Below are 72089 nucleotides of genomic sequence, written 5' to 3' on the forward strand. Positions count from 1 at the left end.
GCAAAAGGAGAGTAGCACAGAGAAAGAGGGAGAAGCAAAGACTGGACGAAGCAAAGAGGATGTTATAGGAGATGGAGAAGAATCGAAAAGCAGAACAAGAGTTGAGGAGGAGAGAAAGGGAAGAAAGGAAGAAACAGGAACAAGAAGAAGGATAAGGCACACTAACAAAGAAAATTGCACAGATATAGGTTGAGACAACAGAGTAGCCAAGAGATGATGAACAGGGTGAGAAGGTGCAGGTTTAGGAAATTACTCATCTGGTTGAGTAGTTGGTCGAGGCAATAGACATGGACATGGAACAGGAGCTAGAGGACCAAGACATCAATATGAAGTCGAGGGCATCTGAGATCGCACCACAGTCTCTGCCACCTATAGAACCACAACCAGTCCCGAGTGAGCAAGGAGAAGTTGTTCTCCTTAATGATGATCTGGAGAAAGATTTGTACAATCTGGCATTTGATGGGACACAACAAAGGATTTTACAGGCTTGAAGAAAGCAGCTCATGGATGATCATACATCAACTACTGTTACACAGTAATTTGTCACCATTGGTCACCGTCCCTATCGCCCTATTTCCATGCATTGGAGGACGCATTCCGGAACCTGTGAACAGTGACATAACCCAAAAACACTTGCATTATGTTCCCCTGAGTATGTACTTCATGTTCCCTGAAGACACCTTCTGCAAATTCTCCCTGAAAAATACTCTTTTTCCATTGGCGCAGGTCCACAAGTATCTTACCCGCGCCAATAACTGAGATCCTCAAAAGAGGGTGCGATCATTGGTGCTCTGTCACAGAACAACACCCGTGCCAGCCCAGTTTGGTAATGATTTTTGCTAAACGCACGCCCATCTGTTTTTTCCTTTCAGATCACGAAGTCTTTTGAGGGAAAAATCCATCTGATAGAGGTCGAGAGTCATCATCTACCCTTGATATCTATCCACAGTGGCTTTTCAGAGATAATGCCAATCCACAGTGGGTGTCCTGGTTCATCGAATCTTTCTCCCTTCTCCATCTATAAATATATGTCCTCATGCATTAGACAAGCAAGTTTTTAATTCTTGGAGGAATGCTAGTTGTAATTATGCTTGTCGTGAGTGATAGTGAAGTATAGAGAGGTTATGCTGCCGGAGAAGAGGTACATTGCAAGACACATATAGTTGCTCGCCCAGCCAGAGGAGAGGTTCAATGTCATAACCTTGGTTGTAACTTTTCCTGTCTATTATTCATTAATGAACGACTGCTATTATAGTTCCAATCTCATTGTCTATTATAGTGATGTTTGATTTATTTCCTTTCTGACTGAAATATAGTTGTGCCTTGGTGGATTTTATGATTGTATTTGTTTCTTCCTTTGCATGTGCAGGTGTCCATTTGCAAGGATCGCAGGGATTGTGACCTGCCAGAGCGAGGGAGCGGGAATACCAACTCTGCTTCAACTATAGCATTGGATTCCAGGTTGGTCTTCTTAATTCACCTTTAATGTACAACTAGGAACTTGCATGGCAGCGTGAATTGATTGTGGCTAGTTCTGTTTTAGACTAGTGGGATCGCCTCTGTCCGCAGAGGGGATTTACCTATCCAACAATTTGGCGACTCCGCTGGGGAGAAGCTATTTGGAATTTGTCTTGCATGTTAATTTTCTCTTGCTTGCTTGAGTGAATGAGCTTTCTGGGTCAGTTTTGAGATTGTTATTTGCTGTTTGATCCATCTGAGCACTGTCGGCCCGACTTGGGGTCGTGTTATTTATTTTTTAGCCGGCAAGCTTAGTTGGTGCGGTTTTTATTCTGACAGTCGCGCCAGTTGGCGCATGTTTCCCAACAGCAACTCGCGCCAATCTTTTGGTAGCGCAAGTTGCAGGCTAACAATCGCGCCAGCCCTGTGAATTTTTCCTGTGTGTCGGTTGGAAGCTCTTTCGGCCCAGATTTTTATCTTTTGATACCTCTTACAGCCTCTGGAAGTGTGTTGAACCTCTGTTTGACTGGTTTTGGCCTTTATCCTTCAGTTGTTTGCTGATTTCTATTGATTTTCGTCTCAGCCCTAGAACATCTAGTGGCTTCACATGTCTAGCCTTCTGTGGGAAGTTTCGGTCTTTTGATGTTCCAGTCAACTTGTTGGTTGTGTTCTGCACCTATCTAGTGATTGTTAAAGCTTGGTCTTCTATGCTTTGGGTGATTCACTTCTAGCTTCTCTGGATTTTTCTCGACTTCATTTGAACTTAGATTACATGGTTCATTGAAAGTCTTTGTGTTTTTCCTTGTTTGCATAGTTCATTTTGGTGTTTCAGGATTGGTTCTATTTCATTGAGTGAACTTGGTTTGTTTATACTTGTGAATATCTCTTAAGATTTGTTTACATGCATTATGCCATCTTAAAGGAAAGAAAAACAAAAGATCTTTTGCATCATATTAATTAGCGTTTATTGTTATTTGTTGCTATTAAAAAGAAAAAGAAAAAATTTTCATTTCTTTTTATTAGCTGCATCAGGATCTTTGTTGTTTGCTGAGTGATCATTTCGTTCGTGTAAAGATCTCAACCTTCCTGTAGATAGAATTCATCGAATGAAATGGTATAGTTTTGGCATGTAGTTTGCATCTAAGAAGCTTTTGAGATATCACATAAGGTAGGACCAAAAAACTGAAACATAATCGAAGATAAACTTTAAAATAAACTCAATGAACATAACAACGCATTGGAACCTAACGCAAACATTTTAGAGGTCTAGGTTAGAGACGTGTTCCGGCGTCTTTAAACCTGGTAGCTTACCATTGAGTGGTTGGTTGATTCCTCCACGGTGAAACGATAGGTGCGAATACGAACTGAGCTCCCACGTACCGTCGCGTATATACGGGATACCCCACTAGGCTGTCATCCTTTATCCATAGGAAGCCGAGTCTGCCACCTTACAAGCCGTAATGCACTGAACACAGCATTCGGGAAGATTGACTACAGTACGGGAAGTCCTTGGTTTTCATCTGATTGCCGAGGTGTATAAGCAGTTTTACGGATTGTTTGGTAAACCTCTTGCCTAGTTTTCCAGAGCAGTCACTTTTGATCCTTTTCGGACTCCCTAAAAGAAAAGGTGCCTGTGAGCGTCTTGTCACTTCGTGCTCATTAAATATTCGAATGAGACTAGAGTCATCTTTTGTCCTTTTCTCGACTCTTAAAACATGAAAAGGTCATGTCGTGTCTTTGCGTCTTCAAATTTATCTGGCTACGATAACATCTACCCAATTAAATTTTTGTGTGTGTTTAGTTTGAGTAGGGGTTGTCTCGGTAGATTCCTTAGGTTTGCGAGGTTTCATCCTGGCGGAATTACCAATTTCGTCTTCTGCCGAGATACCGGTTGTGAGTCTTCCTGTGGTTCCAAGTATACAACCACTTAGTTCTCGTGCCCCGGGCAACGAGACTTACCAGTTTCATTGGAACCCTACGTGGGAACCTTCTGAGGACAGTGTACCTTTTTGGGACTATACTTCTCCTCGTGTGTCAGTCCCACCTTTTTCCTTTGACATGAATGATTTGTCCCCTACAACGACCGATGAGTCCGTTGCGACGAGCGGTGAAATTCCCACCTCAACGGACCGTATACATGTTAGTAGTACACCTACTACTACAGATTTCCCACCAGGCTATAAAGCTTTAAGAGATACTATGCCCTCTGGAACTCCTTTTACGGGTTCCATTTGGTCACCACACACTCTTCCTACTACGGAGCCTGTTACTCCGCAAAGTCGCAGTCCAGCTGTTACCTCATTCACAACCGCTCCAACGGTCTGTGCAGCCTCTTCGACTCCTATTTTTAGTCGTCCTTCGATTTCCTTGTTTGGAGATTTTGATCCCATGACAAATGTCCCCCTACAGGGGCCATACGATCCATATTTGTCATCCCAACCGGTTGTTGAGGTATCAGTTCCATTGTCAATTGATTGGACCTCCACCTCTTTCCATGGTGGTCAAGTTTCATCTGCGCAGTCTCCAAGACAACCCCCTCAAGACCAACAAGGGCAATCCTTTCGTGGAAACCCTTTCGCTACTGGTGCTCCCTTTTCCTCTTCTTTTGGGCAACCTTCCGGCAACTCAGGTCAGTCGTCTGTTCAACCAGCCCAACCTGGTCTCCAGCAAGGTTATCCTCCTAGACAAATTGGTCAACGAACTGTTAACCTAAACCAACCCAATGTCCAGTATGCTTCAATATCTGGACCAGCTATTCAACCACATGGTCAACCTACCGTCCATTATAATCAACTTTCTGGGCAAGCTGGTCAGCCTCAAATCCAGTTAGGCCAACAAACTGCCCAGCCCATTCAGCCCTCTGGTTCCTTAGGACAACCTTCATCTACGCAACAACAGCTCCAATCGCAGCAGTTAGGCCAACCTCAGTATCAGCAGAAACCACCTTCTCGACAAGGGGGTCAACCACAATATCAACAAGGTTATCCTTCCGGCCAGATAGCCCAACCTACAGGACATCCTTCTGGTCCTGCTCAACCTGGTTTTTCGCCCCAGGCTGGACCCCAACAACCGTCGGGGTTTCAGCTGCAAGCCGGGTTTCAAACCCAGCCAACGTATCAACCTCCGACCACTCCTCCGCCTCCATTTGGAGTCCAGCCGCCTTATCAACCTCCGACTACTCCTCCGCCTCCATTTGGAGTCCAGTCGCCTTATCAACCTCCGCCTACTCCTCTGCCTCACGTTGGAGCCTAGCTACCCTATGGTTACCAGCAACCTCAAGGGCAACCTATGTTTGCCCCATATCAAAATTACCAACAACCACAGATGAATCCTTATTATTCGCAACCATATGGTGCTTCTGCGGGACCATTTGGTAATCCGTGGAGTGCCGGGGGGCAAAACTTAAATCCTTACGGACAAAACCCTATGGGGCCAAATCCGTCTGGACCCAGCCCTTGGGGGCATCCGCCAGTTGGTTGGAACCCTGGCGCTCCATCCCAACAGCAACCTCAGATGTCCTTTAATCCTCAATTACCTTTCTTAGCGACTTTAGAATTACCGGATGTCTCTAAATTGACCAATGATCCTATCCTGCATAATCCATATTGGCCTCCAGTTCCAACAAAGATTCCCAGTGACTGTCCAAAATTCGATGGTAAGCCTAATGAGGATCCACAAGCTCATGTCATGACTTATCACCTATGGTGCTCATCCAATTCATGGCTTGATGATTCCATTCGGCTGCGTCTTTTTCAAAGGACTCTCACTGGCTCTGCCGCTAAGTGGTATATCGAACTCAATCGCGGATCCTTTCAGGATTTTAACTCCTTGGCTATGGCATTTCTTACTCATTTTCAGTTGCCCGTTCGATGTGAAATGGGTACACACCTCCTCACATCCTTGAGACAAACGACGGCTACGCATATCTCTGATCATATCCATGAATGGAGACGGCGTAGACGTATGCTCAAATTTTGGATTCCCGACCAGCTGCTTACTGATTGGTTTACGACTTCGTTCGTGCCTCCAATAGCTCGGGATATCGCTATGGGAGCGTGTGTCACTGAAGAGCAAGCTATCGCGTGAGCTCAGTACCTTGACTTGGTTTATTCTCAGTCAGGTACCTTGTATGATTATTTACCTGATGCCCCTAGACCAGGAACATCCAAAACCCCACCAACGCCAACTGTCGACGGTATTATTGGTACTGTTAGTTCATCCTCAAAGAAAAATTCCGCGAAACCTGGGAAACAAAAACCGTCTGTTTCGAATGAACCCACCTCCCAGGTAATACCTACTTCAAATGTTACTTCCGAGGTCAATGCCGTCCAATCCACCACGGCAGACAAAGCCTCGAAAGCAAAGAAGAAAGGGAAACCGAAGAATAAGCCAGATCAACCCAAGCAGGAAGCCCCTAACCCTCCGCCCGAGGAGGGCGCCAAACGCAAACCCAAGTATCTGTGTCTTATCTGTGATGAGGATCACTATACAAAGGACTGCCCTAGGCGGTCCGAAGTTAGTCGTTTGTTGAAAGGCACTCCCGGGACTCCTGCGGTGCTTAAAGAACCCTTTCCCTCACAGCAAACTCAAAAAACTCAAATGGTGGCTGACCCCTCTCAGCCTCCCTCTTCCTTTGGTTCTCAAGTATTTATGGCTGGAATGATACCCATCAATATCAGTACTCGAACAAAAGATTATCCACCATCTAGTGCTCCTCCGTTCAGTTCGGGTCCCCTCCATATTGAGAGACCTACAACTGAGACGCCTCTTCGACCCCCTCCAAAAGGAGTACTCCGGAAATCTTCTTACAACCCTAATGCTCGTGCTGCCCAGCACTACAATATCGTTGAGGACTTAGCGCAGACTCCGTCTGCTATGTCCGCTTTAGAAGTTCTCCAGAGCTGCCCTTCTCAGAGGAAGTCCTTGCTATCTGCTATTGGTAGCATAGACCCGGCAGATTCGGATCTAATTACTTTTGACTTGGAACGCCATACACAGAAACTGCCTCCTCAAATCGCTTTCCTTATACAGGTTATCATTGATTCCAAAACGATTCACCGTACGGTCATCGATGAAGGTGCTTCAACTTGCATCATGTCTGTCGCCTGTTGGAAAGCTATTGGGTCTCCTACCCTGAGTCAGTCTCCCACAACCTTGGAAGCCTTTGATGGAAGAGCCTCTCATCCTTATGGTATACTCCAACGTTTTCCCATTACTTTAGAAGGGAAGACGGTCGAGATGGAGGTTGAAGTCGTTGATGCCACTCTTACTTACAACCTCCTTCTCGGGCGTAGCTGGATCTACGCGATGAAAGTTGTTGCTTCATCACTGTTTCGTATCATCCGTTTCCCTCATCAAGGGAAGATTGTTACCGTGGACCAGCTATCTTTTTTTGCTTCTTCTTCTGAAGGTAACATCCCTTTTGTGGAGCATACTCCGAAATTATCCGAGAGTTTGTGGGCCGGACTTTTTAAAGATCCTGCCCTTATGGGTGTTTTTCCGCTCCGACCTCCTAACGTCGCCTCTGTTAATATGATCACTACTTGTTCTGATCCGTGGATCATCCCTCCCATTGACCAAGTAGATTCTTGGGGCGACAAACTGCCGTTGAGTCCTGCCGAACTCAACTACGTTGAGATTATTGCTCCAACGGCTCCCTTTTCCGATTCCTTCGATCTATCCTCAGGGTTTCTAGATGAGGCTCCTTCGGATTCTTTGCAAGAAACATTCTCGTCCGATGAAGCCATCATTGAGGCCATGTCTCTAGAGGAACCTCCTTGGCATGATTCTCACCATCGTTCCTCATTTCTACCTGCCCAGCAGAATTTTCTGACATGCCTCGAGTGGTTTGCTCCTTGTCTCCCCTCACAAATCCTTCAAACGCCTATTCAGATTGATCAGGTGTTTTCTGAAGGGAATATGGCGAACATTACGCAAACCCAAATTCCTACTGGTTATCAACGTCTTTCTGCAATTGCAGAACGTTCCCCTACTGACAAAGAAATCAACCAAGATTCCTCTCCTGTCCAGCCTTCTCTTCCCGAACCTGGCTGTGCTCAGCCTGTTCCAGACCAGTCCCTGGTCGGAAAGAGTCTTGATTTACGTTCATCATCTATGCACCACTTTGTTCTGGGAGTGTTTATCATCAAGGATGAACCATCTAAATCCAAACCAGATGAAAGTCCAAAGGTCCAGATGACAAGTGACCCGGTCTTTCAAGAGGTCCAGATGACAAGCGACCCGGTTTTGCCTTCAGAAGTTCCATCCTCAGATAATATTATCACTGTAAAGAATGAAGACCACATCGTCCAAATTCTATTCATAAACACAGACTCTTATGATCAAGTGAGCATCCCCCTCATTCCTTCACAGCAGGAAGGAAGTTCATCAGAGTCATATCCGGCCGTTTATCCGGTCCCACCTCCAAGCAACCTAGTTGTTTCCTTCAATTGGGATCAACTAGGCAATCCCCGGTTACCAGCTTGCATACCATTTCGAATTATAGTTCAAGTCTACCAAATGGTTATGGCTGGTACCATTATTGATGAGGGATCTCCTATGAGCATCCTTTCTTCAATAGCTTGGGAAGCACTTGGTTCGCCACTGCTTCTGCCTGAGATGAGAAACCTTACAGGTTTTCATCGAGAAACCATTCGACCTTTAAGAATTCTTCCCAATTTACCTATCACATTAGAAGGGAAGACTGTTCAAATGGGCATCATGGTAGTCCAAGGTCCGTTAGATTACAATTTACTCCTTGGGCGAGACTATACTTATCGCATATGCGCAATTGTGTCCTCACTCTTCAGAGTGATGTGTTTTCCGCACGAAGGAAGAACGATCAAGGTCGTAGACCAAATTTCGTTTCCTGGTTCACACTTCACATATAGTCATCTACCATTCCTAAATGGTCTTATTTCCACGGGAAATGCCTCAACATCCAGTCCGTCATCTTGATGACGGCAGCTGACCCGGGCGCGTGACTGAAGCCCGGGGGGCATGCATCCTCCTTTTTAAAATCGAGTCTTTCCAAGTGAACCTTCATTCCATCCACTCCGTGAATGCCATGAAGCTTGGGGGGCATGTACCTCGATTTGCATTATCATGCTGGGGGCATGCAAATTTTAGCAAGCATAGTTTTTTCGTTTCAAGCTTGTGTAAACATGAAACCGAATTCAAGCAAAGTTCTATATGGTTCAAGCTTGTGTAAAAATGAACCCATACCTGATTTACATCCCGTGATTGCCTTTTATCTGCTAAATTCTGCTAGATGAGCCTTGGTTGTTTCATTCCATCGCCACCATCTCTTTGGCCGACCATATGCTTTCACTTGGTTGGTTATCCTTTCTTGAGGAACCGCAGCGATGAGTGGTTTTATTAGCCAGCCTCTTGACCATTACATGTTTTGAGCAGTTCCACCATTACCGGAACCAGTTGCTACTCTTTATACCACTCATTCCTCTAGGACGAGTCTCCTTTAAGCTCTTTTCAGACTCGTAAAATATGAAAAGATTGCCGAGTATTTTTTTCCTTTTGACTCGTTAAAGAGAATAAAAATGGAGGTTTGCTTTCAGCTCTTTTTCTGACCATTTAAAAAAAAGGAAAAGATTGCCGAGTTACTCCTCTTGACTCGTTAAACGTTAATAAGGGGCGGTCGTTTTAAGTTGTTTTTATCGACCGTTAAAACATAAAAAGATTACTGGGTTTTGTCATTTCAAACTCGTTAATGGTCATGAAACGACGTGATTTCAACCGCTTTTTTACTTTTTCAGGTCGGAATCACTATTTATGAAAAGTACTCCTCGATCGTAATGGTCGGGCAGTTCTTTCGGGCATTATTTTATACCTTTTTGGGCCCGAGAGACACAACTTTACAAAAAAGGACACCCCTGGAGTTTCCTTTTCTGCTGTCTTTTCAAACTCTCCAAACATGAAAAGACGCCGAGTTCTTCCTTTGTCAGACTCGTTAAAACCTGATGGCATCGGAGTTTTTCGAAATGACGTACCACAAGCATATGCTATCCCCATCAAGCTTGTTAAAAATAATTGGGGTACTCGCCAGAAATGGCAGGGGAAAAAAGGAACCATAGTTACCGTCGTGTCGGCAGTATGTCGCTCTTGAACATGGCACTTCTTTGCTTTCGTGTCCAGGGTGGGGATATATCATCTCATATTTTTCACTTACTTCCATGGACTTGGGTACCCTATTTGACCTCTCATCTACTCATTGCCTCATCATCATGACCTTTGATCCATCGATGTCAAATACTGCCAATTCCACTATCGTGTCGCCGATATGTTCAAGAGAAATTGACCTCTGAAAAGAAACAACCTCCATCTAATAGTTCACATGATCTTGATTCACAACCTTATCTCTTTGTCTTGTGTCGATGATGTGGGAAACATTATGGCCCACCTTCAATCAAGGTCACTTCCTGTCGACTTCAGCTCATTATCCAGGAAGCTGATCTAGAGACTCCCTTCCGGTGCCTTGGAGCCTGCATGCCTCAATGGCAGGTTCTTCGTGTTCGACGTGAGGTTTTCATCATTGGCCTCCGATCGAATGATTATACGGGTGTTCGATGCCAGCTCATTAATTCGCACGCCGTAGATTGTACCTATAGTACCTTGAGGGCCATTGTCATTATTGGTGGTACCTCTCGCGTATGTTAATAGTTTCCACTATTGACTGGTAATCAGACGATGTTCATGCATGCTCGACTTCAGCTCATATATTCGCATGCTTGAACTTGTACTCTTGTTCGGGTCGAGATGGAGCGCAAGACCCTGGATTGTGTCTGTTGTAATCCAGGCGTGATTCTTGATACATGACTCATTCACTGGATGGCTGCGACCATACCTGAGTCAATTCATTGATCCTAACCAGATGGCTGCGTCCATACTATGGATCTAGATTATTTATGTACTCTCTTATGGATGGCTGCGACCATACCACGTACATCATGTAATTGAACTATCAGTCATGTCTCTCAATGCAGATCCTTGGCGGCAGCTATAAGTGTTCTTGTGTGTTCCTATAAAGCATTTCACCCCTCTCTTTCCCTCTCGGACTTCATGCTTCAGGGGGCATCTGTTACACAGTAATTTGTCACCATTGGTCACCGTCCCTATCACCCTGTTTCCATACATTGGAGGACGCATTTCGGAACCTGTGAACAGTGACATAACCCAAAAACACTTGCATTATGTTCCCCTGAGTATGTACTTCATGTTCCCTGAAGACACCTTCTGCAAATTCTCCCTGAAAAATACTCTTTTTCCATTGGTGCAGGTCCACAAGTATCTTACCTGCGCCAATAACTGAGATCCTCAAAAGAGGGCGCGACCATTGGCGCTCTGTCACAGAACAACACCCGCGCCAGCCCAGTTTGGTAATGATTTTTGCTAAACACACGCCCATCTGTTTTTTCCTTTCAGATCACGAAGTCTTTTGAGGGAAAAATCCATCTGATAGAGGTCGAGAGTCATCATCTACCCTTGATATCTATCCACAGTGGCTTTTAAGAGATAATGCCAATCCACAATGGGTGTCCTGGTTCATCGAATCTTTCTCCCTTCTCCATCTATAAATATTTGTCCTCATGCATTAGACAAGCAAGTTTTTAATTCTTGGAGGAATGCTAGTTGTGATTATGCTTGTAGTGAGTGATAGTGAAGCATAGAGAGGTTATGCTGCCGGAGAAGAGGTACATAGCAAGACACATATAGTTGCTCGCCCAGCTAGAGGAGAGGTTCAACGTCAGAACCTTGGTTGTAACTTTTCCTATCTATTATTCATTAATGAACAACTGCTATTATAGTTCCAATCTCATTGTCTATTATAGTGATGTTTGATTTATTTCCTTTCTGACTGAAATATAGTTGTGCCTTGGTGGATTTTATGCTTGTATTTGTTTCTTCCTTTGCATGTGCAGGTGTCCGTTTGCAAGGATCGCAAGGATTGTGACCTGCCGGAGCGAGGGAGCGGGAATACCAACTCTGCTTCAATTATAGCATTGGATTCCAGGTTGGTCTTCTTAATTCACCTTTAATGTACAACTAGGAACTTGCGTGGCAGCGTGAATTGATTGTGGCTAGTTCTGTTTTAGACTAGTGGGATCGCCTCTGTCCGCAGAGGGGATTTACCTATCCAACAACTACAACACAGAATAAAGCGTGATTATACCAGATGTTAGAAGACATCTAGTTTCCATGGTCGAGGCTTCTAAGGCTTATGCAAAATCCACGAGCTCAACGGTCAAGTTCTTGCTAGCAGAAAATGATCGAATGGCGAAGGACTTGCAAGAGGCCACGCAGAGAATAGAGAAATCTGCAGGATCCACCATGATAGAGATGAAGAAAGAAATAGTGGCGAAGATATCAACTTTGGAGGCCACCATGGGGACAACGTGTAGAATATTTGTCACTGTGCACAAGCAGTTGTCCACCGATGTGACTTTTAGCAGCAGTGCACGCAGACAACCCAAGCTCTCAAAGACATTCACATTGCTATTATGCAGATGTAAGAATGGACAATTAGGTACAAGGGAGACCCACTTTACTTGCACAAGAGGATGAAGTCATAGGTGGAGCTATACAAAGCACATATTCAAATGTTGATCTGGAACTATGAGCAGATCCCTTCATTGATCACTAGCATTGACGCTTCCTATGCACAGTTGTTTAGCAGTGTAGATGTCATAGCATCAACGCACAAGGTCCCTTCCATCAAAAGTCTCACCCAGGTCATGAGGAAGAATCAAGTATTGTTGGATGTTGACATGTAGATAGAGTAGTTGATGCACGTAGCCACCAGCGATGACTTGCATCTCAGCGTAGAGAACATGCAAAGCTACATCAATGGTCTAGCCACACTGAGGACATTCCTGTGGATCATTTAGGATGAGCTGGACAGAGGTTTCATAACTATATACCCAGAAGCCATGGAAGCTAGAGTCCACTTTGAAAAATATTTCATCAAATAGTATGGAGACACAATACCGTAGTAGTAAGCTTGGTATCAATTCACCACCAAATATCACCGTGAGGAGGTTACTAATTTGGTCTTTCCCCAAGATCCTGAGTGATGTTTGCTTTGTCAAGCTGACTCAAGCCTATATTTGTCCCACATGGGTATATGTGGAAATTGTATTATTGTAAATATGTTGTAAGTGAAATTCAAAGTGTCATTAGTGGAATGTAAACAATCACTTGTAATGTGAAGAGTCATGAGGGTAGTCCGAGACTCAAAGGGGAATGTCAAACGTCACCCAACCCTTTGCTATATATAGAACCTCATAACTCATAGTATAGGATTTTGGGAGCCAAGATTTTAGCTGGGAATTACTTACAGAAATCTTAGAGAGTATTGTGACGAGGCTTGGCTTCTCCACAACATGGAGCGAGTACATCTCTTTGGAGGATCAGGCGGTGTTGAATGTAATGTTCCACTAGTGGGGCTAGTGGTTTTGAATGGTGTATATATGGATGCAACTTTCACTTTATATATATATATATATATATATATATATATACATAGCCATCACGTTTTCATGCATATTTTGTTATTGTAGTTGGACTGTTCTATTTTCTTTAGAAATGTATGTTATTTAACTTACACATTTGTGTATGAACTATTTTGTATTAAATTGTATGAATCTTGTTTCAGACGTGTTGTTGGTTTAACCCATCACTTCGGATTGTGGACTATTCTTATTTCCATCTTGTGATGTCATTTTGCTTGTGTGTTCCTTTCAGGGTGTGTACTATTACAAGCTTCTAAGGGACACACTTCCTTTTTCCCTCCGTGTTTCAGAACCCCCATGCATCTCACTTGACTCACTGCAAGGTCACACACTTACTTCTGACAAACATATCACACTGACCTCTACACACAGTTGTAGTCAAGGCATTTAGTTACTACCCACTGTTGGGACTCCTACTCCAAATGGTCTGAGGTCTAGTTGGGAATTCTTGTTGGGGAGATCCCCTGACATGTTGGCGGGTCCTACATCGTTAATAACTGGTATCAAAGCCTATTCTAGCTTAATTCCCTTACATGAATGCCAAGAAGATGTGTGATCCATTATAGTTGACCCTTTGTACATAAGTAGATTAGAGTAGGAGAGTGGATTGTGTATTGTTTTTGTGAATATTTCCATGTGGCTGCTCTATGTCTAGATTTGTTCCTATGTTTAGATCCAAAGTCAAAGAAAAATATATGACTTGAATGAGTGGAACAATGTTATTTTCAGTGCGTAAACTAGAGCATTTACTACAACAATTCAAGTACCTATGGGTTTATATGTCCTAAACAAGCTTTGGCCCATTTGCCTAGATTGATTGCAAGTCTTAAGAAAAACATTCCAGTGGATGATTCACCTATAGTTTTATTCGAAGGATATTTCAAAGGAATGTTATCTACTTGGTTTTAGTTGAAAGCCACACATTACAATCAACACAATATATCCTCGACACTCAAAATTTAAAAACCAAATGGTGATAATGATAATGTTGATAATGTGGACGAGTAGTTCTAAGACGCTTACTTCACCACTCCCATGATAGATTACTCATTTTTGGCCAACTTTTTTAGCCTTTTCCATCGTATCATGTGATGTGAATGTGCAAGGAGATAGATAATCCCTTTGTTGGTAGAAATATCATAAAGTCTATTATACAACAGAGTAAATATTTATTATAATTATATTGGAGGAAGTATTTGCTCTGACCTGTGGCCAAGTGATCCTTGTGCAGAGGTTTGTGTAAAGGTAAAACCTTATTTGCTAGTTATTACAAGCATGGAAGGAATCCAAAACAAAGTGATAGTAATATGAAACATTCATAGACAATGCTACTTTGATCCATATTTGTAGAGATGAATTAGGCAACACCTAATATGGCTCACTTCAATCAACTAAATTCACAAATAGAATGTGTGTGGCTTGTATCATACACTATCATATTTAATTATTTATGTTATGTTTGTAAAATTTATATAATGAAGAACCAATTATTGGTGAACAAATAAACATAGTTCAAGTTAGTTGTCCTTGACATTCTTCGATGCCAAGAGTACAAATTGTTAATTTGATTATGTTTATATTATGTTACATGTCGATGGTCTACTTGTTCTTCAGTGCTTAAAGATCGATAGTTCTAGGTTATGCTTGTGTATGTAAGTGTGTATATGAAAAATGTCAAGTTGTATGATTGCCTTCTATATACACTCAGTATATATACCTCTTACTGATATAAGTGTCAAAATTGTAGTTCCTTGCATTTTGATAGATGGAAATAAGTCCATAGATTGGTTCCATATTGAGATTATTTTTTGTGGTACTAAAGAATCATCAATCCTAAAAATATTTCAATAATGGTTAGAAGTAGTTGTTTCTTAAATGGATCAAGTGGTATCTCAAAGTTGAGGGTGAAGGAAGTGCATTATCTATGATATTCCAGAGTGGTTGTAACTACTTATGAAGACTAGTTAGACAAAGATAAGTATTGTTATTGTAATTTATGATTTTAATATTTGACATGTAATCATTGAGGGAGGGACTTGGAAGTAATGCTTCCATGTATGTTACATATGTATTACATAATGTAATTGTGAATTTCGAGGTTACTATATTTAACTAATCAGATCCACTCTTTTAAGATATAGATTGCTAGAAATCCATAATCTATAAGCTCTACTTGTCTATAAAATATAATATTGTGATATTTTCTAATGTGTGAACAATAGTGACTCTCTCATTTTATTTTTCTAAATAAAATGTGACATCCTACCCTTAATCCAAAAATTATACAATACACTCATTTCATTTTTGTAAGTTAAATGTCAGATCCTATCCTTACTCCCAAAATTATAAAATACAATTCAATATATTAAGGTAAATTTGTCTGTAACACCCTCCTCCCAGATATATCCAAGCAACCAACCAATCAGGGTAAACATGCGACGATATGCCACTATGATATTATTTTACCTCCTAAGTCACGTTAAGGAAGTGGAAATGACAGAAACACACCATACAGACATTAATCATCAACTATAGGACCCTCATGAACTAATCCAATACTTTAGATAGATTTCCTTTGGGTCCCACTGATCTTTTGGACAAAATCCTAAATCGCTTCCATGCTATAGACATGAGGATGACCAGAAACCCAAAGTCTCTCTCACAGACTTGCTTGCCAGTGAGTGGAGACCAAAACTGTCAATGTTATGCCAACAACTCCAGGATTTGAGCCATCTTTTTTGGGCCAAAGCCCAGGTCATTGCACAGAATTGAACCATCTCTTCAAATCAGAAAATAACATGGAAATGACAGTATTAAATAAAATACTTTTTTAAGACCTTGACTAGACCCTAGTAGCCATGACAACCATTTCGTCAAACATATCATGAATATGTAACCTATAGGTGTAAATAACATTTCTGAGCATAACAGTCTCATACTTAGCTGAGAATCGCTAAGAACCATTGATGCCTCAATACATTAACTCCCATTACATCCATTAGGTCATATATATGTTGATCATTCAATTATAAGTAAAAACATGATGAAATCCATACATGGTTGTCGTCATAAAACACATACATAACCAACATAATAGTAGTAAAAATACTCATGAAACTACAACCATATAGACCACATGTAATCCATCAAAATGCTCATAAAAGTATAAGTAGAAATAACCCTTCATTATTGATACAAAATCCAAACCACGATGGGACTTCCACATTCCAACCAATTGTAGAATGGCTGAGCCAAATCTCTCTTCAGTCATTCACCCCACGTGACATATTCCAACCATGAATATGGGATCTCGTAGAATACATCAATAAAAACTCATCGAGGGCTTCTAGAGGCCATCCACCTTAACTGATCAAACACTTATTCTACCACCCAGTCGGACATCACCCAAACCATTATCAGATTGGTCTCCATCCAAGACTTCCAAGGCTTCCGAAGTGTTTTTTCCAACCAGGGCTTCCAGGACTAATAAATCAACCCACCAAGGGCTTTCACAGCATTTGTCCAACCAAGGCTTCCAGGACTAGTCACTCAACCCAAGCTATTACAAGGCTATGAGAGAGTTCATCCAACCAGGGCTTCCAGGAACTAATAACTTAGCCCAAGCTAAGGAAACATGAGAACCAACCAAAACAAAAAAATGAGAATAAACGCACAATCACCATGCCTATCCAAGAAATTGCAAGGCTAGGCAATCCACTCTCAATGACAACCATCCTCCATGCCAATGACATATCACAACCAAAAATACACAGGCATATTCCATGCATGCCAAAACTAGTGAAGGAAACATACATGAAACTCGGTACCTAAAGAAAATGTGATGTAGCTATTGCTTCCAATGCGCTCTAGTGGTTTCCTGCTCTTCGTTTGCCTTCTTTCTCCAAAAATCTAAGCATGCCACACCCTTCAAGTGTCCTCCAAGAAAATTTAAGTCTCCTAGAGTATGAGAGAGAGAGAGAATAATGAGATAACTCCAAAATTGAACTGACAAAATGTTACCAACTAATCCCAAGAGGCATTTTTATGAATGTGGCCTCTATTTTCTTCATTTTCCATTATTTTCCTCAAATTTCCTCCTCACATGCAACCTGTGAGCTTTGACCTCTATTTTCTACTAATTTCCATTATTTTCATAAATAAATGTGCCAAAAATACCATTTTTCCATTCCAAAGCCTTAGCCATTGCCTTTTCCAATTTCCTTAGTCATAAAAAATCACAAGTGATCCCCATCACTAGGATTCTACCCAACATTCAACTTGGAATAAGTGTCCCATCATCTGTGGTTATTATTTTATCTTTATTTACTTTTATTACATTGAATTTTCACCAAGGCTATTACAAAACACTCCCTCCTCAGTGTTCAACAACACCTATAACCACAAAAATATTGTAGAAAAATATATATTGTCAATGGAGCTTTATAACTTAGCTTGATGTAGTATTTAAAATGATCACTATGCTGAAAAGCAAACCAGCATAACAACATACCGCATAGTGGATCTTTATAAAATAGCTCATGGCGACATTTACGTCCATATACATATGTACATAAACCAACATCATCAAAACATGTACCAAAACATATACTAAAGCATATACCCGAACACCAAGCCAAAACTACTTTGCCTCAACTAGAAAACAAGGATACATAGCCTGCACCTGATCTGCAATCTCCCATGTAGCTTCATTGGGCCCATAGTGCTTCCACTGCACTTTAAATTTCTCGGTTTATCAGTTCTGGAGCATGATCACCTTTTTCTGCAATATACACTTAGGCTCGAGCTAGAATTCTTCATCTAGTTCCACCTGTAATAAAGACTAGTCAATCACATGATCAACATCCTTAACATACTTCTTAAGCAATGATACATGTAAAACATCATGGAGTTTCACTGTCGAAGGCGGTCTAAGTCAAAAGGATATTGGCCCAATCCTCTCAATAATGTTGAAGGGTCCACAAAACCGTGGTTCCAAATTGGCACATCATCCAATCCACAAGGAGCTCTTCTTCAGTTTGATGCACAAGTACACTTGTTCCCCAACCTGGAACTCCTTGAAGAACCTGTTCCTATCCACATAACTCTTCTTCCCATCCTGTTTTTCATTTAGATTCTTTTTGATTACCTGCATTTCATATTCCATATCTGCCAACATATCTGATCCAGTCAACACCCTATTAACTGGATCACTCCAACTCATAGGAGTTTTGAAACTCCCCCGATATAATGCCTCAAAAGGACTCATCCTCAATGATTCCTGATAATCGTTGTTGTATGCAAAATCCACCAGCGAAAGATACTCTTCCCACTCTCATTGGTGATACATCACATACATCCTCAACATGTCCTCCAATATCATGTTGAACCTCTATTTTTGTCCATCTGTCTATAGATGATAAGCCATGCTGAAGGCCAACTCTATGCCCAAATATTCAAATAACTCCTTCCCAAACATGGAAGTGAAATTTGCATCCCTGCCTAACACAATCTTCTTCAGAACACCATGCAATCTAACCAAATCTCATATTAATAACCATGATGCATCGCTAGCTGATAATGTAGACTTCACCGAAATGAAATCTTCAACCTTCGTCAACCTATCCACAATAACAATAATGGAATCATGTGTTCCTACTGGCTTCATAAAACCTGTAATGAATTGCATGGAAATGACCTCCCATTTCCATTCTAGAATCACAATTGGCAGTAGCAGTCCACCTGGATGTTTGCATTATACTTTCACTCGCTAAAAATCGAAACATCTAGCCACAAACTTTGCTACATCTCTCTTCATATTCAGCCAATAGTAAGATATATTCACTTCAATTAATGTCTTATGATAACCTAGCTGAGATGAATAAGTTTTGATATGAAACTCCCTCACTATGACCTTCTTAAGCTCACTGTTATCCGGTACATGTATCGTGTGTTTGAATCTAACCAATCCATCTATGATGAGACAATAATCCATATCCTGTGCACGTGCACCTATACCGATACTTGTACCTGTACTATCACCTATACCTGTACATGTACTATCACCTATACATGTACCTTTGCTCTGTTGTAACCTGTGCAAAATATCCATATATCTAACATCTTGTTGACCTACCTGCAAGATCCTATCCTGTAGATCTGTCCCATAGAAGCTCATAGCCTCTAAGTGATTTACTTGTATCCATCTGCTAAGATCATTTAAAAATTTGTTCTCTTTACCATTGATATACTTCATCTCAAAATCAAACTCATTGATCATAGCCATCCACTGATCTTGTCTTCCATTCAGATTCGGTTGGTCAAATAGATGTCACAAACTACTTTGATCAGCCATCAATGTAAATCTCATACCCGGAAGATAGCGTCTCCACATCTTCAATGCATGTATAATTGCTACTAGCATAAGACCATGTGTGGCATAGTTCTGCTCGTGCTCATTTAATTTCCAGGACTCATAACATACCACCTGTCGATCCTACCTAAGCACTCCACCAAGTCCTCTCTTAGAAGCATTTGCGCATACTACAAATTCTTTTTCCAGATTTGCAATCTGTAGCACTAGTGCATGTGTCAACAACTGCTTGAGTTGTTCAAAGCTACCCTCACACTCCTCAGTCCATTTGAACTTCTTACCTTTCCTTCCAAAAGATGTGATAGGATAAGCAATATGCGAGAAGTTCCGGATGAACCTCCTATAGTAGACTGGAAAACCCATGAAGGATCTCACCTCATCCACATTCTCAGGAGCTACCCACTGCATGATGGCCCTTATCTTCTCTGGATCTACTGCAATTCCCTCCTTGGAGACAATATGCCTCAGGTAGTTTACCTCAGTCTCAAAGAAACTACACTTGTTGAGCTTAGAATACAAAACATGCTCTCTCAACAACATCAACACTGCTACTAATTACTTGACATGTTCTTCCTCATTTTTAGAATATTCCAATATATCATAAAAGAACATAATAACAAAATTTTCCAAATATGGACGCAACACACTATTCCAAAGACACATAAATGTAGTTGGAGGATTAGTTAAGTCAATTGGAACTATAACAAACTCATAATGCCCATACCTAGTCCCGACTGTGGTATTGTAAATGTCCTCCTCTTTTATGCGTACTTGATGGTATCTGGATCTCAAGTCAATTTTTGAGAACATTGTTGCTCCCTTTAGTTGATCAAACAAGTCATCAATCCTTGGTAATGGATACCTATTATTGATAGTCACTTTGTTCAACTACCTGCAATCAATACATAATTTGAGTGTTCCATATTTCTTCTTTACGAACAATGCTAGTGCAACCCATGGTGACACACTTGGCCTAATGTATCCCTTGTCAAACATTTCCTTCAACTGCAACTTTAACTCAACCAACTCAGATGTCCTCATCCTGTAAGGTGCTTTTGAGGCTGGAGCTTCCCCTAACACTAACTCAATAGAAAACTCTACCTGTTTGTGAGGTGAAAACTCTATAATGTCGTCAAGAAATACATCCGTAAACTGCTGTAAAATTGGGTACTTGTTCTACACATCCATATCTTTAACTTCCTCATCTTTATCACTAGAAATGTGCACTGCAAATAACTTGCCCCCTTTATGGAAACTATGTTTTTCTTCCATAGTTGTCACCATCCTAACTGATGTGGCTTTCTTCTTTCCCTATAAGGATCTTGGGTCTCCATTGTCATCAACACACTCAATAGCTTTATCATAATAGTCTACCTTGATTCTATGAGGATACACCTAGTCCATGCCCAACAACATACTATATGAATCCAATGGTAATACATTCAAATGTGGTGTGGTAGGCATACCATTCAAGTCAAATGCACAAGCTCTTACCCAATGATGAACTCGTTCCTTCATACCTATAGCCAACAACACTAACCAAAACTTTGCATGAAATTTCTTACTCAAACCACACTCATCCACCAAGTCCGGACTAACATAGCTATAATTAGATCTAGTGTCAATCAAAATAGAAATAAATAGTTCACAAAGCTTACCATCCATCTTAATTATAGATTCTTGATTCTCTCCCTGTTTGTTATCCAATGTTTCATAAATACATGGAATACTCTGACCAACATCCCCAACAGTCTGTGCCTCTTGCGCATTGTATATCTGAGGTCTACCACCCTGATTCTGTGGAAAATCTCTCTTGCGATGATCTTTTCCCCAGTCCAACACTCTATAGGCTTCCAATCTATCTCCTTGTTCTGTTCTCCTGATTGGAATCCCTGTCCTCTATCACACGTATTGAACTTCTTAGGTGGTGGAACATTCTCCTTATTACCTGTGTCCTGTGGTCGCACTCACTTCTTGTCCCATTTTCCTTTGTTCTTTGCATTACCTCTCCAGTCTAGTTTAGTCTCAATTTTGTGCTTCGATTGTTCATATAAATGCTTCAGTTTTCGGATGGCTTCCTACAATGATCTAGGCTTATCGGACTGAATATTATCTTTGAATGCAATCGGTAACCCACTAATGAATCTCTAAATCTTAGCCTTCTCATCCTTGAGGTAAGGCACATACCTCAACAACTCAAAGAATATTCTAGTGTACTCATCATTTTTCATGGATCCCATCTTTAGCTAATATAATTCTTTCGCCTTGTTATCAAAGTATCTTTCTGACAAATACTTCTTCTTGAATAACCACTCAACTCCAAGTCAAATCTTCCTCATTTATACCTCTGACATTCTTCATGTCTTCCCACCAAATGTCTTCTTTTCCTTTGAGACTGAATGTAACCACTCTAGCTTTGATGTTCTCTGAATAGCCATGCAATCTAAAGAAATTCTTCATGCCTAGAAACCATGCCTCTACATCTTGTGATTTCTTTACCTCACCATAAAAATTAGGTGGCTTTTCTTTCTTAAACTCATCTATAAAATACCCCTTATCACTTCTCATGTAAGGATGAAACCGATGATGATAATAGTGCTTATCGAAATCATAATTAGAATCATAGCTATGTTGATCACTTCTCCTATATGGAGTGTCCAACAATATTCCATCTCTGATTATGTCATCTCTATCTGATTTGTGACTAGCATGCGATCTACTACCATATGCTCCATTAGTTCTATCCTCCTGCTCACGGCTGATCAGAAGGATTCCCTGTCACTGCAAATCTAACAAGCTCTGAAGTATGAGTGCATTTAACTCTGTTAACTTTTCCTCTGCCTATATGATTATGTCATTATCTTCCTTACAACTCTTTATTTATTCCTTTAAACTTCTCAGTGTCACTGTCAAGTTGGAAGAGTTCCCAACACCATACTGCTGTTCTGATTCATAGGGAGATTCAACCATTTTGCTAACCATTTGATATTTGTTCCCGCAAGGTATATCATGTCAGCTAAACCAAATCACAATAAACCAACGTACCTTATTATAGATCGAGGAGGATAACCTGTCTTCAAGATCAACAAATCAACCTGATACATGTACAACATAATCATGATAACATATAAAAAGATAAAACATAATCTTATGACTATGAAACTATCATTCTAGCTAGGGTCCAGTCATCAATGCATGACCTCAACAACAACACACAACATGACCTCATGCCTGAAAACCACCATCATTATGTGATTATACACTTGACCACATGCAAATGAGAACATGCATAAGTGATGCATAACCATCCACACATATGCAAAAACACAGATGAATAAGCATGAATGAACAATATTTGAAATCAAACCTACAAGAATGATACATGCAACCAAGCATATAAGAATGTAACCAAACATGCAATAATGTAACCAAGCATACTACAATGATACATGTAAGTGACATAAATCGACATGTAACCAGTCATACACTCACAATGATGCATTCCAAAATAATAACCTTGAATTTCACATGACGATATCACTACAACCATGAACAACATCATGCAAAGGCAACAAGCACATGGAATGCAATGGTGAGAGACACACATGCAATTGACATGTGTACATGACCAACACATATCCCATCCATTCCAAGGGGTCAACCATGGCTCTGATACCACTCTGTAACACCCTCCTTTCACATCTACCCAAGTAATCGACTAGCTGGGGTAAACATGCGACAAGAGGCCACTATGATATGATTCGACCTCCTAACTCACATTAAGGAACTGGAACCGATGGAAACACACCATGCAGACATTAATCATCAACTACAAGACCTTCAAGAACCAATAAAATACATTAGACAACTTGCCTTAGGGTCTGACTGATCCTTTGGAGAACTTAAGCCTCACTCACTCCCATGCTATAGGCACAAGGGTGACCAAAAACCCAAAGTCACTCTCATAGGCTTGCCTACGAGTGACCAGTAACAAAAATTGTCAATGCTATGCCAGAGACTTTGGGATTTGAGCCACTCTTTCAGCCCCAAAGCCCGGGTCATTGCCCAGTATTGAACCATTTCTTCAAATGAGTAAAATAACATGGAAAGAATAGTATCAAAACAAATACGTGTTTAAGACCTTGACTGGACCCCTACTAGCCATGATAGGAATTTCGCCAACCATATCACGAAGATGTAATCTACATGTGTAAGTAACAGTTCTTAGCATAGGGGTCTCATACTTAGCTGATAATCGCTAAGAACAATTGATGCCTCAATACATCAACTTCCATTCCGTCCATTAATTCATATATACATTGGTCATTCAATTAAAAGTAAAAACATGATGGAATCCATACATGGATGTTGTCATAAATCACATACATAACCAGCATAATAGTAGTAGAAATACTCATGAAAGTACAGCCATATAGACGATATATACTGCATGAAAATTCTCATAGAAATACAAGGAGAAATAACCCTTCATTACTGATGCAAAGTCCAAACTTGTGATAGGACTTCCACATTCCACCTGACCGTATAATTCTTGAGCCAAATCTCTCTTCAGCTATTCACCCCGATGCCATATTCCAAGCATGAATGTGAGATTTCATAAAACACATCAATCAAAACTCTTCCAGGGCTTCCAAAAGCCATCCACCTCAACCCATCAAACAATGATTCCACCACCTGTTCGTACATCACCAAAAACATTATCAGATTGGTCTCCATCCAAGCCTTCCAAGGTTTCGAGAGCGTTTGTTCCAACCAGGGCTTCCAGGACTTGTAACTGAACCCACAACTTGTAAAGGGCTTCAAAAGCTTTTGTCCAACCAAGGCTTCCAGGAGTAGTAACTCAACCCACCAAGGGATTCCAGAGCATTCGTCCAACCAAGACTTCAAGGACTAGCAACTCAACCCAAGTTGTTATAGGGCTTTGGGAGTGTTTATCCAAGCAGCACTTCCAGGAACTAATAACTCAACCCAAGCTAAAGAAACATGACAACCAACCAAAACAAAACAATGAAAATAAACCCACAATCACCATGGCTATCCATGAAATGGAAAGGCTAGGAAATACACTGCCAATCTCGACCATCCTTCATGCCAATGACATATCACAACCAAAAATCCACATGCATATGCCATGCATGCAAAACCTAGTGAAGGAAACATACATGCAACTCAGTACCTGCAAGAAAATCTGATGTCGTTGCTTCTCTCGATGCCCTCTTGTGCTTTCTTGCTCTTCTTTTGCCTTCTTTCTCCAAAAATCCAACTATGCCACACCCTCCAAGAGTGGTCCAAGAAAACTCTAAGTCTCCAAGCATATGAAAGAGAGATAATAATGAGAGAGCTCCAAAAATGAACTAACAAAGGGTTACCAATTGATCCTCAGAAGCCTTTTTATGAATGAGGTTTCTATTATCTTCATTTTCCATTATTTTCCTTCAATTTCCTCCTCACATGCAACCTGTGACCTTTCACTTCTATTTTCTCCTAATTTCCATTTTTCTCCTAAACAAATGTGCCAAAAATGTCATTTTTCCCTTCCAAAGCCTTAGCTATTGCCTTTTCCAATATCCTTAGCCATAAACAATCACAAGTGATCTCCATCACTAGGATTATGCCCAATATTCAGCTTAGAATAAGTGTCCCATCATCCGAGGTTACTATTTTTCATTTATTTACTTTTATTACATGGAATTTTCACTAGGGTCATTACAATGTCTCTTTATATACAAACAAACTTCTTAAGAAGATATATCCTATTTATTAAATCTTACATATTCACATAATTTTTGTAATTAAAGAAGTTAGAAATTTAATACTAGTAAATCATGATATTGTAACAAAATCTCTTAATTTTTTTGTTAATTAATAATAATAAAAATTTAAAATAATGTTATAATTTAGTTAATTATATCGTACTTTGGTAATGTGATTTGTTTTGATACCATGTAAGTTTCTCAACCATTTAATTTACATAATTTACGTGAATACACTAGTATAAAATATATATTTTTAAATAAGGAAAAATAATCAACTAGTACAACAAGATAAATTAAATAAATAATGATTAATACTTACAAAAATCAAAACACACACACAAACACATATATTTCCAGAAGAAAAAAAACAGACCTTCTTCATTAAAGTAAGAGAAGTTACATAGATCAAGAGAAAGGCATATAACACCCAGTCATAACGGAGATGAAACTTGTAAGAAGACAATAAAAACATAAAAAATTAGAGCATTATCAAAGAGGACCAAGTAGGCCATGATAATACAAAAAAAAAAAAACATGTAGCAACTTTGCCAAGCCCAGGCATGTTACAAAAATGATCCATGAGCCCAATCAACTGAGAAAGCATAGCTCAAAAGACTCTGAATGAAGGATGGACCCATCAACCAAGAGTTCAAAAAACATTCTTCTAGGAGGGAGAGTAATCCCATGTTTAGAGAGAGAATCCACTTCCACATTCTGTTCCTTGTAAATGTGGAGGAACGATATGTCAATGAAAGAAGAGCGAAGAACTGTGTGCCATCCATAGTGGAACCTTAGTAGAACCTCTACAGAATTCTACTCCAACATCCAATCAATGACATTTTTTTAATCAAGAGTGATTTTTATAGAGTCAATGACTAGCTAGACAATGCTTTGAAGTAATCCCCACAGTGCCATGACCTCTTCCTGATAGTTTGTGTTGCCACCATTGTTCTAAAAGTATTGAAATTCCTTGCTTGGACAGATCTTTATGAAAGAAAGAAAGAAATAAAGAAAATTAGTTTAACGTCCACAAGGCTAAAAATAGCCTATGGGACAGATTGCTTCTTCATCTGGTTGATGTATTCGGCCTTTTTTCTATGAAGCCTCACAATAAATGCTCCCAACTTCTTGAGAAACCCCTCCCTAAATAGATTATCTCAAGAGCTAGCTGCTATCATATCTGCATATCTTTCCCTGTTGTCATTAAAGGCCTCACATTATAAAATGAAATGTTTTTTTGTTTCCGCTTTTCTAGAAGAACAAAAATTGCATACTCTTTTCTCCCACACTTCTTTTGGCCTTTTCTAGGGCCCTATTTCACAACGGAGTTGATGAGAAATAGTCCTTAACTAAGCAATAAGAACTTTGACTCACCAAGAGATATTGGCCTCTATGTATGCTTTTGGTTAATGCCTATGAGTGGGATTAAACATTTCAATATAGTATTTTTTATTTCTTCCTAGCTCCTTATACCAAGAATGCTTGTCGAACTTATCCATAGCAAAAGCTTTTATCTCTTTGTTGTTTATGAGACACGTGTTCAAGAAAATATCCCATTTACTAAACCATTTGTTATTTTTCTGCATCAAAGTCATTTTTTTATTGCACAATATGTCATTAAACACAAACTTAGCCCATCTACCCTTTCCCATTTGCTCAATTTTTTTTAAATACCTTATGACTCGCACCATAGCAATTTCTTGAATAGGATTAGCCCCTGTTTCACTTAACAAGATAGCATAAGAACTAAAATTTTAATGTTGAATTTGTTTGTAATCAAATGCTTCTGAATTTTCTCAATTTGTTTCCACCACATGTCGGATGTACTTCTGGCCCATAGTTCACAACCATAGAGAATCACTGGAATCACTAGAAGCCCAAAAAAAGTTTGAGTGATTTCCGAGTCCCATAACTTTGCCTCTCTACACCTGTTTTGAAAAGCATAAAATGCTTTCTAACCCCCCAAAGTTCTTTCCTTTCTACAACCATCCCAACATAGATTTTCATTGAAGTCAATTCCAATGTATTTGTAATCCACAACTTCTTCTAGAATGTTTCCTTCAAAGTAGAACTTATGTTAGTTATGTTTTTTTTTTTATAGAGAAAATCACTAGTTTAGTTTTTCTAATATTGACTTGCATCCCCACACTTCTACAAAAAGGGTCAAGGGACATTAAGTGCTCTTGCAAACCAATAGCCGATTTACCAATCAGAATAAGGTCATCTGCATAAAAAATAAGCCTTATAAAAAACTTTCCCAAATAGATACCATCACCCCCTTGCAAATTCAACCATTCCTCAAGCTTGTCAATATATAAACGAAAAAGTGTAGGAGATAGTGGGAAACCTTTCTTAATGTCGATATCGCTTCTAAAACTTTCAGAAATGCATGTTGGAGCTCTAATTTTGATTTTCACCTCTCCATACAACCTATACACAACTGTTATCAAATGTTTACCAACCCCAAGTTCCTCCATTATATGTGAGAGCTTATCCCTAAGAGCCATGTCAAACGCTTTTTTGAAATCAATAAAGCATCAAAAGACTTCTTCATTTTTCTCCCAAACTTTTTCAATGATGTGCCTTAAAGTTATAAATCAATCAATTGTGGAATGTTTAGCTCTAAAACTTGCTTTCCCTTTAGCACGCTTATCTCTTTCTTCTAACAACTTGCTAATTTATTTTCTAGCATGCCTCCAAATAGCTTTGCAAACAAAGGGTTTATCATGATGGTCCTATAATTGGAGGGATTATTGACGTCACCGCTCTTGAAAAGAGGTATTGCCAAACTAGTTGTCCAATCTATGGGGAGTCCTTATTGTATGATGTTGTTGAAAATTTTTTGTATTGTGAGGTGCAAGAATCTTTGAGCCCCAGTTTACATATTTTGCTTGGAGCTCAGTTACGTCTTTAGCTTTTCCAAAACCCAACTTCTTGATACCCATCTCTACCTCTTGCACTATGAAGATTACTGTATCAATGTTGACCAAGGGAGGAGGGTCAACCTTGGGATCCTTCTCATAGAGTTTTCTTGCATAGCCAAACCATTTAGAAATTGTAATACTATTTCTAGTTTGTATCTTTCTCGGTTGGAGCTCCCTCCAAAATAATTTGGGATTATTTTTCTCAAGGAAGATTAGTTCTTCCATCCTTGAAACCATGAATCAACATTTTTCTTGCTTAATAACTACTTGTAAGCTTTGAGCTTTATGTTATCCTTGTTTGAATCCTTCCACTGTTTCCTTGCCTTTTTTGCGTTCTTCATCAAACCAAGCATTAACCAGAAAGCAATTTGTTTCAGACTTCTTAATTTTTGCTCTTTTGCACTCCGCAAATGCACACTGAATTAAATGTGTTAATTCATGACTATGAAGGCCGTGAATTGTGATTTTCTCCTTCTCGAAGAGCCTCTGTAGCGTTGTTTTGAAGGTATTACAATTTTTTAGAGTCAAAAGAATTCTTCCCTTTAGGACATTTTGTTGGACATGCTTAATTTGTTACTCTAACTGTTTCTTTCTAGTCCAAGAAAAACTTAAATAAATTGGCTTGTGATATGATTTTAAGTCCAAAAGCTAATCTCCAATAAAAAATTCCTCCATTTTCTCACACAAACCATGCGAGCAAATTACATAATCTACTATAATTAATCCATTGTAAGTATTGCAAGTGAAATTACTGGACTTTGCCCATCTTTTAAAGTTGCAAATGGATCTTTGTGGTCAAGCCCTCTACATTTGTAGATTTTTGAAACTTACGGCACAAAATAGCATGTTGCAAGCCCCATAAAAGAAGCCAAAAGGATAATAAGACTCCAACTCTTGAAATTGGACAAAACACCGAGGAGACCTAGGAGACCAAGGGGCAATCTCAAGGAAATAACCAACGATTTTGACGCAAGGGAAATAGTAATTAGAAATGCAATATCTGCCATTTATAATAGCAATCAAAATACAATTATGTGCCATTTGCAGTATTCAAAGAAAAATGATTTCATTCACTAGATTATATCATAATTTTTTATTTTTGAAATTATCATTATGAAAGCCTTATTCCAAAATAAAGCACCAACTAACCCAACTAACCTAACTAATATGCTGCAATCTCACTCTCAGCCTGGAAGCTTTTGATATTTCCATTTTGAAAGCCTTATTTCAAAATAAAGCACCAACTAACCTAACTAATATGCTGCCATCTCACTCTCAACCTTTGATATTTCCATTTTGACAGAATTTTACTCACCGCAAATCCTGTAGAATCCTCTGCGGTTTATAGTCCTATAAACAGCCATGTACATTTTAGTAATCAGGAAACCTAACATACTTCCACTACTGTCTGTTGGCATATTTGGAAGTTTATCACGCTTCTTCACGTGCGTGTGGCTGTTAAATTTGTAATTTTAAACAGCGCGACAGTTTTGGTAAAACCGCCCCGGTGTCCCCGCACCGCCTTTGGCAAAAGGCTATTTCTGTATGAAGGGCTCCGACACAATCAAACTCCACCACGCGTCCCTTGTACACACGCCAATACCGCCTGATCCCCGGCCGTTAAAGATCGTTTTGTTTGCCCGAGGATGGCTTGCGAACCTCGTCGGATCAGCTCAGCGATTTGATCGCGCGTCCTCAGAGGTCGATTTCCTGAATGTGCATTCCGCATGCGTCAAATCGAAATTTTGCGTGGAGTGTTTGGTTTTGTGTTGACCGCCGTAGGTGATGAACTTATGGTTTTTAATGTTTTTACGTAGATTAGGTGGAGGCGCCTTTAATATCGTTATGGGCATATCTTTAATATGGTTATGGGCATATTGTTATATATGTTTTTTATATATGTTTTATATATGTTGTAAAAAATAAGTCTACATGCAGCAGTTTTGTGTATTGTGCCTGCGCACGATGTGAGTGTGATTTTTTTTGTATGTGTGTAGTCCCCGTGTGCAGCGGTGTATGTAATCTTTGTGGTATATGTTGAACGCACAGCAGTGCGAGATATCAAAAAAATGGGGATGTAATGTTTTAGTTCGCCATTGTAAAACAGAGGAACATCATGAAATTCCTTTTGTAATATCCACAGCAGTGGAACCAGAAGCAAGTGAGGCAGAGTTCTCCCTGTGAATCCTTCTCTGCGCAGAGGATGAAGTTTGTATCAGTTCTTTTGTTTTAAATCAATAGAAGTTTTTTTTGTGACCGTGTAATGGACTGTTCTGAGTTAATTAGTTTTTAAAAGCTTCCCTGTGTAAAGATTCTGGACAGAGGAAATAGAGCACTGTCTCTGTGGTGGTTATTTTGTTTTTTTTTGGTATTTTACATCAAAAATACCCAACAGTGGTATCAGAGCAGGTCCAGGATCTTTAAATAAGTTAAAGAAGCTGAAGGGAGAAGGTTGTTGCTGCAGCAAAACTTCTCAGGCAGACAGAAGACTCAGACAACGAAGGATTCAGGTATTCTTCATAACTATCTTGTTTGTTATTGAAGAGACAGTCAGTGTTTTAAATACACAGTCAAGGAATGGCTAGCACAAGCACTGGTATGGGTATGTTTAATACCCAACTCCCACAGTTTAATGGGAAGAACTATGACTACTGGTCAATAACCATGACAGCCCTGTTTGCCTCTCAAGATTTATGGGAAATAGTTGAATCTGGGTTTGAAGAACCAGCAGATGAAAATGAGTTCAATGCATTAACTCAGGGAGAGAGAGATCTCCTGAAGAGCAATAGGAAGAAGGATTCAAAAGCCCGTATGTTGTTGTATCTAGCAGTAGACCAGAGTGTGTTTCCAAGGTTAGCAGCAGCTAAGACAGCAAATGAAGCATGGTAAACCCTCAAGACAGCCTATCAAGGCATGGAGAGAGTGAAGACAGCAAAACTACAATTGCTGAGAAAGGATTTTGAGAATCTGAACATGAAGGAGTCAGACAACATTGACTCATTCTTCACACATGTAATTGGTTTGGTCACACAGATGAGAACTCATGGAGAAACCATTGAAGATAGAAGGATTGTGGAGAAAATATTGAGGGTCTTACCCTCAAGGTTTGATGCCATAGTCACCACCATTGAAGAGACAAAGGATCTCTCAAACTATTCAGTTGATGAGCTACATGCATCACTGATAACACATGAGCAGAGGTTGAGTGGGAATGAAAACTCATCTCTTGAGCAAGCCTTCAAGACCCAGATGTCCTTTGGAAGAGGAAGAGGTCAAGGAAGAGGAAACCAAAGAGGAAGAGGCAGAAGCCAGAATAGAGGTGGAAGGAACATCCCATCAAATGCACAAGGAAGAGGCAGCAATACAAATCAGAACCAAGGTCAAGGCAGCAGCCAACAAAGAGAACAATATCATGCTCAAGGACAAAGGTATGATAAATCTAATGTTCAATGCTATTATTGCAAAAAGTATGGAAATTATGCAAGTGATTGTAGAAAGAAACAGCATGATATGAACAGTAGACAAAATGCAAATGTTACAAGAGAAAACAACAGTCAAGAAAATGTCCTGTTAGCTTGTAACATGGCTGAAACACATAGTGAAGACATATGGTTTTTAGACTCTAGTTGCAGCAACCATATGATAGGAAACATTGCCCTCTTCTCAGCCTTAAATAAAAACTTGAAGTCAGAGGTCACACTAGGAACTGATAGTAAAGTGTCTGTTATGGGAAAAGGGGAGGTAAAAATATTTGCAAAACAAGGAGAAAGGAAAACCATAGCAGATGTCTACTATGTCCCTGGAATGAGATGTAACCTCTTGAGTATTGGACAGCTTGTCCATAAGGGGTACAATGTTTTCTTTAAAAATGATGTATGCACCATCATGGATATACCACCCAGCAAAAGATGCATTGCTGAAGTGAAGATGACAAGGAACAGGATGTTCCCTCTCCGGATCAGGGCAGACTTGAAGAACAAGAAGGAAATGGCAGCAGTCACCCAAGAGGCCTTCCAAAGCGTGCCAAAGGATGAAAATTGGTTATGGCACTTGAGATTCGGGCATCTAAATTTTGGAGGTCTAAATCTATTAAGCAGAAAAGGGATGGTAATAGGATTACCATTGATAGAGAAGCCGGACAACCTTTGTGAAGGTTGTATATTGGGCAAACAAAATAGAGAAAGTTTTCCATCAGGGAAAAGCATAAGGGCAAAGGCACCCTTAGAGATCATCCACTCAGATTTATGTGGACCGATGCAAGCTCCATCATTAGCAGGCAGCCTATATTTCTTAACATTCATTGATGACTTTACAAGAAAAACTTGGGCATATTTCCTTAAAAACAAAAGTGAAGTGTTTGAGAAATTCCAAAATTACAAAGCACTTGTGGAGAACCAAAGTGGGCTGCATATAAAAGTTTTGAGAACTGATAGAGGAGGTGAGTATATCTCCAATGAATTCCTAAAGTTTTGTAGAGAAAATGGAATTCATAAACAGTTTACAACTCGGTACACCCCACAGCAAAATGGAGTTGCTGAAAGGAAGAACAGAACCATCATGGAGATGGCAAGGAGCATGTTGAAGGCAAAGCATTTGCCAAATGAGTATTGGGCTGAAGCTGTACATTGTGCAGTTTATATTTTGAACAGGTGTCCTACAAAAGTAGTCATGAACAAAGTGCCAGAAGAGGCATGGAGTTGGAGAAAGCAAGGAGTCACCCACATGAGAGTTTTTGGGTGTGTGGCCTATGCACATATTCCAGATAAGCTAAGGAAGAAGTTGGACAGTAAAGGGGAGAAATGTATCCTTGTTGGATATAGTGATGAATCCAAAGCCTACAGGCTGTATATCCCATCTACCAAGAAATTTTTTGTAAGCAGGGATGTTCAATTTATTGAAGAGGAAGCTTGGGATGGAAGCATAGAGAAAACAGTGAACATTAAAAACTGTTTGTCTCATGATGAGGATGAAGAGGAGGTGGCTGAAATGAATCCCCAAACAGCAGCACCAACACAAGAACAGCAAGGTACACCATTGAGGATCAATGAGAGTGCTTCTCCAAGCACACCACAAGGAGGAAATTCAAGTGCATCTTCAAGCACTTGCACACCAAGTGAAAGAGGTAAGAAATTTAGAAATCTAAGTGACATATATGATGAAGGAATGAATTCCTTATTTGCCTTGTATTGTCATGTTGATGATCCTATTCATTTCGAGGATGCAATTAAAGATAGGAAATGGATGGAAGCTATGGATGAGGAGATCAATGCCATAGAGAGAAACAAAACATGGGATTTGGTTGAGTTACCAAAAGGCAAAGAAGTCATTGGTGTGAAATGGGTCTACAAGACCAAGAGCAATGCTGAAGGCAAGATTGAAAGGCATAAAGCAAGGCTGGTTGTCAAAGGCTACAAGCAGTAGTATGGGAGAGAATATGAGGAGACTTTCGCCCCGGTTGCAAGAATGGAAACCGTGAGAACAGTGCTGTCCATAGCAGCACAAAACAAATGGAAAGTCTACCAAATGGACGTGAAGTCAGCATTCCTAAATGGAGTGTTAAAAGAAGAGGTGTACATTGAACAGCCTCTCGGCTATCAGAAGAAAGGAGAAGAGCACAAAGTGTGCAAATTGAAGAAAGCTCTTTATGGGCTGAAACAAGCGCCAAGAGCATGGTACAGCAGGATAGATTCATATCTATTGGATAATGAATTTGACAAATGTGAAGGAGAACCCACAGTCTAAATCAAGGAAAAGGATGGTAAAATTTTAATTGTTGTCTTGTATGTAGATGATGTTATTTTCACTGGAAATGATATTTATCTTATTGAGAATTTTAAATCAGTCATGAAGGATGAATTTGAAATGACTGACATGGGTTTTTTGAGATACTTCTTAGGCACAGAAGTAGATCAAAATGAAAAATGAATTTTTATATTTCAAGCAAGATATGTAAATCAAGTTTTTGGCAGATTTAACATGCAAGAATGCAAGGCAGCCATCACTCCCACAGTGATGGGATTAAAGCTCAGCAGAGAAGACAGCAGCAAGGATTTTGATCCTAGCTTGTATAAAAGCATTGTGGGCAGCCTTATGTATTTAACAGCAACTAGGCCTGATTTAATGTATGTTGTTAGTTTGATTTCCAGATTTATGGAGAGGCCAAAGGAGGCACATTGGCAGGCAGCAAAGAGAATTTTGAGGTATGTCAAAGGCACCAAAATGTTTGGAATTTTATATCATGCCTCAGAACATTCAGATTTGGTTGGATACACTGATAGCGATTGGGCTGGAAGTGTAGATGATCGGAAGAGCACCTCCGGTTATGTTTTTCATATGGGTTCAGGAGCCATTTCATGGGCTTCTAAGAAGCAATCCATTGTAGCATTATCTACAGCAGAGGCTGAATATGTGGCATCCATAACAACAGCATGTCATGCAATATGGATGAGAAGGATGTTGAGAAGCCTAGGCCAAGAGCAGGCAAAAGCGACAGTGGTTTTTTGTGACAATAGCTCTGCTATTGCTTTGTCAAAGAATTCAGTGTTTCATAAGAGAACGAAACACATTGATACAAGGTTTCACTACATCAGAGAATTAGTGAACAATGGAGAAATTGTCCTAGAACATTGCAGGACTCAGGAACAGGTTGCAGACATCTTGACAAAGCCACTGGTTCAGAAGAATTTCGAATTTTTGAGAAAATGCTTGGGAATGAGCGAACGTGCGGCTGTTAAAATTAAAGGGGAGTGTTAAATTTGTAATTTTAAACAGCGCGGCAGTTTTGGTAAAACCACCCCGGTCTCCCCACACCGCCTTTGGCAAAAGGCTGTTTCCGTATGAAGGGCTCCGACACAATCAAACTCCGCCACGCGTCCCTTGTACAAACGCCAATACCGCCTGCTCCCTGGCTGTTAAAGATCGTTTTGTTTGCCCGAGGATGGCTTGCGAACCTCGTCGGATCAGCTCAGCGATTTGATCGCGCGTCCTCAGCCGTTGATTTCCCGAATGTGCATTCCGCCTGCGTCAAATCGAAATTTTGCGTGGAGTGTTTGGTTTTGTGTTGACCGCCGTAGGTGATGAACTTATGGTTTTTAATGTTTTTACGTAGACTAGGTGGAGGCGCCTAAAATATCGTTATGGGCATATATTTAATATGGTTATGGGCATATTGTTATATATGTTTTTTATATATGTTTTATACATGTTGTAAAAAATAAGTCTACGTGCAGCAGTTTTGTGTATTGTGCCTGCGCACGATGTGAGTGTGATTTTTTTTGTATGTGTGTAGTCCCCGTGTGCAGCGGTGTATGTAATCTTTGTGGTATATGTTGAACGCACAGCAGTGCGAGATATCAAAAAAATGGGGATGTAATGTTTTAGTTCGCCATTGTAAAACAGAGGAACATCATGAAATTCCTTTTGTAATATCCACAGCAGTGGAACCAGAAGCAAGTGAGAAAGAGTTCTCCCGGTGAATCCCTCTCTGCGCAGAGGATGAAGTTTGTATCAGTTCTTTTGTTTTAAATCAATAGAAGTTTTTTTTGTGACTGTGTAATGGACTGTTCTGAGTTAATTAGTTTTTAAAAGCTTCCCTGTGTAAAGATTCTGGACAGAGGAAACAGAGCACTGTCTCTGTGGTGGTTATTTTGTTTGTTTTTGGTATTTTACATCAAAAATACCCAACAGTGGCCTGCCCGTTAGCTTAATGTTCTAAGCGGACAAATAGCTTTTATGGCATACACTATAATGGTGATTTGGAACTGAACTCTGTTTAGATAATTTCAGTTCGGTACAAACAAAAAATTAAAAAACCAAATAATCGCTTATACAAGAGTGCGTTTTATCCACGTAGTCAGACTGAATTGTATATATATATATCAACATTCCAACTCTGAAATGTTTTCAAAATTGTTATCTAAACCCATTAATATTACCTTGGAAGCATGCGAAACTCCTAAGCACTCACAACCATGTAATCATGTACTTTGTGCATGTTCCGTCCCTTCAAAAACTTATGCAACAAACTGAGTAAAACTGTGACGAAATCCAGGGAATATGTTATTTCATTGGTATAAAGGAAAATCTTTACATTGAGTTTACAGTTAATTTCTTAGTCGAGGGTGGCGTTTAGAGATAGAGCTCGAGGGGGAGTTATGAAGCTCCCGTCCAGGAACAATTTGGCTATCTTTCCGTACGCAGCATCCGTCAAATGAACACCATCCCAATTGAAATATTGTTGAGGATTTGCGCATGCAACTGCTCGTCCTACACCGCACCACATAGTCAGATTGAAATTATATCGACCACCAACTCCACAACATGTCCGTAGAACATTTTTCTGCAGCCCTGTATCCACGCACTCACCCGCGTTCCATTCCATTCCATTGAACGAAATGAATGGAAATGGCACGAAGTGAAATGAATTAATTCGAGTTTTGATCAAAATTGGGAATATGTCAAAATTCATTACTGTTGAGAGCTATAAATCCTGCAGTTTAATTTTTCTCCCTTTGTTTAAATTGCTTACCGAAGGACTGTGGAGACTTTAAAACATTGAGGGCCGCTCCGTAATAGTCTGCAAACACAAATTTAACTTGTGGATGTTGAAATTGCAAATGTGCAACTCGCGCTCTGAGAAGATGATTGCCCTTACTGGCGAAATTGTTGAACCTTCGCAGACACCCCAGTTTGTCCAGCGGTTCTCCATTTCGTGATGAAGCTGAAGCATATAGTGTTAAATATGACGGTGAACAGCCAATGGGTAAGTTATTCTGAACTAAAATCTTCCTTGCGCCGCCCACTGTAATGAGTGTCTGCAACAAACTCACAACACAATAAAGAGCTGATATGTACAGACACAATTTTGGATTTAATGAATCAAATAAAAATTATTAAGACTCAAACTCACGCTAACCCTAATCAGTGTCTGCAACCAAATACCCATCACAGCCAGCAGCTGGTATGTATAGACATATCTTTGGATTTAATGAATCAAATGAGATTTATCAAGGCTGAAAGTCACCTTGAGCGCTTTTGCGATCTTTTCCACTACTAAAGGGATGAAGGTATGCACTTCTTTCATTGGCCGACGCTGAAAGAATGGATAGTTGTAATCGTTTCCGCCGATCTCCCCCATCAGAAACAACGCATTCGCAAAATGCTTGTCACAGTCTGCATTATATAATTCATTAATACTTTAGGAACAGAGCAAACAACTATGCTCCAATCATAACTCAAGTTGATGAGTTTGAAAAGGTTGAATTCATAAAGTATAAACTCATATGAACTCTCGCTACGGAGGTAACACTTTTTTTTTGCTTTTAAATATAAAAATATAAATTTTTAAAAGGATGGAGTTGTTTATGGAGGTGGAAAAATTGTTTGGATTGTTAAAACAGGTTGGAATCTCAGTAAAAAAAATTTAAAAATCTTGTAGAGGCACTGTTTGAATCATGTTTTTGATGGTGGAAATAGATTCAGCCCCATCAAAAACTTGTGGACAACCTGAAATTTTGATGTTTAACAAGTGTAACTTGGATTTACAAAAATCCCTGCCAGATTTTCTCAAAATATAAATAAAATCTCCATGACTTTCCAACCCAAAAAAAAGCAGTCTCAAGCAAAAAAAATGATTAAAATTTAATTGCACATAATTTGCCAGTAATTGCATGTTTTTAAATGTATAATAAAGTCAACATTATTATAAATTATACATGAGTTCTCCTAGATTTAAATGTATTATACATTCTGAGTTTTATTTGGCTCACAGTATGAGGTACGCGTAATTCTGTCAGTCTTGCTTTTTAAATAGAAGTAAAAACATAAAAAATATGTTTTAAATAAAAAAATAAATATTGGTTATAATTAAAAAGAAGGATTATGTTGTAAAGTAATTAGAAATTTTTATGGTAAAATTTTTATTTGGTTTTATATATATTGTATTTAATATTTAAAAATAAAATTTAAACAATGAAAAATAACATATTATATTTTACATTTTAAAAAAGTTTGTAAGATAAATTTATATTGATAATAAATAATCTGAAATTATGATATATTTAAATATATAACAAATTCACAATTATAATAAATTATAAGTGAACTATGATAAAAATACATTCCTAGTAATAATGAATTCATATTAATATGTTGTAGATGTGTATTAAAAAAAAAAATCTATAAACTAATAATCTATACCAATAAGAAATTGAAATAATAAGAAAAATGTTAAACTGGTTATCAATTAATATATTTAAAGACAAGTTACAAAGTTATATATTAACATTACATATAAATAATAGATTTTCTTTTAAATTATATTTTTATTTTATAATCTATAAGAAATAATTATATATATATAGTAAGTTTGGTAGGATTTTAGGATTTTGTTTTATAGGTTTATTATTTACTCTGCTACAAGGAAAGTAACACAAGATTCAAACTCAAAGTCTCTGATTCCATGAGACTTTATGTCACTACCATCACCAGTTAAGTATTTAGTATAATTTATTAGTATAAAGGAATAAGAGATACACATATCTATGTCATATCAAACATAACACTTAACCTTACTATAAAGTGCAGATTCTACTTCTCCTAATTTAAAAACTTAAAATATATATATATATATATTCACTTAAACAATATTATACTTAATTATAAAATAAAATATTCAATGATAGAAAGCATAGATAAACAAATATGTAATTTCTTTTATAAATATTTTATATAAAATGAAAATTAAAACCTTTTACCTAAAATCAATATTAAAATATCTTATTATAATCAAAATTAAAATATTTTTTTTAAATGGGATATACCAATAAGAATTAAAGCTTTAGGCATAGTAGGTTAGGTTGCTGACCTACAAATGAAATGATTTAATGTTAATGAAATTATCAATACCGATGCAATGATGTTAATGAAATTAAGAATGGGTAGCACTAAGAAATTAGTGATTAATGGTAAAGTAAAACATGTGAGCAAATGCAAGTGAAACAAACGATTTGGTTTCACTGAAACAAATTGTTTGGTGACAAGAAATAAAAGTCGCAGAAAAAGAAGTGGCAGTACCTCGGTAGTTTTCACATATCTTGCGTCTTTGCGTTAGAAACCAATTAATCTGAATATCCAGTGAATACGGCGTCAAAAGCTGTCCTATATTCCTCACTTCGAAGAAATCAGCCTTCAAGGCTGAGGCTCCAGCCACTGCAAAGTTAACACCAGTGGCGGCGATTTTTGAAGTATTTCTTACCCTCAGATACGGTTCTTTGTGCTGCAAAACAAAATTTTACGAAATGAAAATAAAATTGAACAGACAAGAACATATATAAACATTAAGAAACCCAATTATTTTCAGAAGGTTTGAACTACGGACAGATGTAATCTACGATCAATCGCCCATCTGAGTACAGGCCTGTTGCTTTGCGAAAATATGTTTCGCCGTAAGGCAGATCGGCAAAATTTAGTTGGTTCAGATTACGCCCCCCAGCAACTGCCGCCGCTAACAAATTCCCCGTATCTGCCAGAGAATCTCCAAAACTGTAAATGGTGCTGCAACAGCCACCCACTTTTCCAACAACAGCATAACTTCTGGCTGAATGCTGCAGGAACAATATTATCACTGGAAATAACACAATATTCAGATTTATAAACTTCATTCTCAACAATATTATCACATACAATATCAGGATTCACCAACTTTATGCTGGCATGTTTTTCTCAATCCTTCCTATTGTAATATGAATCAGCAAATTAAAAGAACCCGACTGGGATAATAATCTTCGGGCAGTCTTTTTCTTAAAAATTGTCAAAGATTGAAAAATGAGAAATCAAAGCTTCTAAAAAAGGAGGCCATTGTGCGATCAAAGTTTCTTTTAAGAATCTTTTTCTTAAATAATAAAGAATGAGAAATTAAAGCTATTCAAAATACACGACTGTCCTAATAATACTCATTAAACAATTGTTTTTCTTAAAGAAGAATGAGAAATCAAAGCAACATAGTATAAACAATGCAATTGCTTTCCTCTCCTACTGAATATATCAAGGCATGGTCAGCAATTTCGGTGCCACATAATTATAGACTATGAGTGAGCCTAACAGAAAAATATTTGCTTGCAAAGTCATATGTTCGAATTCACAAGATAGAATATACGCATCTCCCTGAAAAAATTGTTGAATAAAAGAACAAATAATTCAGCTATATTCACTAGCTTCCATTCCTCAAATTCCCTGACTACAACGATGACGTTTCAGCCTTCTATCTTCTGTTAAAAAACATAGCACATGCCAAGTAACGAGGAGCCCACTTTGGTTGAACACATTTTCCATATCTTCCTTTCCTGAAATTTGCTAGTGGCAAGGATGACGCGTCAACCTTACATTCTTTGTAAAAACAGGAGGCGTGCCGAAGTAATGAGGCACCCACTTTAGTTGAAGTAATACTCAAGTACATTTGTGGCTGACTGGTCATGAGACTGTTCTTCAAACCGGAAGGCAACAATAATACGGTAGAGAAACAATTTAAATTTCACTGGCCACCTAATTACTAAGCAGAGTAGGAGAGCAATTCAACACGTCTGCTAAAACACCAAATTACTACTTATGAGAAAGGGAAAATATAGTGAAATTAATATATAATCATATCGGCAATGTCTACGTGGGGTAGCTCAAGTTGCAGTCGCAGTGCAAATGAAGTCTCACCGAACCAGAAGTCTTGGGTTCAATGTTAGAAAACTAAACAGCGATTCTGCATGCGGAAAGAACTGAAAAGAATCACTGAAACTTAATGCCCAGGCATACGAGTTACCTCCAGCCATTGGTGATGTTTTGATGAAGGCCACAGTCCACTTGCATGCTACTTCTTCAGCACTCCAGCTTCAGCTTCAATCCTAGCAAAAGAACACAAGAATTCTGAAGGCACTTCGGAGCTCTGCTATCTCAGCTAAATGGTGTAGAACTGAAGGGGGTTGAGAGCGGAGCTTGGGGACCAAACAGATGAACATATAGCTAAGCTTCCATCAAGCTTCTAAATGCTATGTGTTAGAAAAAACACAAATCAAGGTAGAGATGAGATCGAAGTAATGGACCACTTTAGTAGCTCCCAATTATTAGTTTAGTAATTGCAGTTGATTTTCTTAACTTAAGAAAACTACTGCAGTTGGTTTCCATAAGTTAAGAAAAGCTGCAACTCCATAAATCAAGGTAGCTTTTGTGTTAAATTAATGGAGCTTAACATTCTCCCACTTGGTCCATACTTCCAAACTTAATGTCTCAACTTAAAAACCATTGATAATCTGTATTAAGTAATAGATACATGAATCATGGCGATAAGTCCTCTAATGACGAGTATTACCTTCCATGTATTACTATGCATTTATTCTTATTATAATTTATGTGGCAACAATTTCTTAATGAATAAACCCTATGTTTATTCTTGGTCCTTCTTAAATGAATTTTCTCAAATCAACTTAAGGTGCACATAATATGAGAAAAAACATCACAATAATTAAGAATTTCATTAACATTGTCCATACAATGAAAAAACTGCATAATGGAACCAAGTCCCATATTCAATACATGATCCTTGAAATTAACTGTGGCATGCCCTTAATCAAAGGATCATTAATCATTAACTCAGTGCTGACGTGCTCAATGACCACTTTATTTTCTTTAACACGTTCCCTTATAGCTAAAAACTTAATGTCGATGTGTTTATTTCGACTCCCACTTTTTTAGCCATAAAACCAGCAGCTAAATTATCACAATATATTCTCAATCGCTTAGATATAGAATCCATAATTCTAAGCCCAGAAATGAAATTCTTAAGCCATACACCATGTAAAGCAGCCTCAAACAGGATATACATAAGCATGTAGTCTTTGGTCCCATGAAGGTACCTCATTACTTTCTTTGCAGCTCTCCAGTGGTCTAAACCTGGATCATTCTGACATCGTCCCAACATTCCCAATGGGAGCTACACTTGGTGAACAATCCTTCATCCTGAATCTCTCTAAAATTTTATTAATATAGGTTTCCTGTGACAGACCCAAGATGCCTCAAAATTTGTCTCTATGGATCTTAATGCCAATGACATAAGATGCCTCACCCATATCCTTCATATCAAAACTTTTAGAGAGGAATTGTCTCACCTCATGTAGCAAACCCTTATCATTGATTGCTAGCAAAAGGTCATCCACATATAAAACAAGAAAACAAATTTTACTCCCACTAACCTTCAGGTATATACATTGATCCATAATGTTTTCTACAAAACCAAAAGAAGAAATTACACTATGGAATTTCAAATACCATTGGCGGGATGCTTGTTTTAAACCATACAATGACTTCTTGAGCTTGCAAACCAATTGCTCACCATGACTAGAGGGGAATCAATGAAGATGTGTTATTCATGAAGAAGTGTTATCAATCATTAATGAAGAAGTGTTATTAATCATCATCTTTTAATACCAGTGTGAACATGCATTGAATCATATGTGACATTGTTTTGTAGTAAAGACCATTAGACAAAATACCATTCCCTACATAATCAGATTTATAGAATAGACTGGAAGAGTTTTTTTTTTTTTTTTTTCTGAAAATTTTAAGGAATATCCAAAGGGTACAAGCCTTGAAACTGAGATCAAGTTTCTAGAAAAACTTGGAACATACAGGTCTTTTCTAACTCCAAAACAAAACCACTACTTAAAGTTAAATAACATGTTCCTATAGCTTCCACATGCGAGCCCATCTTGTTTCCTGATAAGATGCTTTGCTCACTTCCCACTGGCTTCCTTTGGTTTTGCAAACCTTCGCAAGGAATTCGAAATGTGAATTGTTGATCCAGAATCAATCCACCATGTGTTAATATTAACATTAACCATATCAGATTCACAACAACCAAACGAGATTACTTCCTCAAGTTCGGGAATGTCAGAACGAATTTCAGAGAAATTTGCAGGTTGTACTACTGCATCAAAATAAAGAATCACATGCTTATGTTGAGGCTTAATAAACTTTCATGTTTTACTAATGTAAAACATGGTAAAAAGAATTGAATCAAATGACATGAAAATTGCCTGTGGGCTAAATTTTCAATTCAAGCAGATTCAATAAAACTTTATGAACTTTCACGTTTTACCAATGTAAAACATGCTAAAAGGAATTGAATCAAATGACATGAAAATCGCCTGTGGGCTAAATTTTCAATTCAAACAGATTCAATAAAACTTTATAAACTTTCATGTTTTACCAATGTAAAACATGCTAAAAAGAATTGAATCAAATGACATGAAAATTGCCTGTGGGCTAAATTTTCAATTCAAACAGATTCAATAAAACTTTTATGAACTTTCATGTTTTACCAATGTAAAACATGCTAAAAAAGAATTGAATCAAATGACATAAAAATTGCCTGTGGGCTAAATTTTCAATTCAAGCAGATTCAACAAAACTTTTATGAACTTTCATGTTTTACCAATGTAAAACATGCTAAAAAGAATTGAATCAAATGACATGAAAATTGCCTGTGGGCTAAATTTTCAATTCAAGCTGATTCAATAAAACTTTATGATCAAACTTATTAATTCACAACTCCTATGGGTAGGTTATGAAATTTTATCCTAATTAATCACATAAATATAATAAAAATTCCTGTGGGATAAAATTTATTATATTCAGTGTAATTAATTACAATTTAATGTCTAAATAATCTTTATGTGATCTTGCCAATCAATATATAATTTTATTTAATTAAAGATGCTGTGGCTACTCTCTAATTAATTAAAATTACATGGATCACTAGACATTAATTTTGTTGCATAAACAAAACTTAACCAGAGAGAAAAATAATGTTTACTGAAAGGAGTAAGTTAAAATGACATTTTAATAAACTCCATATAACTGTAATATTTTTCCAGCAAAATCAAATTTACATTCCTTAATCTAACTGTCCCATAATTTATTTAAGACTAATTCTTAAATTAATTACAAAATGGGCTCTAAACAATTTGCAAACAAAACTGCAAATTTGAAATATTATTTTATATATATTATGGCCTTCTGTCTATCAAAAGGAACCTGCAGTCTACAACAAGTAAAACAAATGACAATGCAACAAGTAAAACAAATGAGCACTGCATTGTCATAGACATGACCTAAAATCCATTCATGGGAGTATTGGAAATAAATAACAGCCACGCAGGCCCATCTGCGATCAGATCCAATAGCTTGTCAAGAGAAACTTTAATATGTATGCTAAAAAATGATCAATGTAATTACGTTGTATGTGAATGCAGTAATTAGGCTATTTAGGCATAGGAACTCTTAACGCTGAGAAAAGCCAGTCTCAACAAATATATATACACATACACTAATCAAACCTGTTAGGCATAGAAACTCTTCAAGACTGAGAAGATCTAACTTCATCGCACCATGTATTTATTCCATTAACATTATAGCTAGCCCATTCTGGGTGACAGAAACTCCCAGGAAAATCGTGAGAAAAGCCAATATCATTTATTTCACCATACTTACTGTGAATCCAAATTGCAGAGGACCCATGGCTACTATCAGTGTACACAAATAGCAATAGCAATACTCCCTCTAAACATCGTAAAAAATCCATGGGTTCTCCTACTTTTCTCTGGCATTGATTTCTGCAGGAATGGCTGCTTGGAACCATCCGTGTCATTCTCCAAATTCTCCCCATACTTCATTATCGCGGCTAAATCCAAAGAAACGTGACAACCCAATATTAACACAGACAAAAAAAAATTAAAGAAACTGATGATATGCAGAGCCGAATTTCTACAGATGAGAATTCAAATCTCAAAATTGCAGGTCGCTTATGCAACACTTTTTCAGGATTGCTCCTCACAGACAATGTGTCAAAATAAGATCACCAGCGTTGTTATGCCAGCAATGTGTATGCTCTATTCAACATGAATGATATACATGACGCACTGGTTATTCTTTGTCTTAGTTATCTTCAGGAAAATTTTAGAACATCTATTTATATGATAACAAACCCTTATTTCTTGGACTATACCTAATCATTGTAATTGTTGTATTATATAAAAATATAAGTAAATCCAAATAAAATCGTAGAGTATTGTATCGATAAAAAAACTTACTTGATGTTCACAGGTTTGCAGTCAAGTAATTATAGTGGCATAGAATTTATCTACCATACTTTTGATTCCAATTGGCTGACAACATATATATATATTCCTCATACTCTTCCATTTGCCAAATCTGGATTACGCCTAAACAGTTTTGGGGAAGGCCACTTAATACGATATTATAAACACAGCAAACAGCGGCAGCGGGATTCGAACCTATATGTCTGGGTGGTTAACCACACAGACTTCAAATCTGTTGGGCATCGTCCGCTCAGGTTCGAACCTTAGCGACACTGCTATTAATTTAAAAATTATTACGGTAACGGTAAACCTATTGAGTGCGCTGAAATCTCATCCCCAATGCCGATATAAGACGAAGAATATGACATTGGCATAAAATCTGAACCGTCTATTCAATCAAATGCTTTACGGAAATTCATGAACTGTGTAACAAAAAACCCGAAGTTTCTCAATAAAAAAAACTTGCCAACACAGTATGGAGTTTCTAATGAGATCTGTAGTGTTACAAACTTCAGGATTGAATGCCTAACACAACGAGATAGTGATAATTCACATGGTATGAAAACCTTCGACCAGGGATATGCCGCCTTTTATTAGTAACTTTCTTATGGAAATCTTCAATCAAAAGTGTACTACTTTGCTGGGATAATTGCAATTTAGAAACAATCACACATGAGAACTAGCTTCATCTTGGAGGATTCTGCCATTGCAATTACATTAAATTACACCTACTCGCAGTGTCTCAGTAGCTTGGGCAAAAGGGCCAAGATCCAGTGAGAACCGGACAGGCGAGTTAATCAAACTACAAACCTTCACATGAAAATGAAATAGAAACTGAATACGTATGCGGGGGGAGATAAGGTCATGACTTAACCAGGGTTTTGTGCCGGCTAACCGACGGTTAGAGAGTAATACAAACGCTGGTCAACTCGGCTCATGAGATTCTATTGAATTTCTAATTCGATGATCCAGTTGGAGTCGCATGTATGTTATGCAAGGTATGATGATCGACATCAACACCTTTTCGCCCAGAACGGACTGTCTCTATTCGACTGAAACATTGGCATGTTCCGGCTTTTAGTCAAATGGGTTTCTTAATCGAGTACAGTCTGATGATTTCATGATCAGGTGGGAAACGCACATTTTAAGAGACAACTGCCATGTTGCAGGCGAGATAATACCATCATCGCATGATACAAAACGAAGCAGAAGCAAAAACAAATCATGAACATGCTTATATGGGAATTTGAGAAGCTTTGTTCTGACATGCGTATTATGTATCCTTAAAAACCCCATCAACAGAAAGATCCAATATGTGATCTTACTGATATGAAGAAAGCTCCAGAGATCGGGAATGTTATTCAAAAGCAAAATTGATTTCATTCGCCGTAGTGGCCACTTCCACAACCGCAATACAGGATCGAGCATCCGGCTCAAAAATTGGTACGGCAGGGGTTCTCGAAATTCGTTTCTTGGCCAACATAAAGCAAGGCAGAGGTAAAAGGGCTCTGATACCAACTGTTAGAAAACTAAACAGCGATTCTGCATGCGGAAAGAACTGAAAAGAATCACTGAAACTTAATGCCCAGGGATACGAGTTACCTCCAGCCATTGGTGATGTTTTGATGAAGGCCACAGTCCACTTGCATGCTACTTCTTCAGCACTCCAGCTTCAATCCTAGCAAAAGAACACAAGAATTCTGAAGGCACTTCCAAGCTCTGCTATCTCAGCTAGATGGTGTAGAACTGAAGGGGGTTGAGAGCGGAACTTGGGGACCAAACAGATGAACATATAGCTAAGCTTCCATCAAGCTTCTAAATGCTATGCGTTAGAAAAACCACAAATCAAGGTAGAGATGAGATCAAAGTAATGGACCACTTTAGTAGCTCCTAATTATTAATTTAGTAATTGCAGTTGATTTTCTTAACTTAAGGAAACTACTGCAGTTGGTTTCCATAAGTTAAGAAACGCTGCAACTCCATAAATCAAGGTAGCTTTTGTGTTAAATTAATGGAGCTTAACATTCAAATCTTGGGCTACCCTTCCCCATAGCAAGGTGTGTAATGGACATGAAAATCAGAAAGTCCTACCAAGCTTACAAAAAAAATATATAATCATATGGGCAAACGATCTAAAACAGCATCAATTTACAACCCATCCAAATTATAATCGAAACGCATGTTGTGTGTCTTTCCCATTAGCTTAAGAGTTTATCATGATTCTACTGACGTCCTTCCCATTAGATTCATGTTCTAAGCTTAGGAATAGCTTATAAGGTATATAGTGGTGATTTGAATATGAACTCTGTTTAAATTTTGTCGGGAATTTCTGGTTATTCCAAACAAAATACAATGGAAAAATCCTCTGTTTCCACTATTGAGAATTTTCTGATAAATTCTGAAACAACAAAAATATGAACAGAGAGCAATACTCTGTTTTCTGATAATTCAAAAACACAAGAACAGAGCATAAAATAATACTCTACTTTGCCTCAGGATCAAAAACTGATCAAAATAATACTCTGTTTTTGACACAGAAAAATACTCTGTTTTTAACTCAGAAAAACAGAAAAATTCGTTCTCTGGAAATGGTGTTGCATCAACACAGTTTTTTTTCAGTTGCTGTAACTTGTGTTGCAGCAACGCTGTTCGTGGTGTTGCAGCAACGTAAATTTTTGACGTCAAGTATTTTTTGAGTTACGGTGTAACAACAATAGGGATTTTTGACGTCAAGTATTTTTCGACTTACGGTGTAACAGCAACAGGCAAAAAGAAACTTTTATTTATGATAAACTAACTGATAAAATAAGTCTTCCTCACGTAGAGGGATCTTCACAAAATATTATGCTAAAGAGCATCTTCCTCTTGACAAAGGGATTACAAGAGGAACGCTTCAGTTCCACAAAACAACTATCTCAGAAAATTTCAGTACTGCTGTGCAATACAAAAAAAACTCTCTTGTTCTACACTGTTGTGTGTTACAAAAGGACTTTCAATCTATTCTATGTTTTTCTACACTGCTGTGTCTGCATTTTATAGTGCGGTAAAGGGTCATCACTGCTTTAACTTACTGATGAAGTCTCTGTTGCTCATGATTAACAGATTTGATCTTTTGTTGTATTTGTTGAGTCGGTGGTGATGAAATCTATGACTGATAAATGCTACGTCAGCTCGAGGCTGGTTCTTTTTGTGTTTCAGCCGTTATGCCCATTAATACGGTTGTTGAAAAGTAATGGTGTAGCGCTGGATCTGATCTTCTTCCTTCTGGAAACACAAAAATAATTAAAGAGTGAAAATATGGTAATTGCGGTGATTTAAAAGATCGGGAAAAAATGTGGGGCGCCGGATCACGACAAATGAATAAAGTAGCTGCTACTGTTCTGTTCACTGCAGTTGAAATTATAATTTCAACAGTCCCCTTTAATTTCAACTGCTGGGTTATCAGTCATACCCAGAAGTTTCCTTAAAAACTCAAAACTTTTCTGATCCAATGGCTTTGTCAGAATATCCGCAACCTGTTCCTGAGTCCTGCAATGTTGTAAAATGATTTCTCCATTGTTCACCAATTCTCTGATGTAGTGAAACTTTGTGTCTATGTGTTTCGTTCTCTTGTGGAATACAGAGTTCTTGGATAATGCAATAGCTGAGCTATTGTCACAAAAAATAATTGTTGCTGTTACATGCTCCTGGCATAGACTTCTCAACATTCTCCTCATCCAAACCGCTTGACATGCAGCTGTTGTAGCTGCCACATACTCTGCTTCTGCTGTAGACAATGCCACAATTGGTTGTTTCTTGGAAGCCCATGAAATGGCTCCTGAACCTATGTGAAAAATATAACCAGATGTGCTTTTCCGGTCATCTACACTTCCAACCCAATCACTATCTGTGTATCCAACTAAATCTGAACATTCTGAAACAGTATAAAATATGCCATACCTTTTTGTACCTTTAACATACCTCAAAATTCTCTTTGCTGCCTGCCAATGTGTTTCTTTTGGCTTCTCCATGAATCTAGAAATTAAACTAACAGCATACATTATGTCTGGCCTAGTTGCAGTCAAATACATGAGGCTGCCAACTATGCTCTTGTACACACTAGGGTCAAAATCTTTGCTGTTGTCCTCTTTGCTGAGTTTTAATCCCATCACTGTGGGAGTGATTGCTGCCTTGTTGTCCTGCATGTTAAATCTGCTCAACACTTCATTTACATATTTTACCTGTGAAATAAAAATTCCATTTTTATTTTGATCTACTTCTATTCCTAAGAAGTATCTCAGCAAACCCATGTCAGTCATCTCAAATTCTTCTTTCATGACTGATTTGAAATTTTCAATGAGGTAGTCATCATTACCTGTAAAAATCACATCATCAACATATAACACAACAATTAAAATTTTACAGTCTTTTTCTTTGATGTAAACAGTGGGTTCTCCCTCACACTTCTCAAATCCGTTTTCCAGTAGATAGGAATCTATCCTACTGTACCATGCTCTTGGCGCTTGCTTTAGCCCATAAAGAGCTTTCTTCAATCTGCAGACTTTGTGCTCTTGGCCTTTCTTTTCATAGCCTAGAGGTTGCTCAATGTAAACCTCTTCCATTAATACTCCATTCAAGAATGCTGACTTCACGTCCATTTGGTAAACTTTCCATTTGTTTTGTGCTGCTATGGACAACACTGTTCTTACTGTTTCCATTCTTGCAACTGGTGCAAAAGTCTCCTCATAATCTCTCCCATACTGCTGCTTGTATCCCTTGACAACAAGTCTTGCCTTATGCCTTTCTATCTTTCCTTCAGCATTACTCTTGGTCTTGTAGACCCATTTAACTCCAATGAATTCTTTACCTTTTGGTAGCTCAACTAAATCCCATGTCTTATTTCTTTCTATGGCATTCATCTCATCATCCATAGCTTCTATCCATTTCTTATCTTTAATTGCATCTTCGAAATGAACAGGGTCATCAACGTGACAATACAAAGCAAACAAAGAATTCATTCCTTCATCATAAATATCACTTAAATTTCTGAATTTCTTACCTCTTTCATTCGGTGTGCAAGTGCTTGTAGATGCACTTGAATTTCCTCCTTGTGGTGTGCTTGGAGAAGCACTCTCATTTCTCCTCAAGGGTGTCTCTTGCTATTCTGTTGTTGGCGCTGCTGTTTGGGGATGTGTTTCAGCCAACTCCTCATCATCATCATCATGAGACAAACAGTTTTTAACATTAACTGTTTTCTCTATGCTTCCATCCCAAGCTTCCTCTTTAATAAATTGAACATCTCTGCTCACAAAAAACTTCTTGGTGGATGGGATATATAATCTGTAAGCTTTGGATTCTTCACTGTATCCAATGAAAATACATTTCTCCCCTTTGCTGTCCAATTTCTTCCTTAGCTGATCTGGAATGTGTGCATAAGCCACACAACCAAAAACTTTCATGTGGGTGACTCCTTGTTTTCTCCTACTCCATGCTTCTTCTAGCACTTTATTCATTACTGCTTTTGTAGGACATCTATTCAAAATATATACTGCACAGTGTATAGCTTCAGCCCAATAATCATTTGGCAAATGCTTTGCCTTCAGCATGCTCCTCGCCATATCCATGATTGTTCTGTTTTTCCTTTCAGCAACTCCATTTTGTTGCGGGGTGTACCTTGCTGTAAATTGCTTATGAATTCCATTTTCTCTGCAAAAACGTAAAAATTCTTTGGAAATATACTCACCTCCTCTGTCAGTTCTCAAAATCTTGATACGCAGCGCACCCTGATTTTCTACAAGTGCTTTGAAATTTTGAAATTTTTCAAACACTTCACTCTTATTCTTCAGAAAATAAACCCAAGTCTTTCTGGTAAAGTCATCAATAAATGTTTGAAAATATTGGCTGCCTGCAAGTGATGGAGCTTGCATCGGTCCACATAAATCTGAGTGGATAATTTCTAAGGGTGCTTTTGCCCTTATGCTTTTCCCAGTTGGAAAACTTTCTCTGTGTTGTTTTCCCAATATACAACCTTCACAAAGGCTGTCTGGCTTTTCTATCAATGGTAATCCTCTTACCATTCCTTTTCTACTCAACAAATTAAGACCTCCAAAGTTGAGATGTCCAAATCTCAAATGCCACAACCAATTTTCATCCTTTGGTACGCTTTGGAGAGCCTCTTGTGTCACTGCTGCAAGTACTTCTTTATTTTTCAGATCTGCCCTTATTCTGAGAGGGAACATCCTATTCCTTGTCATCTTCACTTCAGAAATACAATGTTTGCTGGGTAATCTGTCCATGATGGTGCATACATCATTCTTAAAGAAAACTTTATAACCCTTCTGAACAAGCTGTCCAATACTCAAGAGATTACACTTCATTCCAGGAACATAATAAACATCTGCTATGGTTTTATTTTCACCTTTCTTTGTAAATATTTTAACTTCTCCTTTTCCCATAACATAAATTTTACTATCAGTCCCAAGTGTGACTTGTGATTGCACACTCTGATCTAAAGCAGAAAACAAGGCTATGTTTCCTGTCATATGGTTGCTGCAACCAAAATCTAGAAACCATATATCCTCACTGTTTGTTTCAGCCATATTACAAACTAATGACACATTATTTTGACTGATATTTTCTCTAGTGATATTTGCACTAGATCTATTACTCATATCATGCTGCTTCTTCCTACATTCATTTGCATAGTGCCCATATTTTTTACAATAATAACATTGGACATTGGATTTTTCATACCTTTGTCCTTGAGCATGAAGTTGTCCACTTTGTTGACTGCTGCCATGGCCTTGGTTCTGATTTGGATTGCTGCCTCTTCCTTGAACGTTTGCTGGACTGTTTCTTCCGCCTCTGTATTAGCTTCTGCCTCTTCCTCTCTTGTTTCCTCTGCCTTGACCTCTTCCTCTTCCAAATGACATCTGGGTCTTGAAGGCTTGCTCTAGAGATGAGTTTTCATTTCTACTCAACCTCTGCTCATGTGTTATCAGTGATGCATGAAGTTCATCAACTGAAAAATTTGAGAGATCCTTTGTCTCTTCTATGGTGGTGACAATCACATCAAACTTTGAGGGTAGGCACCTCAATAGTTTCTCCACAATCCTCCTTTATTCAAGAGTTTCTCCATGAGACCTTATCTGTGTGACCAAACCAATTGCTTGTGTGAAGAATGAGTCAATATTGTCTGACTCCTTCATACGCAGGTTCTCAAAATCTTTCCTCAGCAACTGTAGTTTTGCTGTCTTCACTTTCTCCATGCCTTGATAGGCTGTCTTGAGAGTTTACCATGCTTCTCTGGATGTCTTGGATGCTGCTATCCTCGGAAACACACTCTCATGCACTGCTTGATATAAGAATACAAGGGCTTTTGAGTCCTTCTTCTTATTTCTCTTCAACAACTCTTTCTCTGCTTGAGTTAATCCAATAAACTCTTCTTCATTTGCTGACTCTTCAAATCCATATTCAACAAGTTCCCATAAATCTTGTGAGGAAAACAGGGCTCTCATGGTTATTGCCCAGTAGTCATAGTTTTTCCCATTGAATTGTGGGAGCTGGGTATTAAACATACCCACGCTGGTGCTGGCCATTCCTTCAATACTTTACTGTGTAAAAAAAATCAGTTAATTGTCTTCAACAGCTACACAAAAAACTAATCTGAAAAATACCTTGACAGCGTTTTCGCTCTGCTGGATAATCTACTGCAGCAAGAAATCTTCTTTCAACTTCTTTGATGTCTTCAAAGAGCTTGGACAAGCTCCGATACCATGTCGGGAATTTCTGGTTATTCCAAACAAAATACAGTGGAAAAATCCTCTGTTTCCACTGTTGAGAATTTTCTCATAAATTCTGAAACAACAAAAATATGAACAGAGAGCAATACTTTGTTTTCTGATAATTCAAAAACACAAGAACAGAGCATAAAATAATACTCTACTTTGCCTCAGGATCAAAAACTGATCAAAATAATACTCTGTTTTTGACAAAAAAAAATACTCTGTTTTTAACTCAGAAAAACAAAAAAATTTGTTCTCTGGAAATGGTGTTGCAGCAACACAGTTTTTTTTCAGTTGCTGTAACTTGTGTTGCAGCAACGCTGTTCGTGGTGTTGCAGCAACGTAAATTTTTGACGTCAAGTATTTTTTGAGTTACGGTGTAACAGCAACAGGGATTTTTTACGTCAAGTATTTTTTGACTTACGGTGTAACAGCAACAGGCAAAAAGAAACTTCTATTTATGATAAACTAACTGATAAAATAAGTCTTCCTCACGTAGAGGGATCTTCACAAAATATTATGCTAAAGAGCATCTTCCTCTTGACAGAGGGATTACAACAGGAACGCTTCAGTTCCACAAAACAACTATCGCAGAAAATTTCAGCACTGCTGTGCAATACAAAAAAAACTCTCTTGTTCTACACTGTTGTGTGTTACAAAAGGACTTTCAATCTATTCTATGTTTTTCTACACTGTTGTGTCTGCATTTTATAGTGTGGGAAAGGGTCATCACTGCTTTAACTTGCTGATGAAGTCTCTGCTGCTCATGATTAACAGATTTGATCTTTTGCTGTATTTCTTGAGTCGGTGGTGATGAAATCTATGACTGATAAATGCTACGTCGGCTCGAGGCTAGTACTTTTTCTGTTTCAGCCATTATGCCCATTAATACGGTTGTTGAAAAGTAATGGTGTAGCGCTGGATTTGATCTTCTTCCTTCTGGAAACACAAAAATAATTAAAGAGTGAAAAGATGGTAATGGCGGTGATTTAAAAGATCGGGAAAAAATGTGGGGCGCCGGATCACGACAAATGAATAAAGTAGCTGCTACTGTTCTGTTCACTGCAGTTGAAATTATAATTTCAACAAATTTCAGTTAGTTGCGAGTTCTAGTCAATTTAATAAAAACAAATCAATGTGTTGTACACCACTCAGCTATATCAACTTAGTCAAACTGAATTATATATATATATATATATATATATATATATATATATATATATATATATATATCCTTTCATGAAATTTCAGCCAAAATTCTAATGTAAACGAATGGATATTACCTTAGAAGTATGCGAAATTTCTAACATTAAATTATCCGGTGATCAAATACTTACAACCATGTAATCATGTAGTATGTACTTCATCCAGGTTCCCTTATCCTAAAAAACGTATGCAACAAACATAATAGTACGATGCTGAAATCCTTGTTCAAAAATGGGGTATCTTATATCATTGGTATAAGGGAAAATCTTTACATAGAGTTTATAGTTTATTTCTTAGTTGAGGGTGGTGTTTAGAGCTAGGTGGAGTGAGGGAGTTGTGAAGCTCCCATCCAGAAATAATCTGGCTATGTTTCTGTCAGCTTCGTCCATCAAATGAACAGCATCCCAATTAAAATATTGAGTATTTGTGTATGGAACTGCTCATCCTACCCTGCACCTACCCTGCACCGCATACTCAGAATGAAATTATATCAACCACCCACTCCATAACACGTTCGTAAAACTATGGATTCAGAGGTAAATCTTTCCCCTTTTTTGCATTTAAATATAAAATTTACAAATTTGATTCCACATAAATCCAGTTATCATAGATTCAAATGAATATAACTTCTCAATTATAATAAAGGATAGCTAAGCTCACAAATTAAAAGAATATGAAAATTATTAGACTTGTAAGAATAACTATTTCGTTGCATGCCATCTTCCACCATCAATGCCTCACCGCACACTGCGATAGCTCTTCAAACTCCAAACAGTCACCACAGCCTCATCACACCACCTCTGCTGCTCAGACTGGAAAGGCCAAAACCAATTTGAATGTGAAGGGGCAACACTACCTAGAAAATTGATTGTTTACTTGATGTAACTGAATTCATTTTTTAGATAAATAGAAAGCATCAGCCAGAGGGGGAGATCATCCACTCTTGGCTTTCTTGTTTGTCTGTAATTAAACAACTGTAGCTGCGGTTTACTGTGTTCTTGGTATGTTTTGTACCTTTCATCTGGTATCAGAACTAGGATAAAAGCTATCATTTCCACCATGAAATATTGAGTGACGAGCAATAAGATTATGGAAGGGCACCATAAATCCATTGCTCTGTGACTATTCCTTCAAGAAATCGAAAAAGTTTCATTTTCCCCTTTGTCGTCTCTTCAATCGCTGATGCCATTGTTGACAAATTCGTCGAGCTAATATACATCAAAGAGTTTGGGACTCTACGTAGCTTTATTGGTAGTATTTATGAGTCGGTCTTTGGTATCGGTTGAGAACTGATCAAAATTATCGGTATATCCTTTGTTGAAGATATAAGTATACAGGTTATTGTAACTATTATCGCTATAAAAATTAGAACTGTATGTATCCTGAAGTATTTTAGCAATCCTGGAGAAGATTTTATTTCACGCTGTTGGCCATTATTTTAGAGTCGGAGGAATCTAAATATCATCCTTCTTCAACGCATAGATACTGTCGTGGGATTCGACCATGAAATCCTCTTTGGCTCGCGCGTACTGCCAAGCAAGGTGGTTCCAACTTAAGTACTTCATACATAGTGGACCGAACAAATGCCATTTTGCCAGAGCCCTGTCATTGATGACAATGAGGTGAGCGCACCTTCAAGTACTTCGAGTAGCGCTAAACCATCACCGAACTGTGTGTAGATTTCTGTGAGATTTTTCTGACACTGCAAGATTTATAGTCGAGCTTTTGAAAGTAATTTGTTGGCAGCAATGTTATGAGGAAATTCTATGTTGGTAATTAGGGTACAACTCTATCAAATTGGACCTATTGTGAAATTATGCAAGTGTTTTTTTATGATAATAAAAAAGAAAAAGAAAAAGCACAGTTTTATTAAATAAATATCCTCTGAGTCTGTGCATTACAAGGGGTTGAATTTAGCATTTTTATATAGTCGTCGGAATGAAATAAGAAGTGACGCCCCATTCTTCTCAAGGTTGTCTAGAAATTATTTAGGACAGACATTTCACATTTCTGTGTTTTGATTTATGAGAAAAAGGTGGAACATTAGCCCTAACAGTGGCTGCCATTTTTTTTCTTTTGTGCAATTATTCCGTAGTATTTTAGATTCACTTATCATTGCTAGCGAATAAATCTAAATTTCCATCTATAGCCATATTGTGAAAGTAATCTTACATGATATCTTAAGAATTGAGTCTTTTTTTAGAGACGGTGACAACTACCAATATTACGCAGTCATTTGTTCATATTTTAAATGAGAGAAACTATGATGCCTGGTTTATTCGAATGAGAACATTGTTGCATTCTCATGATTTTTAGGGATTTTTTACTCATGCGTTTTGAGAGCTTCCTAATCAGGAAATAAATATGGCTCTTACAAATATTGAATGAAGTTGTTGAAAGAGAGCAAAAAGAAGGACAATAAAGTTCTTGGCCTTATTCAACAAGGTTTAGATGATGTGATTATTTCAAAAGTTTCAAGTAAAGAATCTTGGAGGAAGGCATGGGGCACCCTTTAATCATGTTATCAGGGTGTATAAAAAGTGAAGAATGTAAAGTTGGAGAATTTGAGAAGAGATTTCGAGAATCTGAAAATGAAAGAAAATGAAACCGTGGATGTTTTTATGACTCAAGTAATGAGTGTTGTTAATCGATTAAGACAGTATGTAGAATAACTCTCGAACAACAGAGTGATCAAGAAATTTCTTCAAAGTTTGTCAAAGAAATTTGAATAGGTTGTTGTATCCATAGAAGAGTTCAAGGACACAAGTCAAATGAAAATGGAAGAGTTGACTAGTTTGTTGATTGCACATGAATTCAGGATGTCTAGATATGATGATAGCATGGTGGAGACTGCCTTCGAAACTCAACTCCAATTTATTAGAGGAAGATAGAGAGGACTATCGAGTAATAGAGGAAGATGTGGCATAGTAGCTGATCAAAGATGTCGCGAGATAATTATGATCATGAAGAGAAATCTCAACAATGTCTTTCTAATTGAAGGGGGAGTAACAATAGAACGTGACATCGAGGAAATAAAGGGTACGACATGTCTAAATTTCAATGTTATTATTGAAAAATATACGTCCATTTTTCTAGTAAGTGTTTGAAGAGGCAGGTATATGTTGGTGAGAAATCTACACACATGTCAGAATAATCTGAGGATAATCAAAAGACAATGTTTATGACTTGTAATGTGAACGAAGGATGTTCTAATAATATTTTGTTCTTATATAGTGGTAGCAACAATCACATGATGGGAAACAAAGATTTGTTTTCCAATGTAGACAATAGTATTCATTCTGAAGTCAAGATGGATAACGATAATAAGGTGTGCATTAAAGGTAAAGGAATGATTGGTGCTTATACTATAAATGGTGAGAGAAGAACAATTTATGATGTGTAGTATGCACCTAGCTTAAAATGCAATTTATTGAGCATTGGAAAACTCATAGAGAGAAGGTATAGAGTGTTCTTCAAGAATAATGTGTGCACTAACATTGACCAATATCCAAGAAAATAAAGGATAGTAAAAGTAGAAATGACAAAGAATAGGATGTTTCTGCTTATAATGAGAAATGACTTGTCTCTTTCCTTGAATGCTTATAAAACTAATATTTATGATGAATCATGGTTATGGCATTTAAGGTGTGTTCATTTATTATTTGGTGGTCTAGATTTGTTGTAGAAGAAACAAATGGTGAAAGGGTTACCTAGTATTCAACAACCAATGAGCTCATGTGAAAGTTCTATACATGAAAAAAATCATAAACATAAATTTGTATCTAGAGTTTTGTATAGGGTGAAATCTCCATTGGAGATTGTTCACACAAATTTACGTGGACCGAGGTAAACACCTTCTTTAAATGGTACTGTTTACTTTCTAACTTTTATTGCCGAATGGGGTTGAGAAACATGGGTTTATCTTATGAAACAAAAATCTAAAGCATTTTCTATATTTAAAATATTTAAAGCTATGGTTTAAAAACAAAGTGGAAATCATATTAAAATTTTGAGATCAAATAGAGGTGGTGAATATATGATAACATGATTCACTGATTTCTTTCAACTGCATGGAATCAAGAGGTAGTTACTGCACGTTATACTCCACAACGAAATGGAATAACTGAAAGGAAAACTCTGATGGGGACAAAATTCTGGGGTGAACCAAAATCCCATTTCCCCAATAAAAATCATTTGGAGGCCTGTTGGTTATGGGCCCATGAAGCCTTTCAGAAACTTCTCATTGTTCCTCATCCACACACGAGCTTTCTTTTCAAGCTTCTTTGTTGCTATTTCTTCAGTTGCAGATTCTTGCTGCCACTCTTTCTTCAACATCTTGCCCCCATCGCAATTACTCCAACCGCAAGAAAGTTTACTTGCAACCAATCCTACAACAGCTATGCTATTTTTCATATTGCCCATCACATCAAGGCTCCTATCTCGACCGTGATCCTAGTCCATATGGTGATCATGTTCTAGTCTCTCATGACTACCATGACATTGATAGGAATACTTTCTCTCCTTGATACCTTCATGGAACCCAGTCGATGGATCCAAATAATCACCATTGCACTCTGTTTGAATGTTTTACTAAATCTGTTTTTTTCCCTCACAACTTTCTTTGTGGTCAAATACTCCTGAGACTCCTTCATGCTTCTTTCCTAAGAAAACTTCCCAGAACTCCTCTTGTGTGCATAATCCTAGGGTTTCGACCCTCCTCGGTCATAATTCCTATCACCATTCAACGTTCCAGTGATGTTGGAACAGATTTCACATTTGTCATAGTCCTGTTCACTGTGCAAGATTCAATGAGCCTTAACACAATAATGGAAGGAAGTTTTAGGTTAGAAGGGCATTGCAACGAAGCTGTGTGGTTCTGTGTTGTTGCTTCTTTAACTGCTTCTAGATTCACATTCGGTAATGAACACAGAAAGCTCATGTAGTCTTCGAATTTTGCTAGAAAGACAAGCCTCGGATCCAGAGCCGCTACAACATTGATAAATCTACCTCCATAGTTGATGGGGACGATTCAGGGAACCCTCAGTCCCTGCCCCATCCTTGTCTCTGCTACCACTCGGCTCTCCTCCACGTGCACATGTTCTCTCCTTTTTCTTGATGCCTGAACAAATTCTTTATGCATACATTCAATTTTAATTTAATTTTAAATGAAATTAGTTAATTAACCAAATTCTATTCAAGGTTGGCTGGTCATCCATGGGATTGTCCACGTGTCTTATTTCTCTAATTTTTTTCCGCTAAGGTGTTCGGATGCCCCTACATCAAAATTGAACTATTATGAATATGACTCGAAGTATGTTTAAACAAACACATCTACCAAATGAATATTGGGGAGAAGCAATAGCTTGTGTTGTTTATATTCTTAACAAAAGTCCAATTAAGAGCGTGAAGAATCAATTTCTCAAAGAATCCTCGAGTGATAAGAGTTGTAATATATCTCATTTAAGAATTTTTGGATCTGTTCCTTATTCACATGTGCCTAAATAATTAAGAAATAAGTTAGATGATAGAAGTGAGAAATGTATCTTAATTCGATATAGTGAGGAGTCTGAATCGTATAGACTTTATAATCCCATCACCAAGAAACATATTATCAATAGAGATGTTGAGTTCAAGGAAGAAGAAGCTTGGGATGGAGGCACATGTAAATCTGTTGGACAGACATTTGTATTATCTCATGGATAATAATGAATATGAGAAACAAATACAAGGTGGACAGTCGATTCCATATACACCTGCTACAAGCACTTTAGCAAGCCAATCACCCAGATTGAGTATATTACAATTAGGAACACCGTGAAATCAAGAACATGGAAAACCATTAGGTTATGCTACACAACAAACAACAAGACCAAAGGTAAGTAATGAATATAGTCCTACAATAGCTACATTAAAGAATAGAATTAAAGGTCAAAATACTAGAAGTTTCAAGGAATTGTATGAGAAGAATGATGAAATAGATCAAGTTTCAAAATTGGAATTACTTGGATATGATCCAATCAATTTTGATGAAGTTGTGAAAGAAAAGTTTGGATAAAAGCCATGGACGAAGAAATTGGTGCTATAGACAAAAAAAATACTTGGGAACTTGTAGATTTGCATGAAGGTAAAAATACTACAGGTGTTAAATGGATTTACAAAACTAATGTGAATGCTGAAGGTGGAATTGAGAAACATAAAGTAAGGCTTATTGCTCATGGGTTCAGTGAACAACTTGGTATTGATTATAATGAAACTTTTGCACCTGTAGCCAGACTTGACACAGTAAGAATGTTATTAGCTATTGTTGAACAAAATAAATGGAACATATATCAGATGGATGTTAATTATACGTTTTTAAATGGTTTTCTAGAAGAAGAGGTTCATGTGAAAAAATCTCGTCGATATGAAATTGATGGTAAAGAAAATAAAGTTTATAAATTAAAGAAAGAATTATATGGATTAAAACAAGCACCCCGAGTATGGTATAGTAGAATTGATGAATATCTAAATAACACTGGATTAATTAGAAGTCCAAGTGAGCCAACTTTTCATACAAAATTAAACGAGGAAGGTAAAACCTTGATTGGGTTCCTATATGTGGATGATTTGATTTTCACTCGAGATCTCTCTATAGATGATTTCAAGACAAGTATGAAAAAAAAAATTGATATTACTAGCTTAAGTGTAATGGAATATTTTCTTGGTATTGAAGTAACTCAATTTGAAGATGGGATTTTCATTTGTCAATCTAATTATGAAAAGGATATATTGAAAAGGTTCAGGATTGAAAAATGCAAGCTAGTTGTAACCCCAATTGCAATTGGTATAAAACTCAATAACGATGACCAAGGTTTAGATATTGATCCAACATTTTTTAAGAAATTGGTTGGAAGCATTATGTATTTTTCTGCAGCAAGGCCCGATATAATGTTTGCTCTAAGTTTAATTTCCATATTCATGGAATCTCTAAAGAGTACCCATTGGCTAGTTAGAAAAAGGATTTTAAGATATGTTGTTGGAAGAAGAATTATGGTATCTTGTATACATATGATTCATATTTTGAACTAATTGGATATTCAAATAATGTTTTTGCAAGTAATATTGATGATAGGAAGAGCACAAGTGGGTATGTGTTCAGTTTTGGTTCAGGTGGAATTTCATGGGCATCAGTGAAGGAATGCATTGTTACTCTATAATCAGTTGAAGCAGAGTATGTTGTAGGCACAACAACAACATGTCAAACTGTGTGGATGAGAAGAAATTGAAAGATTTGTTGCATGGATAGAAAGAACCAACTTAGGTATTTTGTGGCAACAAATCTGCTATTGCATTATCAAGAAATCATGGTTTCCATAAGAAGAGTGAACATATTGATACAAGGTATCACTTCATTTGAGAATTAGTGAGCAATAATGAAATATGTATGGATTTTCGCAGATCGGAAGACCAGATTGCAGACATATTCACAAAACCTTTGGGAAAATAATTGTTTGAAACTCACACAGAAAACATAAGAGTATGTATGATGTAATGACGTTTTGACGTAATAGAAAACCTTTTGTTATTTTGTTTTTGGTGAAATAATTGAGGGGGATAATGTAAGAATAATTATTTCGTTGTACATTGTCTTTCATCATTGCCACCGCACCATCATAGCTCTTTAAACTCCAAACAATCATCATCACCTGATCACATTGCCTCAGCTCCTCAAATTGGAAAGGACAACACCGATTTGAATGTCAAGGGGTGGCACCACCTAGAAAATTATTTATTTAATGGATGTAACTAACTTCATTTTTTCTATAAATATAAAGGATAAGCCAGAGGTGGAGATCATCCACTCTCGGTTTTCTTGTCTTTGTGTAATTAAGCAGTTGTAGTTGTGGTTTACTATGTTCTTGGTATATTCTGTATCTTTCAAGGCTTTTAATTATTTTCTGATATATAGAGAGGGGGATGGTTATACTTTTATTACCTTTTGGAAAATATTTTAATAATCAAAATGTTTTTTTTTGTTTTGTTTTCTTTTGTTTTTTGTTTTTGGTTAAGCTTGGCAATTCCTTGTTTTTATATTTATAAAAAGGAATTTCACACCACATATGTGAGATAGGTGGCCTTAACTTCCCCAATGGGAAACCAAGTCTGTTGGCCACCTATCCTCGTTATATGCCATCCAAAAATAGTAAAGTATCAGTCGCTCTAACAAAGCTATATATGTATCGGTTTCCTGATAAGATTCTATAGGTCTATCTAACATAAGCATGCATATTTAAAAGTAAATTCTACCTGAAAAAACAAAAAAAATGCTTAGGTAGCTACCTATTCCTATTGTTCTTCTGAGGTTGACTCAACCAATGTCGGGTCCTTGGCTGAGTCACTAGGCATCTCAGCTAGCTCGATGATGAAAGGGATGTGCCTTTGAATTCTATATAGGCAGATGTCTTGCTTGTGCAACAGGAATTGGATCGTTTGAAAATATTTTTTATAGTTAGGCATGTCCTAGAGGGTCAATGTCATCCCTACTAAAATTTTCTCCATTTCCTTCCCTATAAGGCTCTTCATGAGCCAATATAGATAGAGGGTCTAGCTAAATGGGTTATTCTTCCTCTAGTATTTCTGGGATCTGGAATTAAAACCCACCATTTCTCCATCTCCTCCTCGGATTCACCTTATTATTTAATTTCCCCCTCCTAATCTTCCAACATCTTGCAGATGTCAGCATCAGTTCCCTCCCTATAGGTTGTGGCCACTTCACTGATGAGGTGTTCTATAGGTTTTCCCCCTCCGTTTTGGTTCTGAGGTGCTTGGGTCATTTTCCTGAGTTGACTTCCGCTTACCTCTATCGCATCCTCTTCCCCTTACCGGTCAGGCCATCTCCACTTTGTCCCCTTCTTGTTCAAAATAAAGATGGATTAGCTCTTTGTGCCGTGCCTCATGCCTCTTTTGAATAGTTCGGTTGACCCACCCCTCATGCAGCCAAGCACAATTTCTTATGCTTTGGTGTGCCTCCCTGTTTCCCTCTGTCCATTTTTGAGTTTTCCGTCGAAGGTTTTGCCTTCCCATGCCCTCTGCAGAGTAAAGTTGTGTCTCTCCTCTACCTAGTAAAGCTACACCACTTCTCCGTCACTTGCTCTGCCATCGATCATGCATTACTTCTGCCTCAACACCTGCATTGTAATACAAATTCTCTTGAATACTCATAGGAGGAGCTTCCCATTTCCATACCCGGTCAATGCTCATGGCTCTCACAACCAGCCCATCAAGCCAGACCATAGTCACCCACATCCTATGTTGTTCTCCCTAGCCATCTACGCAATTTCCCTCCCATGGCATCTCCCAAACCTCCCATCCATAAACAAACAAATTTTTCAGATCAAGTGACTTGAAGGACCAGGAAACATACCCAAAAATTCTCTACTGATCCTGACAATGGTAGCTCCACCTACTTGCTCCCGGGCTCCTCCTCCCACCAATGTTCATAGTAATGCAATTGTCCCTGTCTCAAGTTTCTTCTATTTCCCACTCTATACTATCCTGTCGATTCACCTGTCCTTCCTTAGAAGCCTCACCTCCTACTTTGTCATCGCCATACCTAGCACCTCTCACATCTTCTCTTTTAGTCTGCATGCGAAAGGCCACCGTATCCATCACCATGAGTGTGTGGGGAGTGGTGGGTAGTTCCCTACCATTACGCCTAATAACTATCATTCCTTTCTGAAATCCCTTCCTTCCTCAAGCACGCACCCCGGTCGGGGGTATAATCAATTGGATTCCGCGTTTCCTAGCTTTTTTATGGTCTTGGCATAGGATGTCCTCTATGGCTTTAAGTCTGTCATCATTGGGCTGTAGTGGCCATAATTTTTCCAATGGGCCATGTTGCTGATTGCAACTCAGTTAGCCAAGAAGTTTGATGCTTTGCTCCCTTCCCTTCTTACATGTTTGACCATTATATATTTGAACTTGTGTATGAGCTCCCCTATTTCCTGGATGAGGCAAGTTGTGCTCCAACTTTGACTGGATTTGCGCCATTATGTGCCATTGTTGAGTTTCCTCATGGTGTTTATGACCAAGCTAGAATCTCCTTCCACTACCACATTTTGATACCCCATTCTTACAGCTACTCGTAGTCCCTATCTAGCTGCTGTGAATTTGGCCTCATTGTTTCTTATAATCCCACATGATTCTCCATACATGAGCCACGTGTTCGCTTGGGTATCTCAGAATATGACACCTACTCCTGTTATTCCCCAGTTCCCTTTTGAGGCCCCGTTAAAATTCAGTTTTATGAATCCTTCACCAGGTGTAGTGAAATGAATCGATATATTCATCATATCCATTTTCTAGACACTAAGGGCTACCATTTGCATTTTTAAGTTAAGTCCCCAAAGAATTATTGCTTCTTATGGAGGAACTTTCCAGTCTTCTGGGCTCCACTGATCTGCTAAAATCGTTTCCCTAATGTTTCTTACAATTCCTCCACAAACCTGTTCCTGGGATGAGGTTTTGTTTTTCTATATTCTGGGATTTTGTTCTTTCAATATGGACCAAAGGTTGAATCCCAAGGCCAAACTCAAAGCTTTGTTCAAGACTAGAGTTGAGAAGATATTGTTGCGCCATAACATGATTGTTTCCTTTATGTTGTGGTAGTCTCTATCCATCCTTCAGAAGACTCCTTGAAATTGGCCTAACTTATGATCCACAAATGGGCATGAATTCATCATATGCTCTATTTACTCTCTATATTACTAGCACATCCATCATAAGGATGGTCCGTGCACTCCCTTCTTATGTACTTGGTCCCAAGTAAGGATCCTCCATTTACATACTAGCCATAGAAACTGGGGAACCTTAGGCCACCACTCCCTTCCAGATTTTTTTCTAGAGCAGTGCTTCACAATCCTGTCCTTGTTCCGCATTTATTTCATATGCTTCTTTGGTGCTGAAGGTTCCTTTTGTTGAGTGACCCCATCTCAGAATATTTGGGTGAGTAATGATTGTTATTTTTCTTTTCTCATTTCTATAACAACCTAAAATAAACATGTAATTGATCAACTAATTAACATCAAGTTCAAACTATGAGTAGTACTTACCTGTAGTTGAAGTTTGCTTACCGGAACAATGTTTTGGGGATGACTCTCCACCCAACCGTAGGCTCAATTGCGCAAAGACTTGCTACAACTAGCCACCCCCGAGCCCTCAATCAATGTACTACTACCAATGACTCCTCTATCTTAGAACACCATTCTCCCAAGAGAATGAGTGATAGAATCTTGGAATAATGGAATGCCTCTAATCTTCCTCACCATCTATTAAATAGAGCAAACCTTAGAAGGGGAACCACATGCACACACTCCATGTGTCAATCATGCAACTTATTGCTTTCTTCTTTTATTCTTTTGTTTTTGCTTTTCGGTAGTTTTACTGATTTTTAGTGTTTTTCTTGTTTTATTTCTTTTATTTATATTTATTTAAAGCATGTAATTAATTTATTAATTTATTATTATTGTTAGGCTATTCCGACACATAGGAAATAGTTAAGTACAACTTGGTCTAGTATAGAGTTAGGTATAGAGTTAGGTAAAGTGTGTTTCTTTACCTTGTACATTTTGTAACTTACAATCCGACGGTCACGATATGTAGTGATCCGACGGTTCATTCTCTCCTCGGTATTACCGACACTTGATCCGTGGCTTGACACCCGATTGGTCCATGATTTCTATTTAAAGCGCATGGAGGGTCATTTGTAGGGTAATCCGTCTATGAGAGAAACTTATGTAAATTTTCATTCTTTTATTAATAAATTGCCTGAAGTGGCCGTGTTGGCTCACGCCGTGGACTGTTTTCCTCTTTAAGGGTTTTAACCATGTCAAAAATACTGGTGTATTGATCTGCAATCTAGTTGTGAGCGGTGTCCTTTGGTGTTTTGTCTGAGGAACTTACCTTGTACATTCCTACATGGTATCAGAGCTATTTGAGGGCCGCGTCCGTTGGTGATCCAAATCTGAAGCCGGTAGAACTGCATCCGATTATTGTTTCCCAGATCTACTGTTTCTGACTACTTTCGGGCCGAGAGGACTGCTCTATTGTGTTGGGAGCATTTGTTCCAGTGAGGAACCCCTTTCGTTTCACGCAAAAAGGTTTCCAGTAGCCCTAGCTGCGTCATTTTTAAGATGTAGAGGTATACAGTGTTTATTTGCAGTTTACAGTTATTTTCTCTCTGTTTATTTCGGTTTCGGTTTATTTAGCATTTTTTTTACCAGATCTATACCTTTCATTTCTGCGTATGCTCTTTGCCCTGCGACTCTGTGCGATCTGGGCAAATCAGAAACAGAAAGGAAGAATTTTTCTCATGTGTATGCTCTTTTCCCTGCACCTTAGTGTGATCTCGGAAAATCAAAACATTGAGGAAAATATTTAGTTTCCGGCTAAAGCTAACTTTGAGTCGCAAGGTTCATTTTTGAAAATATTTAGTTTTTTGGCTAAAGCTAACTTCGAGCCACAAGGTTCATTTTTTTTGTATGTCCGTGTTGGGTTTTGTGTTTTTTGTTTTGTAGGGAAAAAGAGCCTTCTCAAAGCAAGCACGCAACCCAAAGCAACAACCCCCCCCCCCTCTCTCTCTCTCTCTCTCAAAATTTTTGTATAGCTCACTTGCTGCAAAGCTAATTTATGAGAGTAGAGGTCTTGGGTTCAAGTCTCCATTTTTTGGGGGCGGATTTTTTTATTTCCGCACATTCCCGCACTTCGTCGGCGACTTCATCAACTTTTTTCAAAAAGCCATAACTTTTTCATCCGGAAGCTGTTTTCAGAGCCGTTTTTTTTAAACCAGCCTAATCTTTTGAGATATATCCATTGGAACACTTAGTTTCAGCATCTTTAGCTTTAGTTTCCGTTGAAATGGAAATTCAATACCAGGTTACCATTGACAGCACCAACTACTTCCAATGGTTGTCCTACATTGAGGATTTACTTAGAAGTAAAGGTCTCTACAGAATAACTGTAGAAATTTTGAATAATTTAACACATATTCACAGAGATTATCCTGATCATACAATTATAAGTGGAACATGTATAATACATAATCTCTTCTACGTTGATCATCAATTTACAGAAGCAGAAACATTCATAGGCACACATAGAAGCATCAATCAAACTCATTAACACAATATGTATCCCGGGGAAAGCATCTCGCTAAAAACCCCACACTATCTGTATATTATATTGATTAAATCATGAAACAATACAAAACATAATACTTCTCACAAGTATCTCCACCTGTTACACACAATACAGCTCAGATCTGATCTCCAAATCTATTCCACTGCTTGCCTGCCTCCACTGCTCAATACCTGCTCAAGAACTGATGAGAATGGCTTCCCAAACTCGTATTTCACCTCAAAATAATCACTCACACTTTGTTGGATGTGAGCAAAGGCTACAATACTGGGCAAATACGTGAGAAAACTCATTGGCATCCTCAATCCCTTGATTGTGCAAGATCTGGTGCACAACTATAGTCACAACTGATAGCAATTTGATTCTCTACCACCTGCCCTGTTGAACTGAACATGCACTGATATGCAACTGAGTTAACTGATGTATTCATTAGTTGCATCATGAGTTAATAATTAGTTTAACAACTCATCATTAGTCTATTTGCAATTAGACTAATTACAACTAGTTTAACTAAGTCAAACTGAACACAACTCCATCAACTCCACAATCAACTCCACCAAACTCAACTGATTGAGTTCTAACTGAAGTCATGCATGAAACAACTCAACTAACTCATAGGAAAAGCGTATTTCCTTCTGACAGCTGCATGTGCCACCTCTGTAGCTCAAACTGAAGTGCTCCAAGAGAATAAGATCAAGTTTATAGTCCAAATATTATTATGAGACAATAATATTTGACTTTTCTATTTTTTTCAGCCAATCTAAAAATAGACTTTGATCACTCAAACTTTGATCAAAAATAGAAGTCCATCTATTTTTCCCAACTTGACCAATCATCCATAAACAGCAACCTGCAATCCATAGACATGATCCATATGTCTAAAAATAGACATAGTCTAAAAATAGACTTGCACCAAAAATAGCCTGCGAGCCCACTTAGTGAAGGCGACTCTTTTCACTAAGCTCCATCATCTTGTTGCACTCTCAACAAGCATTTCTTGTTGCACACTTTTCAACACTCCCTCTCAACAAGAAAGGCTTCCTCTCAAACCCGATCCTGTAACTCTGGAATATTCTCCATGCAACACATCTGACCGGTCCACTTGCTCTGTCATCAAAGTCTCTGACTGCTATTGCCTCTGTCGACTGAAACTCTGCATCTCTGTGCTCTTCAGTATCTGATTGCTCTAGCCTCTATCACTTTGATCACTGACTGCATCCGTGCTGTTGCTGGTTCTATCTCCCAGCATTGCATCCGCACTGCACCTCCCAACTGACCTCCCTGTTGGGATAGAAACATCCTTTGATGCTGAAGCTCTACCTGCTGCTAACAAGTGCTCCCTCTCTGACATCTGCACTACTGCAACATCTCCATGCATCTCACACCATTGCACACCTCTCTGTGCCACCTAGCACTGTGCAAAACACTTATGCCTCTCGCATTGTTGTAGCCTGCTAGCTATGCGCTGTCCTAGGATTCCCTGCACTGTCACTCTCTCTGCCGCTCCATCCACATCTGTCTCTACCTAATCAGTCAGTTCCTGCTACTACACATTGGGGCTCCCATAGCAGGGTCTCAGCCAAGAGGTTGGGTACCTCAAGGATCCTGCCCCTCCTCCTTGGGACAATCAATCCACATCACCCCACCTCCTACCTGGAGGTATGGCTGCATGCGATCCCTCAGCCCAACTGGCTCGAAGTTTCCCCCTACTGGAGGTCTCTGGATGAGTAGATGTCTCTACTCGATCTCCTCTCAGCTTCCCCTGTTGTGGCTCCTCCACAACCTCCTGAAGTTGCTGCACCAATCGTGGCTCCTCCACAATCGTCTGAGACTTCTTCTAGCTCTGTATGTTGAGAGGTAATATACGCTCCCTCTCAACCACCAAGTCTCCATCAGTTGCCTCGCTGCTCAAGGCTTTGCATGCATCTTGAACCTCAAGAGCATACAGGTTCCTGACCCATGAACCAATCTCATGACAACGAAAGCATCTCACCTTCGACTTGTCAACCTTCTTCCCATCATTGGAAGAACTAGATTCGGAAAGAGAAACCTTCTCCTTCCCCTTCTTCGCCTTACTCGCTAAGGCACAGTTCTCCTCATCCTGCATGGATGAAGAACCGTCTCTGGTGCTCCATCTAATCTCCTCCTGCATCAAATCCGACCATAGTCGTTCCCAATTTGGCAGTTTCTCCCTTCCATTCACCGAGTCCTGGTAGCTATGCCAACTCTTAGGAAGGTCAAGGAGTGCTAGACTCGCCATCCTCATCTGACAGTCACCCCCACACTTCCCAGCTCATCTCGGCATTGGGTGAACTTCGTGAGATACTGGGGCATACTGTCTCCATTCTCACGCTGAATGTTTCTGAGTTTTATCTCTTGCTTTGGAATTAAATTCGAATTCCACCAGCACAAAACTCAACTGCTTCCGATCTAGAATTCGTGAGAACAAAGTGTTTCTTGTACAGAGATCGACTGTATGGGCATTCACCGGATATCTCACCTTCCAAAAGAAGGATGAATCCAGAGGCTACCTGGCCCGATTACAGACTCTGCCTGAAGAAATAAAATGTAAAAACTTTCTGAATAATAGATTCGATGATCAATCCTCGCTTGATATCCTGTAAAAATCTCTTCTACAAATCAAGCAGCTCCGATACCATGTAGAAATTTTGAATAATTTAACACATATTCACAGAGATTATCCTGATCATACAATTATAAGTGGAACATGTATAATTCATAATCTCCTCTACGTTGATCATCAATTTACAGAAGCAGAAACATTCACAGGCACACATAAAAGCATCAATCAAACTCATCAACACAGTATGTATCCCGGGGAAAGCATCTCGTTAAAAACCCCACACTATCTGTATATTATATTGATCGAATCATGTAACAATACACAAAATAATACTTCTCACAAGTATCTCCACCTGTTACACACAATACAGCTCAAATCTGATCTCCAAATCTATTCCACTGCTTGCCTGCCTCCACTGCTCAATACCTGCTCAAGAACTGATGAGAATGGCTTCCCAAACTCGTATTTCACCTCAAAATAATCACTCACACTTTGTTGGATGTGAGCAAAGGCTACAATACTGGGAAAATACATGAGAAAACTCATTGGCATCCTCAATCCCTTGATTGTGCAAGATCTGGTGCACAACTATAGTCACAACTGATAGCAATCTAATTCTCTACCACCTGTCCCTGTTGAACTGAACATGCACTGACATGCAACTGAGTTAACTGATGTATTCATTAGTTGCATCATGAGTTAATAATTAGTTTAAAAACTCATCATTAGTCTATTTGCAGTTAGACTAATTACAACTAGTTTAAATAAGTCAAACTGAACACAACTTCATCAACTCCACAATCAACTCCACCAAACTCAACTGATTGAGTTCTAACTGAAGTCATGCATGCAACAACTCAACTGACTCATAAGAAAAGCATATTTCCTTCTGACAGCTGCATGTGCCACCTCTGTAGCTCAAACTGAATTGCTCCAAGAGAATAAGATCAAGTTTATAGTCCAAATATTATTATGAGACAATAATATTTGACTTTTATATTTTTGACAGCCAGTCTAAAAATAGACTTTGATCACTCACACTATGATCACTCACACTTTGATCAAAAATAGAAGTCCATCTATTTTTCCCAACTTGACCAATCATCCATAAACAACAACCTGCAATCCATAGACATGATCCATATGTCTAAAAATAGACATAGTCTAAAAATAGACTTGCGCCAAAAATAGCCTGCGAGCCCACTTAGTGAAGGCGACTCTTTTCACTAAGCTCCATCATCTTGTTGCACTCTCAACAAGCATTTCTTGTTGCAAACTTTTCAACAATAGCCTCAGGCCAAGAAAAGAAACCGAAAGATGAAGATAAGGCTGCTAAATGGGAAAATAGGCAAGATCAAGCACATGGATTGATAGGGATGTCTATTTCTCCAGATCTTAGATTCCATATTGCAGAACCTGATACTCCTGATGAAGCAATGAAACAAGTCAATAAAGTTTTTGGGATTAAAAATGAACTTAGAGCCCATCAACTTGAAAATGAGTTGCTTACATTGGACCCTAATAATTTTTCTTGCATTGAAGATTTCTTGTCCAAGTTCAAGACCCTTAGATATCTCTTGGAAGATGTTAAGGTTAAGAAAGAAGATAGTAACCTTATCTATTCCATTCTTACTAAGTTGGGACCAGCCTACTCTGTGTTTGTTTCCACCTTCCATTCTACAAGAGAAGCCTTCATTTCTCAAGGAACAGACTACAAGTCCCCTTCCTTTGACTCTTTTTGTGATTCTTTAATAAGAGAACAAGAAAAACTCTTACACCTTGGTCTTCTTAATCTTGGAAACTCTTCCAGGAAAGCGTTAGCCGCCCAGCAGCAACCAAATTCAAAGAATCCTAAGAAGTCATATCCTAAAAAGAATGGTCCTAAACCAAACAAGGGTCCTAAGCAATCTCAGCCTCAAAATGAAAAATCATTTCAACAAAATGATAAGACAAATAAAAACAAATGGAAGAAGACTGATAGAAATTGCAACTTTTTTAATCGAGATGGCCACTTAGAATCCAAATGCTTTAAGAAGATGGAAGCCTTGGAAACAACGATGAAGAAACATAACATCCATTTGGAGCATTCTTCAACTTCAACTTCATCTTCAGGAATGGCACTTTCTGCATGTGGTTGTCAATCATCTCGGTCTGGTTATGCATTAAAT

At 38.3% G+C, this 72089-nt stretch overlaps 1 pseudogene; it reads right to left on the reverse strand.

Annotated features, from left to right (window-relative positions):
• Positions 1-36164: 36164 nt before the first annotated feature.
• On the reverse strand, positions 36165-58586 carry LOC149144931 (GDSL esterase/lipase At1g28590-like; annotated as a pseudogene).
• Between the last annotated feature and the right edge of the window lie 13503 nt (positions 58587-72089).

This window comes from Pinus tabuliformis, chromosome X (assembly GCF_031772625.1).
Source record: "Pinus tabuliformis cultivar Carrire ecotype Pingquan chromosome X, CPIR1, whole genome shotgun sequence".
Classification (NCBI taxonomy): domain Eukaryota; kingdom Viridiplantae; phylum Streptophyta; class Pinopsida; order Pinales; family Pinaceae; genus Pinus; species Pinus tabuliformis.